At 53.3% G+C, this 70,233-nt stretch overlaps 1 protein-coding gene across 4 annotated transcripts; it reads right to left on the reverse strand.

Annotated features, from left to right (window-relative positions):
• Positions 1-3,748: 3,748 nt before the first annotated feature.
• Positions 3,749-41,170, reverse strand: LOC101937999 (adhesion G-protein coupled receptor G1-like). Of its 4 annotated transcripts, none has more exons than XM_065566862.1 (14): positions 41,016-41,170; positions 19,719-19,808; positions 18,440-18,871; positions 13,971-14,076; positions 13,553-13,700; positions 10,688-10,816; positions 9,082-9,198; positions 8,613-8,658; positions 7,722-7,822; positions 7,471-7,592; positions 6,179-6,453; positions 5,410-5,518; positions 4,786-5,054; positions 3,749-4,250 (listed from the first exon to the last, which is right to left on the reverse strand). In XM_065566862.1, exons 2-14 carry the CDS (start codon positions 19,756-19,758, stop codon positions 4,123-4,125), a joined length of 2,022 nt encoding a protein of 673 aa, XP_065422934.1. In that variant the 5' UTR covers positions 19,759-19,808; positions 41,016-41,170; the 3' UTR covers positions 3,749-4,122. The 4 variants fall into 4 exon arrangements, with proteins under 4 accessions (XP_065422934.1, XP_065422936.1, XP_065422933.1 ...); XM_065566864.1 differs by lacking the exon at positions 41,016-41,170 and adding an exon at positions 40,854-41,000; XM_065566861.1 differs by lacking the exon at positions 41,016-41,170 and adding an exon at positions 40,486-40,798.
• Between the last annotated feature and the right edge of the window lie 29,063 nt (positions 41,171-70,233).

Raw genomic sequence — 70,233 nt, forward strand, 5'->3', positions numbered from 1 at the left:
TCACTAGCATCCTTCTGGCTGGGAAGGCCTTAACGGGATTCCCCTTTGCAGCATACTGCCATGGGCAAGGTTGGTGCCAAGGACATTTAGGGATAAAAATCCCAAGTGAAGTTGTAACTAGAGGAGCATGCCGCAGAGACAGAGTCAGAAAATGGTGGCTGTTGTGTTAAAATAGCTATAAATATTGGAGCAGTCCCTGATCAATACGGACTGCATCCCTGCTAGGCTGGCTGAAAATTTCCCATCAGAACTGGTTTTTGACAGAAGTTTTTCACAAAGAGTGTTTGCTTTCCATGGAAAACTTCAATTTTCTGTCAAAAACTGAGCACCCGAAAACTGAAATATTTCAACTGAAAACCAAAACCTTTCTGTTTGGATTTGCTGCCATAGTGCCTTATGGGAGTTGTAGTTCAATTGCCTCATGTCCCCCCCTCTCTTCTATGGACCAGGCTCCCAAGCTGGACTCCATCTCCCGGGATGCACCCCCGTCTCTCCTCAGGGGGAACCCTAGTCCGTCATGGGAATGAGTACATGACACACCAGGATTCCCAGACGGCATTTTGGCAACATACCAAATGGAAATTTTGGGGGGTTGACCAAAGTATTCCACTTTTTGAATTTTTGCCAAAAAAAAATAAATTTTCAGTGGCTTTGCCTATTAAACCTAGTGAGACCCATGACCCACCTGTCCCCAGCAAGCCGGTGTCCCAAACCACTGGGGCTGTTCTCACTTGCTCCACATACAAGTCAGTCATTGGAGACTTAAATTTATAAGAAAATGATTATTTTTTCCATTTTCATCCAATTTCCGCAGGAATATATTTTTTTCCAACCAGCTTTAGTAGCTCTGTACTTGTAACAGTAACACTGTTACTGATGAGCCCAGCTTCAAATGCACAACAGACTGGCAGGCTTCAAGAGCAGCCACTAGGGTCATTGTTTGTTTTTATTACTCCAGCAGGAGGGCTCCAGTCATTTGCATGCAACAAAGTCCAACACCGGGAATGGGCTTTGGCCAGAGCAGGCAGTGGCGCGGGTGGGGTGGATGCCCCATTGTAAAGCAGTTTTATGGAAGCCTCTGGTTGGGTACAAAAGAGCAATAAACTCCCCACACAGTCGTTAAAAAAGCAAAAGCACATTGGTTCCAGGTTTAGTCCATCCAGGTTGTGGACTTGTCTGTGTGAGAGAGAGAGAGAACTCAGCTGCAGCGTCTACCTTTGCAGCAAGATCTCTTCACTGACCAGTTAGTGGCGGCTGATGTCCCGCAATACAGTCTCCAGCATCCAGGAATTCACAGCCCCTTTGCTATTACTTCCTTTCCCTACACTCCCTGTTTCACCATGTCTGTTTCTTTACTGCCCTGCTCTGTAATTCCTCCTCTCCAATTTCTAGTTCTTTTCTTTCTGCAGTTTCCTTCCATCTCCTTCCCCTGTTGTTCACCTGTCCTCTTTAAATCAGAGATGGGCTTGAGCAGCAGGGTTAGGATTTGGGTTTCAACCTCCTCAAAAGTCAGGGTGTTTGGGTACATCTGATTTGTTCGTAATGGGTTGGTGTTGGGGTGAGCAGGTCGGTGTGTGCACGAGCCTGCATACACCACTGCCCTCTACTGAATGGAATCAGAACTGCTCTGATGTGTGTCATTAGCCCCGTACTGCTAACAGATCCTCTCATTTAGCTTGAATGGTAGGGACCTGCGCCAGGGCAGTTAGCTGAGTATAGAATCTCTCTCCATGGTGAAGTGACCGGGACGGGGGGAATCATCGCATGAGTTCAAAAGGAAATGTAACAAACCGGGGTGTTTATAGCTTCCTGGGGGGGGGGGGGGGGGGGGGGGAGGGGGACAGGCACATAGGCTCTGATTCTCCTTGTTTTGCCCCTCATGGTGTGTGTGAAGTAACTGCACGACGTTACCCCTGGTGTGAGTGGGTGGGGAGGTCTGGTTTGGTAGCGATGTGCACCTTCTCTGCACTCACTGTGCGCAGGTGTAAATAAAGACACCAGGTGCAATGGAGGGGGAATCAACGCCCCAAGCATTGTCTGCCTCTAGCCTCCTAGGGAACAGCAATTCCCTGTGCTGTGAGAGGGGCTGTTCTGTTACCCCTCAGTCTTGCCCAGGTCCTGTTCGCCTACTCGACAAACTCTGCATAAGCTGCTTGGAAGGCTCGTTGTCGCGCTGTTTGCGGCCGCGTGTGTGAAGGCACTGAGGAGTGTGTCTCTTCCCTTGCTAAATCCCCCATCAGAAGCGCAGACCTGCCTGGGGCAACTGGGGCAGGCCAGTTCCAGCAAGTGAATCTGCTCCTGGGGGGTGAGCTGTGCCCCTTTGGGAGCACAGTCCAGCTGCCTGGCCTGGTTATTTTGTCATCTGAGAACTCCCGGTGGAGGGGCCGGTGTCCGGCTGGCGGCAGATGGTGCAGTACCAGAGGCAGATGAAGAACCGCAGGTAAGAGCGGGTCGGCTCCCACACACCCAGTGCGCACTGCAGTCTCCTTAGGCGGGGCCGTATTCACAGAGCGTGAGGGAGAAGATATGGGGGTCTCTGCGGGGAACTGTGACTCTCCACCCCCATCAGGCGGCTCGGTATCCTTTGCTGCCTCGTCCCTCCCCCCTGGACTGCGAGCCCGGGATGCCATCCGGCACAGGGGCACCAGTTTAATAATACTGCGTAGGGCCCCATAAATCCTAAGAACGGCCCTGTCCAAGATAATCTTTCTTTAGGACGGCTAGATCCAGTGTCACAGCTGATCTCAACAGCCACATACTGGATCATGGGCGTCCCACTCAGGTAGCTGGGACCCCGACCTTATGGGATTTAAAGTGAACACCTTGAATTGCACCCAGAAGCAAAGAAGCAGTCACGGAATCTATGTAAGTACTGGTTTCATATTTACTGATCTATCAACATCTTCCACCGGCTGTAGCTTCTGAGTGGACCACAAGTATAGGCCCAAACAGACCACATTATATTAGACCAAACCAGAAGTGACCCAAGCCTGGATAAGTGAAAGCCGGATGTGCAAGAGAAGGGTGACAGTTCCTGGCCAGCTGCTGATGAAAAGAGGCTTTCACAATCATTGAAGCAAGCTGGGATTCTAGGCCCACGTGAAGAACCCGAGGACATCACCAAATTACAATGCGACAGGAGGACCAGCCCCCTTCAGGAATGGGATCCGCGATCTCCAGCTCTGCCCTGGCCTCTGCAGCATCCCTCCAACTCTCTAGCATCAACTTTGCCCTGGCTGGCCTGATCGTTCAGGCCCAGGGCTGGGTAGCTGTTGGGGAATCACTGGCAGAACCACATGCAGGTCTGATGAATGGGAGACACAGCGCTGAGTTGCACCTGTACACCGAGGGCTGTCTGCTATAGCCCCATGACCGCACTCTCCCCCAGAAGCACCCCACACACCTTGGGCAGGAGGGGTGACCGCATCCCCCAGGCCTTGTTACCTAAGGGGCACATAGCCCCCACGTGCCTGGTCCAGTCTGGACCTGCCACAGCCGCTCATGGGCCTGTGCTTCATTCTGAAGAAAATGAAACCTTTACAGCTGCCCAATCTCTCCTCTGCACTTGGGGAGTCACTTGGCAGCTGCCTGATGTGACTGGAGCCCTGGGAACGGTGGATTCCAGGCTCTCCCCTGCCCTCCCTCTAGGCTGTGATGTGGAAAGAGCTGTAAAAGGAGCATGAAACAGACTAAGTCCCCTATCCCCTGTCAGAGAAGGCTGCAGCCCTTGCTGGCTTATAACACCCTCTGTCTTTTCCAGTGACTTTATACTGAAGTGGTGATCTACCTGGGAGCCCAGGTGTGTGCATGTGATACAAGAATGGTGTTTAATGCAATGGGAACCAGGCAGGGCTGGACCGGAGAGATCCAGAAGGGAATGTGCAGAGAGAAACCGAGCTGCTGCCGTGCTCTTAGCGTATAACAGACTCTATGCTGGCAGTTCAGAGTGTCTGGGAGTGTGTGAATTTCTCTACATTCCTTGTGATTATACGTGGCCGCGTGTAGCAAAGCAGGAGCATCAGACAAATGTGATGCCTCCACCTCCCCTCCGGGAGGGCGATCCCTGGTTCTTGACTCACGGGGCAGAGACAGTCCCAGCTGTGACTAGAGAAAGCGGGTGATTCAGTCTGCGCTCGTGCGGCTGGTGCTGATCGGCAACCCGGCGCTGTCGGAGTTGTTCAGTGAGGGGTAGGACTTCGACTTTCTGACCTGCAGCACCATTGTCCAGTACCAGAGGAAGATGAGGAAGCCTGCGAGAGACGGGAGAAATGGGAGAGCGCTCACTGGGCAGGGGTAATGCAGAGAGCAGGACAATGGGTCACCTGACGTCAGGGGGAGGCTGGCACCCTGCCTGAGCATGGGGGCACCCTGCCAGCTCAGCCCATCACTACTGCCACTTTAAAGGAACAAACTATACGTCAGATGAACTGAGCTAACAGTGTCTCGGATCCATCACTCTACTAACGTAGCAGAGCACTGTCTCGCGCCTTAGCTGGTGGCACCCTCGTGTGGCCATTGGGTGCTGTCGCACAGAAAATCCCAGGGCCCCGCAGGCGAGATGGCTAGGTACAGCGAGGCACGGTCTAGTACGGAGGGGAGCCTCTCCCCCACGGTGAGGAATAGGGCACAGGGTTGTGGCAGCCTCATCAGCTGCTCCTCAGAGAGACTCCAGACTCCTTCGCCATTTACCCTGAAACTCGCCCCGGGGTGACGGCACGTACGCCAGGTCCCACGTCGCCGGGAGAGGGCGAGATGGGCAGAGCGTGCCCGGCCCTGCGCGCTCACCTTGCAAAGTGTTGATGATGGTGAAGAGGTAGATGACGACGAGCCGGAACGATCCCGAGGAAAAGGAGAAGAACGCCAGGGCCCAGGGGATGCCCAGCACGAGGCTCAGGCCCAGGAGAACCAGGGCGTGCTTAAGCTCGTGGCCTCTGTTCCTCTGCCTGAGGATCTCCCGCACCATGGCTCCCAGCATGGCCGTGTTGAAGAGGAACACCAGGCTGAAGAAGCCCAGGTTGACTATGTTATGGATCAGGGGGGCTGTGATCCAGCATCTGGAGGGAAGAGAAAGGCAGATAGTTCAGGTCCGTAATCCTCTGCTAGAGCTCGGGGGACCCCCAGGCACATTCGGCCTCCAGCCCAGAGTTAAACATGGAGGCCGGTCTCCCAGCTGATGTAAGGCAGTACAGCTCCACTGAAGTCACGAGAACTTTGCTGATTTCCTCCAGCTGGGGATCTAGCGGGAGGGAGAGGCAGGAGGAAGAAAAGGTTTCAGGGAAAACCCCAGCAGAGGGGATGTAATCTGTTGGTCTGATGCAGGGTGCACACCGTGTGTAACTGACTCACGGGAGGGGGCACTGCTAGCGATGGTATAACCAGGAACATGGTGATGCCATTTCAATTACTCACATGGTTGCATTGGTGGATTTCTCAAGGGATTCAACTACTGCAATGGGGAATGGTCCATAATTTCTCGGATCCGCCAGGAAGATCACACCCACGATAAAGATGGGAAGCCCTGGATGCAGAGAACAGCATTAGGTAGTTCCCCTAACCCCAATTCCTGTCTTTCCCTGAAAAAGGAGCCCATCCTTTCTACTCCTAAGGAATTGACCGTGTTGTTCTCCCATACCCTTTGTCACCCTAGCGGTGGACTGATAACAGTGCATTGAACAGGGATGGTTGGGTACAGCTTTGGGTCGTCATGTCCACACTGCTCATAGGTTCCTGGGTGTTAAGGCCAGAAGGGACCTCTGTGATCATCTAGTGTGACCTGCTGCACAGCACAGGCCAGAGAAGTTCCCCCAGTGCCTCCTGCCCATAGCTTGTGTTTGAGCGACAGTGTATTTTTTTTTTTTTTTACAGACACAGCCAGTCTTGACTTAAAGCCTTAGTGATGGAGACACCACTGCCGCCAATGCTTTAGGCACAATTTTGAACACTAAGGGGACTGATCTCTAGCCTGAATTTCTCTAGCTTTAGTTTCCAGACATTGGTTCGTCTTATGCCTTTGCCTGCTAGATGAAACAGCCTCTGCCCTCAGAAATCTCTTCCCCGTGTAGGTACTTGTGGACAGTGAGCAAATCATCCTCTTATCCTTGCAAGAGGAAAGTCTTCTGGGGGCGGGGGGAAGAGGCCTGGCGTTCTCAGGGCCATCTCGGCCTCCTTTCGTACTCACCCCAGCCCACCAGGCAGAGCTTGAGAATGAAGTGCTCCACGTAGGTGTTGAAGACCTTCACCACCAGCCTGTAGAGATTGTAGCCCTCAATGCCCATCCAGGTCAGGCAGCACAGCAGAGAGAGGTGCAGGAACATGCCGCTGGCTTTGCAGGCTGCCTCGCTGCCGATGGAGGCCAAGTGCTCAGTGATGAGGAAGCTCACGTCCAGCAGGAAGATGGCCCCCAGCAGGTTCATGTGAATGTAGATGTTTACGGTGCCGTCTCTGTGCTTCCTCCTGGGAAAGGGAGAGGAAGAGATTTCATTGCTGCTCCTATCTGGGAGTCCCAGACTCAGCACCCACAAAACCCCACGATGGGGTCCCAGTGCTTGGATTCAAGCAGTTCACCCTAACCAGAGACACGCAAGAGATCTGTGACTTAACAACAGGAGATTGTGAGCCCAGTGCCTATTCCAAATGTGATGGCCAGCTGATGGCTGTGATGGGTGAACACGCTGAGCCACTGGTAACTGCAACAGGTGAGCGACCCTGGTCCCCTTGTTCCACTGGGAAGCTACATCTCTGCTGGCCTTTGAACCATGTGTGCAGGCGACGGGTTTGGCCATTGCGTACAGCCTAATTTCTCAAAGGAAGCCTCTTTTAGCCTGTGTCAGCAGGAGCGGTGCCAGGGTTTTTGCCACTCTAGGCAGCAGCGCTCCTCCTCTGAGCATTCGGCGGCGGGGGTCCTTCCGCTCCCCGTCTTCAGGGTACTTCAGCAGCGGGTCCCGAAGCGAGTGAAGGACCCGCCACCAAATTTCGTCCGAAGATCCAGAGCAGAAGGACCCCCCCCCCCGCCAAATTTCCGCCGAGGGTGGCAAAATGCCGCCCCTCAAATCCTGCCGCCCTAGGCGACCGCCTAGGGTCGCCTAGTGGAAGCCCCGGCCCTGTGCGTCAGCCCCTTGTTAACGCACTGCTAAAGATCTGTGCGTGCCCACGCTCGCTGCATTAGTGCTAAAGACCAAGATGGCGGTTAAGATTATAAAACATGATAGGTGGTTCTGGGGGCCCATCTGGAGACCCCATAAAGGGGTCTGGTTTCTAGGGGTGGGTGCTCAGCACTTCCTGAATATCAGGCCCCTTTCAGGCATCTCACGTTGGGCCCCCAGAATCACCAGTCCCTTTAGAAAATCTTGGCCAATCTGTGTGTAATGGCAGCCGAGGGGGATGCTACCTGCATGGGGTAGCGAACTGGTCAGCATGAGCACGAGTTACAGGCTGCTAGCTAATCCCCGGCCCCGAACCATAGTACTGTACCTGGAGCAGCAGAGGAAGAAGATGATGGTGAAGAGGGAAGCCACAGCTGAGATAATGCAGCCAATGTAGGTGATAATCGTCAGGTACTCCTTGTGGATGTGATCTATCTCTGGAGAGGACATCTGAGAATGGAGAGGACAGGGGAGGTGTTAGAGCCATGCTGGGCAAGAGCTGAGAGCTTTACCCATCACATGGAGACCATGCAGTGAGGATGCAGAGCGCGCGAGTGGGAGTTGGTACCCGGTACCCACCATCAGCACAGCAAAATAGGTGAGGTGGTTGCAACGACAGACTGTCTGGTTATTACCCGTCTCTGTTTCACAGCCATCACTTTTCCAGCTGCCGCGGCCATCTGCAAAGAGAAAAGCAGTTTCCTGTTGAAGGTGGGAGGTTTCACACACTCAGCCCAAGTCAATGTTCACAGAAAGTCTTTGACCCACGGTGTCTGCAAGCAGGTGAGAGAATGCGAGAGTGCTTTGCAATGGGGCCCAGTGACTCTCGTACAGACCACATGGCAGCACTGGGGACTCTTCGAACCCAAAATCACTCCCACCCATATCAGCGTAGAGAGCAGGACCTGGGACAGATTCTTTGGGATATCCATGAGGGAACCGCCTGAGATCTAGCCATCCACGGAGATCTATGGGCTGTCCCCCGGCATTAAGAGGAATGGCAGGATTCACAGATAAGGGGAGGGTGTCAAATCAAGCCCCGTTGAGGCTGAAAAGGAGAAGTCACAGGGAGCTGGAGTGAGTGACACAGATTGGAGAAGGACAGAGTGAAAACCAATCAGCGTCTCCTGATGGAGAAGGGATGGATGTATCCAGCCACTGACCATGTGCTGGGCCAATCCCACTCCTACTGAAGTAAACGGGAGTCTTTCCATCCACTCCAATGGGAGTTGGACTTGGCCCAGAGTTTGTCTCTACAAGAGTTAAAATACCAAGGACAGTCCAGTCCCATGCTTCAGGTTGTAAAGTGACTGATGCTCACTCCCTTCCTTGGGCAGCTAGGCTAGGGGTCTGGTTCCCACCTCACACCTGTGCAAAGCCAGCATAAGGTGCTGTCAAATCGGGAGGGTAGCACTGGACTCCCCCACTGCACAGGTGTCAGTCACTGCCTGCTCTCTCGGAGATACTCACGGCTGGAGTTCACGTCCCAGAACACGCACTGTGGAGTCACGTTCCTCTGAAAGGACAAGAACATGGGTGGTGATGCCTGAGCCTCTCTGGGTTAGTCACGGGGCAGGCGAGTTTGGCTGAGGGGCAGATCAAGGGGCAGATGGGGCAGGAGGAGAAAAGAAACTCTGGCCCTTGTCATGTGACTGGGGCCAGGAAACAAAGATCATTCTCTCCCCAGCAGTCCAGTCGGTCACCTCCTTTTTCAAGAGGGAGGCTGCTCCCAGCAACAGCCTATGGGGCAGGGAAAGATCCGACACCGGCTGTGCCGTCTCTCTGGAAGTGGCTAGTTGGCCTGAGCTACGTGTTTTGGAAGGGGATCCCCTAGAGAGGATGGGGCGACAGAGCCGAGGCAGAAGCTGAGTTGGCAGGTCTCAGCCCCCGCCCCCGCCCTGGGCAGACTGATTGGAATGGGGCCGTTTCTCACACCTACCGGCAGCTGGACATGAAAGAATTTGAGAACCACGTCCTGTGGGAGGCCTGATACGGGGGTGTTCCCCACGGTGATGCCAATCACCTTTTCACCGAGCACCCTGCTGCTGTTCTGGTCCTGAAAGAGATGGAAAGCCCGTGATGCCAGTGTGGGAGAGTGACAGCTGCTGGGCACCAAGCTGCTATAAACCCCCACCCCGGAGATCTCAGACCCAGAGAGCTTCCTTTGCACCTTCCTCAGCAGACAACACAGACCCAAGGAGGGTCTGCGCACACAGGCTACGGGAGCCGGCGCAGTCTCTCCTCAGCCTGTGCCTCGCCGCTGTCACAGCTGATGTAGCACAGGCATCTGGGGGAGGGCATCAGGACACCAGGTGGCCTCGTATTTACTGTGGCAAAGGCCAGATCACAACCCCCAATGGTCCAGCTGCTCCAGGGTCCTGACGCTGAGAGGAGCTGCAGGGTAAGGTGCCACCTTCCATACTGCCCCTAGCTGTACAATACCCTGCAGGGGTGTGGGCTGGAGGCATTTCTTCCGGAGCCCAGCCAGGGACCGGTTTGAGCTGCAGTCGCTAGGCACAAAGGGAGATCGCAACCGGCAGAGCTTTGGCCGGAACCTGAATGTGGGGACCCTCCTAGCACTGTCCCGGTGTGTGGCTATGATGGGCCCACAGCGTTTTCCAGCGGGGAGGCACCGTGAGTACGCTGGCCTGGCTCCTCTGGGAAAGGGAGCTCAGGGCCTGGCTAAAGGCACAGTGCGAAAAGAAGCTGTTGGGTCTCATCCGACTCAACCTGTTCACACAGGACACTGTGCCGCTGGGGACAGTTCAGGGGCAGGGCTGGGGGCCAGGGCTGGCATAGCAGGGGGTGCTGTGAGTCGGGGCAGGGGCATTGGCAGGGCTGGCATAGCAGGGGGTGCTGTGAGTCGGGGGAGGGGCATTGGCAGGGCTGGCATAGCAGGGGGTGCCGTGAGTCGGGGGAGGGGCATTGGCAGGGCTGGCATAGCAGGGGGTGCTGAGAGTCGGGGGAGGGGCATTGGCAGGGCTGGCATAGCAGGGGGTGCTGTGAGTCGGGGGAGGGGCATTGGCAGGGCTGGCATAGCAGGGGGTGCCGTGAGTCGGGGGAGGGGCATTGGCAGGGCTGGCATAGCAGGGGGTGCCGTGAGTTGGGGGAGGGGCATTGGCAGGGCTGGCATAGCAGGGGGTGCTGTGAGTCGGGGGAGGGGCATTGGCAGGGCTGGCATAGGAGGGGGTGCTGTGAGTCGGGGGAGGGGCATTGGCAGGGCTGGCATAGCAGGGGGTGCTGTGAGTCGGGGGAGGGGCATTGGCAGGGCTGGCATAGAGGGGGTGCTGTGAGTCGGGGGTCAGAGCTGGGTGCCAGCCCAAACCCGGCTGAGCAGGAGGTTGCGCGGCAGGTTAGATTTCCCACGGACCGGCAGACCGAGGGGGCAGGACCAGCAGCGGGGATGCTCTCGAGCTGCCCTGGCAGAGCTGTGCACAGCCTGCATCATCGCCATTCGCAGCAGCTGCTCCCAACCAAGCCTGGCCCAGCGCTGCCCAGCACTATTAGCCCCCAAATTCATTCCCAGCCCAGGGCCCAGCCCTTACCTGGAAAAGGGCCTTGCTGTTGATATCCATCAGGACCACTCGCTTCTCAGCGTTCTTCACCCTGCCCTTCACATGTGCAAAGAGGATCTTGGGCAGATTCACCTCAAAGCCATGGACCTCTCTGCCCACCTGCAAAACAAAGCCCAGCAGAGCCCTCAGAGTGGCCGGCGCACGCGGTGAGGTTGCCCAGGCACAGGGCGCTAGGGAAAGCCTCGGGCTCTGGCTACACACGCACCACAACACCCGCTGGGGTAAATCGCATCACCAGAGCTACGCTGATTTACCCCCACTGAGGATCTGATGCCCAGGCCAGGGACCCACACACATCACTGCTCTGGTTTGTAGTGTGGACGGCACCGGACTGGGTGTTAAAGGGACACCAGCAACTTGAGGTAAGAACGTTTCTATTCCAGTCGTTTAGCCGGGCTGGCGGCTCCCTGCTGCTCCCTCCCTTCGGCAGCAGCACTGAGATGAAGCCTCACAACTTCGACGCTCCTCCCTGGGCTCTAAAGGCGGGTCCCCTGCCTCCCGCTGTTCCCCAGCCTCATGCCAGAAGGGCGGAGCCGAGCTCCCCATGCAGGAGTCTCAAGGAAAGGAGATTCAATCCTGGCTGCCCTCACAGGGGTGCGCAGCCCTCTGGCAGGGCCCACGGCACAGCCTGCCAGCGACCTCTCCTCGGGAGTGAGGGCAGGGGGCTCCTCTGATCACCCTCATGAGACAGGAAGTGTGACTAGTCAGAGCATGGGCCTCCACCAAGGGCTGCCCAAGGCGCCAAGGGAAGAAAGTGAAACCAGAGTGAAGAGGAGATTTCCCTGGCAATCGGTATAAAGAACAGAAGTCTGATTTTTCAGGGTGAGAGTATCCCTTTAACTACACGCTGTAACCAGACACCTCCCAGGTTACCCTGGTTATGGGAAGGAGTCAGGTCCCCTCTACATTGCAAACTGTAATGCTGCAAAGACCAACCCAGGACCTGGACCATGACCTGGAAAGGTTCCACAGAGAACAAGGCACAACCTGGAAATATGCCAAGTGTATGAAGAGGTTCTGCAAACGCTCCGGTTGGTCTGGGGTCCCTGCTCGAGGCACCTAGCACAGACTCTACTTTAGGCCCTGCAGGTAAGTTCAGTCTGTCCCTGGATGGCTGGGCCATTAAAGGGAGCAGGACCCAGCCTGTGTTGATCAGCTAGGGATGAGACGATTCTAGAAGCCAGCAGGCAGGCCAGCTGGGTATGGAGCCATCAGGAAGAGCTACAAGAAGCAGATCGACTCCTGTGGGAAGCCCTGGAGGAGGGCATGACTCTCAGGTAAGAGACCTGTAGGCAGGGCCGGATCTAGGTTTTTTGCCACCCCAAGCAAAAAAAATTTTGGCTGCCCCCCACCCCAGCCCTGGGCTCTCACCCCCCACCACCACCAGTGCCCTCCCCACCCACACCCCCCGCTGCCCCAGCGCTGGCCTCTCACCCCCCCCACCACCACCAGTGCCCTCCCCCACCCACACCCCCTGCTGCCCCAGCCCTGGGCTCTCCCCCCTACTCCACCCGCACCCCCTGCTGCCCCAGCCCTGGGCTCCCCCCCACCAGTGCTGACTCCACCCACTCCCCCCTCGCCTCCAGCCGGTCCGGCGCTGGCAGGGTCGGGGTAAGCAACGGGGCTCCCGGGCCATGCCTCAGCCCAGGGTCCCTCCAGCCAGGGCTCCCGCCTCCAGGACTGGCCAGGATCGGGAGGGCAGAGCCGGGGGGTGGTCCTGGCAGGGAGCTGAGGAGCTGGGGCAGGGCAGCCCCAGAGGTAGCGGAGACCCGGAGAGTGGGATGTGGGCCCTGCCCAGCAGTGCCCCGCCCTCTATGGCCCCACTGCTGCTTCTGGCCGCCCTGCCACAGTCCCTGGGCAGCTTGGGCCACTTCGCCCAGCCGCGGCTGCGGCGCTGGGGGGGACAGCCACCCTGCGGCACCTGCAGGCAGCTCCGTGTGCCCTGCGGGGTGGCCCCAAGCCTGAGTGTCCCCTGCTCAGAGTCTGCCCGGCCCAGCCACAAGGTGCGGCGCTGCTGCTGCCAGGACGGCTCTAGGCTTTTGCCGCCTGAAGCAACAACAACCAAGAAAGAGGCCAGAATGCTGCCCCTGAAAATGTGCCGCCCCAAGCACCTGCTTGGTTTGCTGGTGCCTAGAGCCGGCCCTGCCTGTGGGGAACAGATCCCCCCTGGATTTGGGGGAAGGGATGGCTGGGATGGAATCTGTGCTGTCTGTTCTTATGTAAAATAAAGCTGAAGCCCGCATGCTTCAGGGCTTCAACTGGTCACTGGCAGGCATCGGGAAGGGAGGGTTTCCCCTTGCCCCCAGATAATTTTTTTGTCTCCTTCCTCTGAAGCCTCAGAGATGGAGGTGGGACATTGAATGGGGGTGGCCAGTGTGCTGAGGTGATCCTGAGTGTTCTCTCTCTCTCTCTCGGATGCTTGGCTGGCTGGTTCTTTGCTCACATGCTCAGGGTCTAACTGATCACTGCCGTATGGGGGTTGAGAAGGAACTGTCCCCCAGCTCAGATGGGCAGTGACCTGGAGAGCTTTTCGCCCATCTCTGCAGTATGGGGCGCGGGTCGCTTGCCAGGATCATTTGAGTGTATCTGACTTCATCATTTCCCTGCTGTGCGCAGGCATTTGGGCACCTCGGTCCCTGCTGTTCTCTGCCTGTGGCACACAATAGGCCAGTCTCCTTTAGGCTGCAATACGTGGGTCTCGTTTCAGTTGTTGGGTTAGTGTGCGGGTGTTGGTGGCCTGTACTGTACAGGAAGTCAGACTAGATGATCTGGTGGTGCCTTCTGGCCTTGAACTCTATGGTCGTGGCTCTGTGACCCCGGCACACCTGCACTCACCTCCAGTTCAGACATGAAGTGCAGATCCTGAGAGGCTTTGCGGGGCCCTATCTTCAAAACAGTCGCACGGACTGTACTCGTCCCAAAAGTCTCGCTCTCCCCTTCAAACACCACCTGTCCCAGGTCCGATTCCAAACGCAGAAGTCTCCTTTTGGGGAAGAAGGAACAGAGCATGGGTCTAGAGAGGGTAGGCGGGAAGAGAGCCTCAAAGCAGGGGCTGTACCACCACCAAGTGACAGGAGGAGAGTTTTGAGGACCCGCTGCTGGGGTTGGGAGGCTGTATATCTGACCTACCTCTCCCGAAAACCAGAGCTCCCCACAGACACACTCCTTGGGCATGTGAGGCTGTACAGACAGTGATGGGAAGCGCCTGATCTGGGAGAGGAGGAGCTAGACATAGTTTGTATACTGTACCCACTCATATGGTGCAATGGTCATTCTTCCAGTGGGTTTCTTCATGTAGTTTGCTAAATTCCTTAATCCTTCTTCAACCTCATGCACCCTGCTGATGTCTTCAGCAGTCGCTGTGGAAAGAAAAGAGAATGCTGTGATTAGTTCTGTGAAGAGGGGACAACGCTGGTTTCTGTAGCGTCCCTCCCCCAGGCAGCAAGTGCTTTATACTGTGTTCTCAGGCGACTGCGTTATTAATTGTTTGTTTGGCAATCATGGGGAGTAGCGGATTTACCATGGAGCGACTGGCTCCATGGAGCCGGGCCCACACTGCAGGGGGGCCCCACCAGATCCACTCTTCTCCGCCCCCTGCTCTCTTCTCTGGGGGGCAGAAGCTTGATGCTCCTGGCAGTGATGCTCCTGCTGCAGTAGGGCAGCCAAGCTCCCCCTCCCCTGCCTCTTCTCACAGCTTGCTCCCTTCCCGCCCTCCCCATCCCTGCCGCCGATCAGCTGTTTGCCGGCAGGGGGGTGGGGGAGGAGCACAGCCGCAGCATGCTCACCTGGGGAGAGGAGGCAGAGAAGAGGCGGCGGTGGGACTTGGGGAGGGGGGTGGAACGAGCAGACCTACTCTGACTGCAGAGCTGCGCAGCCAGGCTGAAAAGAGAAGGTGCTGCTCAGCTCCCCGGACTTTGCAGCTGGACACCCTCTTCTGGGTCCTAGTGCTGGTTGAGCTCCCTTCTGTGTGCTGGGAGCCTTCCCCATCCTTCATCTTGTACAACAGTGAGTGCCCGGGGTGGGGCAAGGCAGGGGGACAGAGGCAGTGTGGAAGGAAGGGGATGGGATGGGGAGGAGATGGAGTGGTGGGGAAGGGGCATGGGATGGGGAAGAGAAGGGGATAGGGCAGGGATCGGCAACCTTCGGCACATGGTCTGCCAGGGTAAGCCCCCTGGTGGGCCAGACCAGTTTGTTTACCTGCCGCATCCGCAGGTTCAGCCGATCGCGGCTCCAGGCAAATGGGGGGGCTGCAGGACGAGGGATGTGCTGTCCGCGGCTTCTTGCAGCCCCCATTGGCCTGGAGTGACAAACCACGGCCAGTGGGAGCCGCAATCAGCCGAACCTGTGGACATGGCAAGTAAACAAACCGGCCCGGCCCTCCAGGGGGCTTACCCCGGTGGGCCACGTGCTGAAGGTTACCGATCCCTGGGATAGGGGAAACGGGGGCCCAGCATGCGGATCCCCTTGGCAGCAGCTGGGGCTCCCCTGTTAAGCAGGCCCATCAAACCCTCACCCTGACAAGCCCCACCTCCCCTGCATCTGTACCACCCCGATGAGCCCCCCAGACACCCTCCCCACTGAGCCCCAACCACCTACACCTAGACCCCCACCCAAATGAACCCTGTAGATAAATCTCTGTATTAAGCATCTTCACATAAATTTCATATGACTTTGTATTATGCCTCTTCATATAACCCTGTATTAAACTATTTTCATACAACTTTGTATCAAGTCCTTTGATATAGGAAGTTTGTATCAGATTCCTATGTAGAAAAACTTATAGAAAACTTTGTGTTAAGCCTTGGTATAATGTTATCGCCCCTAAGGATAGAAAGTAGAAGAAAAATGTCTTTTTGCTAGGAGTAGAATAAGATTTCCCCTCCCCACACTCCCTTAATCAACTGGCATGTTGAATGAATGAGGAAGGCATGGAAGGCAAGCACCTCCAGACAGCTAGTTGGAGAGGGGATGGAAGCCAGACCCAAGGACAATCAAACTTGTCAAGTGGGCTCACTAAAGTAGAGCAGACATATTGAGGGCCTCGGGGTGGGGGTGTGGTTTAGAATCAAGCACCTTCTTTTGGAAACACCCTCTTTGAACAGTATTGGGACGACACCCAGAAGGAAGCAGCACAAAGGACCAACGGACACAGATTTTGAATCTGGTATAGATTTTTGCATGAGAGGGAAGCTGCTATAAATGAGAGGTGTCTTGCAGAGGACCCTGGGTCTTGTCAACATGGGAGCATTGATCCAGATCAGCAGAAGCCCGGTCCACCCCTCCCCTATCTAACTCACCTGGCCAGTGAAGTTAAGGGGAGCAACTAGTTGGTAACAACAACAACAGGGAATGTTTTTGTGTGTGTATGTGAGTGCATGAGTGTAATATAGATCATATGCATATGATACAGTGTTGACTGATGCCTGTATTACCAATGAATGTGGCGTTTGCCTTATTCCCCCTGAAAAGACCCCGTGCAGTACTTTAACTACAACAACCCCACCTCCCCTGCACCCAGACTCCCCCCCCACCACTGAGCTCCAACCACTTTCACTTGGTCCCCCCTGCAGACTCCCATTGCCCCTGCACCTGGCACCTCCCTGTGCATCCAGATCCCCACTGAGTTGCCTGCACCCAGACTGCCCCACACAGAACCCTCTTACCCCCCCCCCCACAGAACCCTCTTACCCCCATCTGGATCCCCCACACTACGTCCCTCTGCACTTGGATCCTGCTGCTGGGCTGAGTCTCCCTGCTCACATCTGGGGAGCCTGGCACAAAAGGGGCAGGGCCCCAGGGTGTTTCTGTGACAGGCCTGGCCCTTGTGCTGTGTCAGGGTCAGGTTCAGTCTCACTGCCAAGTCCCTGTCCCAGGGGGGTGGGTGAGGCTGCAGGGTGATCTCCCACCTCCATGCAGCCAGTGGCCTGTGCTCCCCTCTGCCATGGTGGAGCTTCCACATTTATTTATTATAAAAAAAATCAGAATTTTAAAATATGATGCACAGAATTTGCTGCAGAATTCCCTCCAGAATATGGGGTGCTGTACAGCTGTGATGGTGGGACTGTGAAGGGGGTGCTGGACAGTAGGGGATCTGTGGGTGGGGGAGCTGGGCAAGGGGTATGGTGTGCAGGGTGCTGTGGAGTTGTGGTGGGAGGTCAGCGGGAGGGGTCTCTAGGCAGGGGGTGCTGGGCATAGGGATCTGTGGGGGAAGTCTCTGGGTGAGGGGGCACTGGCATAAGGGCAGGGCATTGGGCAGGGGGCAGTGTGGAAGGGGAACGCTGGCACTGCAGGGCTGGGCGGGCCAGTGTGCGTCTAGCAGTTTGGGGTTTGTAAACAGTGCCCTTGTGCTGGGCTGAGTGGGGCCACTCCTGCTGCGCTGCGTCTCATTGCCCCCAACCGGCCCCTCGCTCTGCGGACCGCCCCCCATCACATGCCCTATTTCCCCAATGGGGGCCCACAAATATGTTTGGTGCCAGGCCCACAAAAAGTTAATCCGGCCCTGATCATGGGTGTGATGAGGACTGGTCTGAATTCAATGGAGCCACTCCTGATTTACATCAGCATGAGTGAGTGGCGAGCCAGACTGGCTGTTTGCAATGGTTATGCCTGGGTAGGTCCAAATGGCAAAGCAGAGCATGGATACGGCTTAAGGCATTTGGGGCCAGACTTTCAAAGTTATTCAGCACCTAAGGGGATTCTCCAAAGCCCCTCTAGGCATCTTCTGGTGCCTAAATACCTTTACAAACCTGCCCTTTTGAGCCGAGCCGCTGGGGCTGGCCATGCAAAAGGAAGAATTCGCATGAGGTGATCCCTGAGCCTCTTGATTCCAGCAGGATGCATGAGAGGGGAGCAGGGCCGGCTTCAGGCATCAGCCCACCAAGCTTGTGCTTGGGGCGGCACCTGGAGGGGGGTGGCACGGCGCTCCAGCTCCGGGGAGAGCGGAGCCGCAGTGGGCTCGCTGCCCTCCCCCCGGCGCTCGGGGGAGGGGGAGCGGTGGGAGGCTTTTTTGCCTTGGGCGGCAAAAAAGCCAGAGCCGGCCCTGGAGGGGAGACAGCCCATGGTGGTGAGTTTCTTGCCTGTCTCATTCCTCTCTGGGCTTCAGTTGCCCAGGAGATGGGCTTGCTGAAGTCTGCAGAGGGCTTCTGAACAGCCAACTGGCTGCACCAAACTGTAAGGAATGGGCTAGCTGAGGGTAATAGCCAGTCCTGGATACTTTGGCAATCCCTTTGCCACACTGTCTGGCAGGCCATTAGGTTACAGCAGCACTAGCATAGGTGCAAACTCATGTCATTCCTATCTGCACAGGCCGAGAACCTCAAGGTGCAATCCCCAGTCTGCATGCCCCTGCTCTCCCGTCTCTTACTCTGCGTGTCTCTAACCAGAATGCAGCCGAGGCCACTCCAGTGCCCATGTGCAGCCATGGAGACTGCAGGTCCTAGCACCCAGAGCTTCACCTGAGCTCAGCGGTCTCCAACTGGCAGATGTTCTAAAGCAGGGCCGGGCAAACTTTTTGGCCTGAGGGCCGCATCGGGTTTTGTAAACTGTATGGAGGGCTGGTTAGGGGAAGGAGTCATGGCCCGGCCCCCTCCTCCTATCTGCTCCCCTGGGACTCCTGCCCCATCCAACCCCCCGTTCCCTGACAGCCCCTCTGGGACCCCTGCCCCATCCACATACCCCTGCTCCCGGTCCCCTGACCCATTTAACGTATTGATTTAACTGTACCACGGATGGAGAAGGAGTAAACAGCGGCGCTGCTGAGGGAGGTGTTCCGCAGGCCTTTGCCATAGGCGTAGGACACGCTGGAAAGCACAGGAACCCCACTTCTATTCTGCGGTGCGCTTGGGTTTGAAAAGTCGAAGGAAGGCTCTGCCTCGGTACTCAGCGTGTAGTTGTTTCTGCCGTACGTGAGGTTGAAAATCCTATCCCTTTGGTACCAGTAGAGGCAGAAGCGGTAGTTCCCCAACTTGTCGGGTAAAGAGAAGTGTACAAGGTTTGGTGGGAATGGCGCACTTATCTTCAGCGTGTCAGCACTGTTCTCGATGGTGATGATGATGTTCTCTGGCCGCATCTGATAAGTGATATGGCTTTTCTTCGTTTGGTTTCTTTCGCCACAAAATCTAAAGTCTTCTGCGTGGCGGCTGCTTCCGTCGACCCCTGCGTTACACATAACCGCACTGTAAGGTGTAGCTCAGCCTGAGGGGCTCCATACGCCAGGAGTTCCCCAGGTTATTCACCTCGGTGACTCCACATGACACAGCTGTCTATTTATTACATGGATCACAGGACGCATCGGGGGCCCCAATGTGGTAGGTTCTGCCCATATACGAGAGAGAGAGAGAGCGAGCCCCTGCTCTGAAAATCTTGGGAGCCATGGAAGAACCCACTACCATAGTGTCTGAGTGCCTCCCAGTCTTTCATGCCTTCAGCCACACACTCCCCGGTGAGGCAGGGCAGGCCTGTTATCCCCATGGTATGGATGGGGAAGTGAGGCCCAAAGAGACTAAGTGACTGCCCACGGTCACCCAGGGAGGTGTTTTCAGAACAAGCACGGGAACCCAGCTCTCCTGAGGCTCAGGCCAGGCCCATCCTTCCTCTAAATGGACTCTAACCTCACCCAGGTGGCTGATGGCTCCCAGGTGTGTTGTAGGACATGAGGAACACAGATAACAATAATGCATTCTCCATGTTCATCCAGTCTTGTTCCTGCCCTGATTCATCTACATGCCTCCAGCCTGTCCTGGAAGGAGAGGGGAATTCCATCTCGGAACACAATGACGGTCTCTCTGTCTTTCAGGAAACTTAATTAGAGGGAAAGTCCCTCTATACCTCCTGCCCCCCACCTCACTCCACCCATACTGGGACCACTGCTTCCTCCTAACAGGTACTATCCTGGCACTGGCGGTGGGGCAGAAGGTTGATAATGCTACATCCTTGCCATCTTGGCTGTTGTAAGCCATATAGACCAGCGTAGAGGCGAGGCAATAACCAGGGAGAATATTACCTTGCAACAGGAAAAGCAGAGCCAGAAGGAGGCGATCCATCGTGGGCGGCTTTCCCAGCTCTTGACGTTCCTCAGTGAGAGACTTTGACCCTGAGAGAGAGAAGCGCACAACAGCAGAGTGAGTTTGTCGAGAGAACTGCAGGAATTTTTCACAGCTCAGGGCCTGGAACAGACAGAAAAGCCTGTAGTTCTTTCTGCATCGGCATGGGCTGAGTTGAGCTACCACGCGAGGTGTGGGACACCTGCAAATGCCAGGAATTGTGTTCCTGTGAGTACCAGAGAGAAGACAGAATGGTAGCTCTATCCGTGCAAGAAGGCTGGACACAACTGTTCTATTGTCATCTGCCACTAGGGCAGTGGTGGGCAACCTGTGGCCCGTCAGAGTAATCCGCTGGTGGGCTGCAAGACAGTTCGTTTACATTGACCGTCCGCCGACACGGCCGCCCACAGCTCCCAGTGGCTGCGGTTCGCCGTTCCTGGGCAATGGGAGCTGCGGGAAGCAGTGCGGGACACAGGGAGTGGTACATTGGGAGGTCCTGCAGGCTGGGGGTACACTGTAGCGCAAGCATTTATTAGAGAATGTGACCCCAGCTGCTCCCTCCCAGCTCTTAGTCCCTAGGGCTGGCTGGGTTCAGCTCCCTGCTCTGGGTGTTGTGACCTCTGGGGTCGCAGCGCTGCTCAGGTTTGGCCTGGCCAGGCCAAGTCTGTGTAAGTGGAGTTGTGACCTGGTGCTTGGGGTTGCAGGACCACTCACTCCAATTTGGCCCAGCTGTCCCCATGTCGTCATGATGGAGGGGTGGCTGGGGCAGACCGGCGTGGCACCGAGACCCCATGCACAGGGCCGGCTCCAGGGTTTTGGCCACCCCAAGCAGCCAAAAAAAAAAAAAAAAAGCCGTGATCGCGATCTGCGGCTGCAATTCGGCGGGAGGTCCTTCGCTCCGAGTGGGAGTGAGGGACCGTCCGCCGAATTGCCGCCGAATAGCTGGACCTGCCGCCCCTCTCCGGAGCGGCCGCCCCAAGCACCTGCTTGCCAGGCTAGTGCCTGGAGCTGGCCCTGCCCATGCACCAGGTCACAATGTCCAGAGTGGGGAACTGAGCCCAGCCTGCCCCACAAAGTTTTGATACATTCTAGCGATCCCATTTCGGGTCGCACTTCACAGAGTGAGAAACCCTGCTCTAGTTCAACCCCTGCTTCTACAGCCAGCAGGTCTGCCCCAGCTGTTTTTCTATAACCATTCCGCTGCATTACATCTGATTCCTGGCTCGCTCCTATCTTTCCTTCCTCCCATTTTCATTCGCGGCGCTGCTGAAATTATAACGAGGTGAAATCCAGCACAAGGAAAGAACAGAATGTTCTGATAGCTGTTCAGTGGCCTGTGCGGAAAGAACTACTGGTCTGGATCCAGCTCCTAAACGACAGGTGTCCACATTGCAAAACCCATCGCTGCAACGGACAGTAACTGCCCCTCTGCGCAGGTCAGTCCACAATATTCCAACACCGGGTTTTGGCTCCTTCCTCGGAAGCAAGTGGGACTGGCCCTTGCCAGAGGATAAGTCTATCATGAAATCAAAGCAGCGAGGCTGCTCCAGCAGATATACCCGCGCTGTCGTGGCTAACAATAGCAGCGTGGGTTTCAGCAATGTGAGTAGGAAACCAGGGTCCCTGGTGTGCTTGTATGTATCTGCATTGCTATTTTTAGCCATGCTAGTGTGCAGATGGGAGTTCGCCTATAGGACTGGGATGGGCAAACTTTTTGGCCTGAGGGCCACATCAGATTTCAGAAATTGTATGGAGGGCCGGTTGGGGAAGGGGTCTGGTCCCCCCCCCCCCCCCCCGGGACTCCTGCCCCATCCAACCCCCCTGTTCCCTGACGCCACCCCCCTGGGACACCTGCCGCATCCAACCACCCCTTCTCCCTGACCGCCCCCAGAACCCCTGCCCCTTACTGCCCCATCCAACCCCTCCTCTCATTCCTGACTGCCCCGCCCCGGGACCTCTGCCCCATCCAACCCCCCTGTTCCCCACCCTCTGACCGCCCGGAACCCTATCCACACCCCCGCCCCCTGACCACCACCCCGAACTCCCCCGTCCTCTATCTAACCCTCCCTGCTCCCTGCCCCCTTACTGCACTGCCTGGAGCACCGGTGGCTGGCGGCGCTACAGCCACGCTGCTCAGAGACTGGGTCAGGCCGGGCTCTGCAGCTGCGCTACCCCAGAAGCTCACAGCCCCGCCGCCCAGAGCCTCGCAGGGGAGGTGGAGTGAGCTGAGGCTGTGGGCAGGGCCGGCTCTACTGTTTTTGCCACCCCAAGCAGCGCGCCGAATTGCCACCGCGGAGGCAGTCCGTGTGACGTTAGGGCAGCACGCCCGTTTCCGCGGCGGCGGCAATTCGGCGGCAGCTTCTGTCTTCAGCCGGAAGACAGCCGCGGAATTGCCGTGGGCAGCTGAACATAGAAGCTGCCGCCGCGGAAACGTGCGTGTCGCCCTAACGGCGCACGGGCTGCCCCCGCCGTCTGCGGCGGCAATTCAGCGCGCTGCTTGGGACGGCAAAAACACAGACTGCCGCCCCTTGCAGATTGCCGCCCCAAGCACCTGCTTGGAATGCTGGTGCCTGGAGCCGGCCCTGGCTGCGGGGGAGGGGGAACAGCAGGGGAGGGCTGGGGGTAGCCTCCCGGGCCAGGAGCTCAGGGGCTGGGCAGGAGGGTCCCTTGGGCCGGATGTGGCCTTCTCCACTAGTCTGCTCTTGTTGAATCACTGATCTGATCCAGGATGGTGATTCCTGTTTTCCCATAAGTGATGTTTCCTTGGAGGGTCTCTCAGCAGGGAGGCCATGGAGACTGGCGGGAGAGCGGTAGGGAAGTTTGCTACTGCCCCTGTTGTACCTGTTCTGTGGCTACAAGGGACGACTCCAGTCTCAAGGGTTGTTAACCCAGCACTAAAGCAACTAACCAAACTTTCCAGCAGGACTAGCTGACCAATCACGTGTGAGCGCAGGGGGAGTCTGTTTGCCCTTTCGGGGCTGTGATTTCTTCCTCCACTCTACTGCTTCTCTGAGGCTGGAGGATTTCACAGTGAGTTCTTTGCACTTGTAGATCAGCCTTCCCACGCTACTGCTCTCAGATAATAAAACCAGCCAACACAGGCGCATTTACGTTCTAACACACTGAAATATGCAACACTTTGTGTGTGTCACCCACAAGGGGGTGAGTGCGGAGGAGAGAGAAAGCAGGACGCCAGAGGAGAAACATACAACACACCAACTCAGCTGAGTGTGCGGCCGGGGTTCGTGGCCCCTGCAAAGGAAGTGACAGCTCTTGTTCATTATTTATATTGCAGTGATCCTAACAGCCCCAATCAGGAATCCGGGCCCCGCTGTGCCAGGTACAGAGACGGGCCCTGCCCACAATACTAGCTTGTCTGCACAATCTCTCTTGCCACATTCCATTTCCTGCCTCCAGAATTGAACAGTCTGGTCAAAACTCTCCCCACCCCTCAAATGACAGTTCATTCCTTCCCCCACTCCTGCCTGGGGGGTCCTTGTTACCTGCTCCTTCCCCAGGAGACCAGGCCACGTTTCCATGGTTACACCTTTCCAGGTGCTGCTGCAGAACTAGTATAAAACTCTGTGGCAAGACCATATCTGTATTTTTCTTTACTGCCGTTATGAATGTCTGGGGGTGATTCTGATCTCACATACGCAGGTGTAAATCAGTAAAAACTCCCTTGGAATCAGCTGAGTTAAACTGGGGGAAAGCCACTGACAGTGAAATTAGAATCAGACTCTCCGGGTGAAATCCTGGCGTCAGTGAAATTAATGGAAAAACCTCCCTTGAATCAGGATTTTAAGCCTCTGAGGATTCCCTGCTGTTGGGATGCTGGCACTAGCTTTCCAAAGCCCGATCGCCAGCCCCTACGTGCTCCCGTCAGCCCTCTGGCAGGCATCATGGACCTGCTGTTACTCCTCCAAGGATGAGAGCTGCCTGCGCTCCTGGGAACCAAGTCTTTGGGTTTCAACCCCGGCTCTCAGGTGCTGGTTTCTGTCTGAGTCGATTGTGCTGTGGCTGCAGTCTGTTAACATGGATCCAGCATAAAGATAAGGGGGAATAAAGGGAAGAGGAACAGAGGTTGGTTAGGCCAGAGAGAAAACTCAGAGTAGAGAAGTTATGAGACATGCGCCTCTTGGCCATCCCTTTCTGACTTCAGCTTCAGGGCCAGACAGCTCAGCAGCTCCTGTTTTTGCTTGTGTGGTCAACTGCACAGCTCTTGTGGTTCTGTTCCCAATTTGAATAAGATCTGAAGCACCGGGCTGCTGCGGGAACGGTGGCTGGAGGTTTCCAATGCAAGCTTAGTTTAGGAGCCCTATCTGTCGCAGCTGCTCTGCAAACAATGCGCCAGGGGCTGGTAGTATGCAGCGCTAGGAGGGGTCTTCACAGCTTCAGATGCGAGCAGAAGATGCTAACAGTGCCGCATGCCTCCTTTACACCAGCCCAGCTACACCCATGGGCCAGCACTTTTAGCTTGAAAGCCAGAGTGGGTGCTTACTGCTGTATGCTACCTCCACTTCCAGGCTGCACGGCCCTGCGTGTTCATTTTTAGAGCAGTTTCATCGTCTAACCACACCAGAAAGTAGGGTATTGATCAGCACGGCAGAGCAAAGTGACTGGAGCCCCTGTGCAGCTGCTGCTTGGAAACTCTGGCTCGCAGCGCGAGTTTCACTTTGCCCAACGCTGTCTGGCACCGTGTGGGCCAAGGAGCTGGCAGACACGCCAGGGAGTGAGACAACAGGGCTGCCTGACAGCTGCTCTGAAGTAGCGTCTGAGGAGGGAATGCTGGCCTGCACGCCTCCTGGGGGAGGAGAAGGGGCTGTGGGGGAGGCAAGAGCTAATCTGCTCCACTCTGAATTAAGCCCATTTCCTTCTCTCCATTCCTCTCACATTCCCTCCTTCTTTCTGTGTCCCCCTTTGTCAATCTTCTCTGTCCTCCTCTCCTCTCCCATCCTCCCTTCCAGCCTACTCCCAATCTTCACTCCTTTCCATCGACTCTACATCTCCGGACCCTATCCAGCCCTCTCTCCTCTTTCATCTTTGCTCTCTCACCTAATAATCAGCCCAGCCCTCTGTCTCCTTTCTCTCCATTTCCCTCTCCCTCCCTGGGTGATATACGTTTGCCTGGCCGGGTATGCCTACACAGCACAGAAACTCCCCCGCTGGGCTGGGCCAGCAGACGCAGGTTCACGGGGCTCAGGCTGTGGGGCTGTTTCATTGCTGGAGCCCCGGCTCCGGGGCCCTGCAGGGTGGGAGGATCCCAGAGCTCAGGCTCCAGCCCGAGCCTAGAAATCGACACAGCAATGAAGCCGGAGCCAGCCGCGGATTTTTCTTTGCGGTGCAGACAAACCCCCAGTCTTTCATCCTGTCCCCGTGGGTGGTCGTTTACACTAGGACTCCCCAAATTGCTAACATCTAGTGCAGACAGACTGGTTCGAGCAACGTGGGAAAAGTGCACAATTTCCCCCGGTATAGACGTGGCCTATGGATGGTGGCTGGAAAATTAGTGAAATGATGACACAAGAGGCTGAAAGTTAAGGGGCCAGAAGTTTTAGTTAGGCGGTTTAAAATGCTTTGTATTTGTTGAGGCCTATTTAATTCTAATGCCTAATTAACATTTGGGAGAAAGGAAGTTTTTGCTAAAGATTCAACACCACGCTCACCCTTTCCCTGAGAGTTGTTTATGGAGTCAATGGGAGTCTTGCAATTGGCTTCAGTGGGAGCAGAGTTAGGCCAGTTCGGCGGGCTTTTGAAAACCGCCCCTTCCATGGCCCCTCGCTTGGCCCAGCTTGCTCTCAGGCCCCCAGCCTCTTCTCTGTTCTCCAGCCCCACAGCTGCTTTCTTGCTAGGAGCCTGGTGAGTTCTAGACCTGACTGCAGGTTTCCCCAGTGTGCCATTCCCCGCCCCAGATACTTTCCTCGCTGCTGTTTCTGCTCTCAGGAAATGCATCAAGCCAGAAGTCCTCACACGCTGCCCTCTTGGGGGGTCACTGCAGCGTCCATGTATCAGACATTACACCCTGAAGCTGGGGAGGGAGATGGCTTGGGAGCACGATCACCATTTCCCCTTTCTCCACACACTCGCGCGCCCTGCGTCAGCCTCATTCTGGCCTGTTTCTGACGCACTTGTGCTCCTCACAAGTGAAACCATGTTGGGAAAGGGAGCCAGGGTGGTGGCTGCGGTTTCTCACCCTCTCTCGAACCCGGGCTGTGCTGACACTGCTTTCCCATAAAGCTGTTTGTTGCAAGACCTCATGACTTGGTTCTGCCTCAGTGCAGGGAGCTGCACTTGAGAACCACTCAAGGTCCTTGCCTGCCCTTCATATCTATGATTCTTTGCAAGGGAATCAGCTATAGCCAGAGATGCATGATGTTATCCAGGAGTGGGGAACTATAGCGGGGCAGTCACCCTGCTCCGGCCCTGAAAGGGTTAAAAGCCAGCCCTTGGAGATGGCTGGGGCAGAGAGCCAATCAGAAAAGGCTGGGAGGCAGCCAATCAGGGCCAGGCTGGGCTCTATAAAAGGGCTGCAGGGCCAGAAGGCAGGTAGTCTCTCTCCAGTTGCGGAGAGAGATGGATCTGGCTGCCTGAAAGAGAAAAAGGTACTTTAGACAGCACAGTGCCGGGGAAGGGTGGGAGGAGCTGGGGAAGCGCCAGCCCCCAGGCAGAGGCCTTGCTGTCAGGGCTGGAGGAGGTTCTAGGGCTGTGGGGAAGCAGCCCGGGGAGGAAGAGGCAGCAGGTCCAACCCCCTGGCCGATGATGAGTGGCCACTTCAGACTGCAGTTTGCCCCTGAGGAAAGGGGCTAGATGAAGACTGGCAGTGGGTCACTGAGGTGAGGTGGTCTTAGGGGACTGGGGTTCCCCAGGTAGGCGAGGACCACGAGTGGCCCATAGTCACAAGACAGATGGGGAAGAATACGCCATGGTGTTTTCAGAGGGGGAGTACCCAAGAGAAGGGGCACCACAGGCTGGGAGGGATGCGGGGCCTGAACTACAGTGGTGGAGGAGGAAAGGAAGCAGGTAGCGGTAGGGAGACACCGGCCAGCAGGAGGCGCTCTGAGGCTGGGATGAGCTAATTCCCGAGGTAACCAGCAGGAGGTGCCGCGGCGGTGAGGGCACGCCATGTTACAGGAGCTCTGTCATGATATGCTCAGTCCTGACCCCCTGGCAGTGATATCCAGGAGACTTGGTTTCCTGGGCGATCCAGGACTTCCAGGCTCCGGCGCTTGGCTTTGTGAAGGGGTGGTTGGTGATGACACAGAGCAGTTATAGTTTTGGGACTCATTGGCCTCTCTTTCCTCCTCTTGAGGGTGCAGATCACACAGTTTGCTACAGATGCTAATTCGTGAGGGCTGTGAGGTGTAAATAAGGGCAGGGCCCCAGCTGAGGGGAGGAAACCACCAAGTGGCCCTTGGTGCACGGTATGTAAATGTGGTTTGGATTCAAGCGGCTCGAGCGCTGCAACAGGGCTGTGAGTCTTGTAGTTTGTAGCCACATCCCAGGCCTCAGTGATCCTGTGACTTCTGGTCCCTGCTGGCATCGTGGCCTGGGTGTGAAGTGTGGGGAGGCTGGTGTTGAAGCCCGCCCTGTGGTGGGCGAGATGTTCTGCAGTGCAACGCCCAGAAAATGAGCTGTGCCTCAGAGACCCGTCCAGCTCAGAGCTTCTCTTCCGCTCCCTCCCTCCGAGGCCCCGTCTTTCAGCAGAGCTACGGGTGAACCCCTCCGAAGTCCACTGGGCTGATTCCAGAACGGTCAGGATGGGGTTGTTTGCGGTGTGTGTACACGCATGGCACTGCCAGGCTGGGCTCCAGGACAAAGCCACTTGAAGGCAGGACATTAGCCCTTGCACGGCAGCTCCTTGCCCTCACTCCCTGCCGGAATGATGAGCAATGGGCGGTGCTGGGCTCCCCTGCCAGGTGGTGCCACCCCTACAGGTGGTGCCAGGCTGAAGAGTGAAGGGCTGCCCGCAGCTCTGTATAATAAATAAAACCTTGAGAATTTGCATGCTGACCGCTGCTGCCTCAAGTGGAGATTCTCGGTGGGAAGCACAGGTAGCGTTTAGTCCCCGGGAAGGGGTGCATTTTCCCCTGAGCGTGTGCCTTCGCCACCCCAATCCCCACTCCTTTTTTGAGGCACCAATCAAATCTGATTCACCGGGGACACAGGCGTTTACCTTTAGCTTTTCCTTGTTTCATGTACTGCACGCTAGGTCATATCAGGAGTGGGCTCCTTTCTTTTTAAATTAAGTTCACTCCTTATTTAAGCAACTACTTACAGGGGTGCTCCAGGTTGGCACTCTTCGCCCTGGGTGCACAGACTGACTCCTTCATGCCATCTCCAAACCCTTCTCTCCTGCCACCGGGGCTCTGCTCACCTCTGCCGGACGACTGAAACCACCACATGGGAATGGGTCGGAAATGGATCTCGTTCCAGGGCACTGGCAAGACAGCGGTGGATTTGGGCAGCTTTGCTTCTCTTGGGGAGCTTTTCCCACGCAGGCCCATAGAGTCACAAGACAGATGGGGAAGAATACGCCGTGGTGTTTTCAGAGGCAGCCTACATCCTGCGAGCACTGGTCATCCTGAAATAGAGGAGCTGCAGGGAGGGGCAGCCAGACCTCTGGTGCTCTCATAGGAGGCTCTCACCCACTTCTTCGGATGCTGTGCTGGGGCTCTAGGGACTAAATTCACCCTGCTGGGCATCACTAAAATCGAACGGTTGCTGACACCAGCGTGTAGGGGTGCCAAGGCTGCCCTGTGACACAAAGCAAAGGCTCGGGCGTTGTGGGAACAGCTCTGGATTGGCAGCCCCCTGAATGCCTGGCTCGTGGCTGCTTGCAAACCCCAGCTCCGCTTACCAAAGAAAGGGACTGGCTAGCTCTCCTCTGCTTCCGCTCTCTTGCCCTCTGTGTCCTATGTTCTCTCCTACCCCAGTTTCTCTGCAGGGGCCGTTCCTCACCCGGGGCAGGGCCATCGCTGCGCTTGCACCTCCTCTGTCCAGGGGCTGGTTTGGCCCTGCTCCACGGGGCTTCAGCTGGGTGCAGACATGCTCGGCATGCCAATGGCCCAGCTGGCCATCCCTCTCCCTGCCCACAACTCTGTGAACCTTGAGGGGCTCTGTGCAAGGGGGGTCCTTGGGCCTGCCCAGCAGCTGCTTGGCACAAAGGGGCCCTGGGAATCCGGTCCACAGGGTGCTGCTCACCCAGCAGCACCTCTCAGGCCACCTGGATGCTGACCTGCAGGGCTCCCCAAGAACAGATAGTGCTGGGCTTTTGTGGGGTGGCTCTGGGCTTCTGCACCAGGGAGAGCCCAGAGGGGACAGAGGCGCCAAGATTTTGCTTGCTTGGCTGCAGCGTAGGCCTCTGAAACACAGCTGGGATCCCTCTGACCAGATTGTGCAGCCGCACAGCTCAGCAGGCTCTTCGGCATCACCCCGCACCTCGTGCAATCGCTCACGCCAACACAACAGGGCTGCAAACAGGCTCCCAGGTCAGACTGGAAGCGATTCACACCCCCTTTGCAAAGGTGTAAATGGGGACATGGTGTGCAGGGCAATAGGGGACCAGGGCAGGCATGTGGAACAGCAGAGGAGAGGTGCGGAGCATCACAGGGTGGTGACAGCCCTCAGCACCAACTAAACCTGAAAACTGCTCCACGGGGTGGTTTGTGAGTCATCCCCCAGCAGCTCTCTAGGGCTGTCGGGCAGCTGCTACCTCGATGCTGTGCTCTTCTTATATTGCTGCTGCTGTCCACAGCTGGCTGGCGCTGGGCTCTCCTTCCCACCCCGCCCCTGCTGCTCTCTAGGGCTGGGCTCTCCCCTCGCTGCACTACAGGTCCTGGTCCATGACTCCTAGGCGCTATGGGAATACAAATTAATAAGAGGCCTGGCTGCTGTCCTAGGGCTGGGCTGGCCCCAGCTCGCTGCTCGCCCCTTGCTGTGCCCTAGAGTTGTCTGGTGGTTGCTGCTCTCCTCTCACTGCTGCTCTCGGATGATGCATCCGTGCTAGCAAAAATCAGGCCCAGCATTGCGCCCCACACAGCTCCGCTGACAGCGGCAGTGGCGCAAAGCGCTGCTAGAGGCAGAGCTCAGGTGTCTTGCCAAGGCTCCGGCGTCTGAGCCTGGTGAGACGTGGGGGAGGTTTACCGGTGCAGGCCTGAGTTTTGCTAGTGGAGGCAGGCTTAAGGTTGTCTGGCTGTTTCTGCCCCAGAGCCTGGCCCCTCCCTCGGACTGGGCTGGGCTCTCCCTTTGGATCAGTGTAGTCACAAGGCCCCGATGCACCAGCTGCACAGGCTGGCATTAGCGAGATAGAGATTAGTCAGATGCCGGGCTGTGCGGTCTCGCATGGGAGTGCCAACGGTCTGGTGTTCCCCTCTCCCCGGAGCTTTCCTGTTCTTAGAAATTCATCGCAGACGCCCAGTGTCTAATCAGCCTGAGATCTGACAACCCGCCTGAGCCTGCCACTATCTCCTGGGGCCAGGCAGATCCTTCCTGCCCACAGGATCCGCAAGGCCAAACTGGGTCGTTTTCTGTATCCTTGTATCCTGAGACGCCAACCCGCAGCCTCTTCCTCCTCCCTGGCAGCGCAAACAGCCTTATCTCCCCCAGGCTGCAGTTAGGAATGGGCCTTGTGGTATATTTAGAACCCACCTCAAGGCCTGCTATTCAGTTACTTCAATGGGCTGGATTGAGAACAATAGCGCAGAAAAGTTCCTGCTTAGTCACAAACCGAGTACAGATGGGTCTCAGGGGCATTAAGTAACCAAAGGGGATGCAGGCTCGGATGGAGCACCTCCCTCCCTGCCTTCCTGCCCCCGACGGCAGAAGCCCTGCACTGCAAAAGCAGCCCTGTAACGGGCTGGGATCCTGGGGTCAGGCGGCAGCAGGGCTCATGAGTCTGCCCCCTAACTCATACCAAGAGACCTCCAGCCCAGGGTCTGCACCACCCTGAGCCCACTTTGGCCCTCAATATACAGCCTTTTGCATAGGGGTACCTGAAATCGGTATGGAGTACGGGACTACTCCGCATGAGGAAGGGTCCTAGATGGCTGGTACTTTGTAAAGCTCCAGGCTAGAGCTATCTGCAGCAAATGCAGGATGCCAGCTACCAGAAACAAAGTGGGCCTGATTCTGTCCTCACTAACACCAGTATAGGTGTCAACAGTCTCACAGTGTCAGTGAAATTGGACTTACACCCAAGAGGGCACACCACGGTTAGCAGTATGTTGGCACCATGTTACCAGCTCTCCTGATACTAAGTCATTTTCTTAAAGCCGCAGCTCCTGAAGTAAGGCTGACTACACGAGACTACATAGAATGTAAGTGTTGCGCCCTGGTGGTGATGGAGAAAAGCTCAGAAACATGAATGCAAAAGGCTCAAAAACCAGGAGGCATATCAAAAGAACGCCGCATTTTTCAAAAGCTCATGCTGTTTAAATGTGGGGTTAGCGATGCTGTTGGAAGGTGTGTTTCACTTATTTGATTTTTTTTTTTCCCTATGGAGGAGAAGGATGGTCTTATATCTTAAGTACATGACTGGCAGTGAGAAGACCTAGGTTCTGTTCCCTGCTTCGCCTGCTCCGTAACCTTTTGAAAAATATGTCAACGTTCTTTGCCTCAATTTCCCTATCTGTAAAATGGAGATAATATCTGACCTGCCCCATAATGGGGCTGGGGAGCTACTTTCACTCGAGTTTGAAGCCCTTTGAGAGCCTGGCTTACCCTGTAAATGAGGGAGAGGCAAGTCCCACTATTGCTTCCTCCTGTCTGAGATAAAACACGCTAGTAGGGCTGGTCAGAGTCTCTTGGCTGATTTTGCTTACTGAATTTTTGCCTTCGCGAAGTGTTTTTGCCAATGTGCAAACAACTCAAAAACATGAACAAATGGCAATTCGCGCATTATTCATAATGTTGGCAGTTGCAGAACGGGCCGTCTGAGTCGCAAGTGGGCTGAATACACAATCATTCGTCTGAATCATGGAGAATGGTTTCGGAGCATTGTGTATTTGCCATCACTAAAGGATTTGAATACAGCTGAGCTGAATGGAAACTCTAAGATTTGCCAAACATTTTTCCAGTCTTCAGCCAGCTCTATCTTCTATTAAATACCCAATATCACTAATACTGGCTTCAAAGAAACCTCACGCATGATGCATTATGGGTAATGGTATACAAACTGAACCGATCAGTCCTACAGTCTGATTTTTACTGAAAGGAAAAAAGATTAGACATGACTGCACAGGGGGCTGAACTCTCATTGTAGTCAATGCAAAGACCCCCTCTGACTTTGCTGGGGGCTGGCTCAGGCCACTAAATTCGCTGACTCGGAATGAGAAAGCAGGGTGAGGAAATAACCGATCGCTAACCTCACCTTGTGAGCTGTAGACCGTGGAAGAGGGAAGTCTAGACGCAGACAGTTATCGGCATTTGTGGCTTTTCAGGAAGACTGTTTGGTAAGAGCCATTGTCTGGGTGCTGAAGGTTTCGACTGCTCATTTCCTAAAATGTTCTAGCTGGGTTGGCTAAAAATGCGACACTGGTTGAGCCTGTTTTGCATGTGGGCCTTTGCAGCATTTTGCTCAATGAACCGGAAAGGCTGTAGCTTCTGCAAGGGCTATAAATGGACCGTAAAGGAGATGGGTTCGTGGCCACGACTCCTCAAGCTTTCCGGACCGATTGCTATTTCAGATGAGTGATCCTGTGGCTTGCCAGAGGTTAGGTTAAGGCAGTAGACGAGGGTCTAGTTCCTGGCTCTGTCACAAGCTCCCTATGTAACCGTGGACAAGTCCCTTGATTTCTCTGAGCGTCAAGATCTGTAAAATGGGGATGATCGTACGGCCGCCCTCTGTCGGTCTCCGATTGTATGCTCTTTGGGCTGGAGCTGCCTCCTACTGTGCGTATGTACAGGACCTGGCACCCTGGGGTGCTGGTCTCTAAACTCTCCCACAATATAAATAATATAATATCGCTAATTAACTGTCAGGGTTTGACATCCTCCTGTGCTGATGTTGTTGCCTCACTCAATAGACAGTACAGTAGTCGGGGAAAGCCTGGCCAACCTACTTATTCCGTCTCTGACTCTTCCATCTTCTCGTTCATGAAGTGTGTTTTCTCTGAGCCAGAGCAGGAAGTTGCTCCCTGCAGATACGCAGGGCTTGCTGTGTGGTTTGGAAGCACATTTGTATCTTCTTCTCAGAGTTGCAAAACAAACAATAATAGCACCTCAGCCCATATGCTTAGCTGCGTGTCTGTGATGCTGTGGCCACATGAACAGATCAGAGTTTAACAGGCAGCAATAGAAACATTTTCAGCCCTGCAGGGTCAGGAGTTGAATGTTGGATTCGGCAGTGACCATGGCCAAGATGTTGCTAAGATACTAAAGAGGAGGTATCAATCACATTGGTGCATATTTCTACTGGGCCTGGGGAGCTGACCCACTGGTACATCTCCCCACTGGACACTGCCTTACCCGTGGCTCTGAAGTTGGGTAGCTGGAAATAACGTCACAAGGCCGGCCAGTCAGTGCCTGGCAATGCTCACCACACTGTCCTGGTTGCATTTTGCAATCCTATTTCTGAGAACCATCCACTGAGGTTAGAGGCTGCGCATGCATCGTCAGTGCCTCAATGTCCCTCGCCTTTGGCTTCCTACACACCAAACGCCGAGCTGTCCTGCTGAGTTCAGCTTGCTCCAACGTACCATAGCACTCAGCCTGATATCTACTCTCCTGCTATCTTTTCAGAATTGAACAACAGGATTAGACTGCCCATGGTCTGACCAGCAGGGCAGAGAAAGAACCAAGAGGCATGCCTGTGGCATAAAACACGGTAGTATTAAAGGGACTAGAAGGTGACCAGTACTCACTGTGCTTTGAGACTTGGGTGGTGCTGTCAAGAGATCTCCTAAAAGACAAGAGGGTCCAGCTACCCACCTCAATAGGAGACTTCCATGGAAAACCCAGGTGCTGTGGGCAGCAGTGCTGAGAGGGCACCTTACTCTCACAGTCAGAGTTGAAATGAGACCATAATATAGCATTGAGGGCAGATACGGTCTTCATCTGGGTCACTCATGGTTGTGAAAGATACCATGATGCTTTGCCTTGGTGGACTGTCCACGTTCCAGCTCGTGTCTTCTCTCTACCTAAAATTCTCCTGTGGTGTCAACGGGTTACAGTACTCTTCCACCTAGCCTAGACAGATGTGAAGTGCTGATGCATGCATGATGCTGGTAAATCAGGTGCCAGCTCTTGCAAGGCTGTAGGTTTCAGCTGAGCACTTACAAATTCATAGCTGGAAACCAGACCAGCTCACCTGCATGTTAGTATTGTTCAAGGTAGGCGTTAGATTTGTAAAGATGAGTCTAAACAATAAACACGATAAGTTGTGGCATGCATTAATCTTACCTGTAATGTCTGTGTCCTGTGCTACAAGGTAATATGTAGTTTTTGCTTTATAATTGTACAAGTGCCTGGTCTGAACTGAACGTAGGCAGGAAGAGTGGTTCCCCCTGCCCCTCAAGAAGGACCATCAAGACTAAATGGTTCCATTGTAGGACAAAAACTTTGATTGCCCCATCCACCCATGAAGAAGTTACGTGCAGGAACTCTCATCCCATTGGTTTGAGCTCTGGGGGAAAGAAATATAGAGAAGAAGAAACGTATCTCTTTGAGGTTTGTACTCTTATCGGGCTGAAGCTAGGAAATAAAAGCAGAGATCCCCAGGGTCGAGCTGGGTTAGCCCTAAAAGGCATTCAGTGGACAGATGACTTCATCTCGGTCATCTTTTGGAACCATAGAGTGTAGCTCACCTGTACTCATAAGCTGCCTGCTCTAACCTGTAAATAACTCATTTCTTTTTCCTAGTTAGTGTACTATAGACTTGGCTACCAGCATTGTCTTTAGTGTGAGCTGTAAGGTACAAACCAACCTGGGGTAAGATGACTGGTCTCTTGGGACTGGGAGCAAAGTGAATATTTTGTGACTTTTGAGTAAGTGACTGTTTATCATGCAGTCCAGCTTGTCTGGGTGGCAAAGACAGACTGCAGTGCCCAAGAGTACTGTGTCTGATTCCTTGGCCAGACTGTTACAGTGATTCAGGTGGTCATATTGGTTACTGGTTTGGTGATATCTAACTATAAAACATACCACCAGTTTGTGGTGTCGGCCCTGAGGTTGGCACTCACGGCATGAACCGCTCCAGACAGCGTGACAGCATGCTTTTAAACTGCTGCTGCTGCCCTCCTCTCTAGTGGCGCATTTCCGTAGGGGGATGCGGTGGGACGGCAGGATGGGGTAAAGTGATCCAGACACGCACACAATGTTTTCACACACACACACTGTAATCACTTTGTTGGCTGCTTTGAGATCTCCAGATACAAGGTGCAAGATAAACACCAGTCACTGAGTGTTACGACAGCTGTGGAGTGACATTCACCTATGGGTGCCAGTGAACAGGCGGGAAAAAGCAAAAAAGGCAGAGGTTCTGGATGGTACAGGGGCTAGTGCTGGGAGCCTGGAGATCTGGGATCTATTCCCAGCTTGGTCATTGACTTGTTGGGTGGTGTTCAGCAAAACACATTAAGCTCTCTGTGTCTCAGATGCAGTCCTGTATAAGACAGGGATAACATAAAGGGCTTTGAGCTCTTGGGAGGAGAGATGTTAAGTATTAGCATCATGCCCACAGATCCTTGCAGACAATCCCTCTTTAAGTGCCTGAATAGGTCAACAATTTAGAAGTGTGAAACTCATTATGGAACAAGCCCCACTGTCCTCTTTGTCCCTGCTGACTCCTGGCTGGGCCTCTCTCCCCACTCCCCTCCTGCGAGGCATAAGACACATTATTCTGATCCTAGGAGTCACAGGTGTGGCAAACACAGGGCAATGTCAGCTGAGTCTCTGCCTCCTTATAAAGGGTCTGATCCTGCTCTCAGTTGAATGCATGTCAATCAAGGAAAATGCCGTGGAAGTCCATGGCACAATACAGGGGTAAAAGCAGGCCATGGGAATGCAGAATCTACTTTGGAAGTCCTGAGAGAGCTGGCAGCATTGTGTGCAAAGACAGACCTTGGAAATGTTCCTGGGCTGGGTAAAGCAGCCTCACTGTGCTTTATAGACTCCTTTGTAGTCTGATCACGGCTGCCTGAATGTTTGTGGCATTTCAATGAATGCAGAATTCCTAGGGGATGGCATAAACTCATGTGACACCCAAGTGCAATCGGCAACCTGCCAAGTCCAGCAGAGCATGGAGTGAGTCACACAACCTGGGGCCATGCATCAGACCTCACAAAAGCCTTTGTGCTCTCCCCTGGAAAGGGAAAGGCAGCGCTTGGCATACATTCTTGGGATTTTGTTGAGGGGTGGGGGATTGGTTGTCCCTTGGGATCCATAACAGGTGAGGCTGGGTGTCTGCCATACTAGGACTGCAGTGACCAAACCTAGGCCACTTAGGGATTTTTTCCAATGAGTCATGGGCCCTGATCCTCAGCCTGGGACCCAGGGACAGATTCCCAGCAATGTATAGAGGTAGGAACTATGCTACAAGGGGCAGGGAGAAAATTCACCCTGACCTGCACCCCCCTGCTATTCCACTCCAGAGCGTCCCACTCACACAGACCACTGCACCCTGTTGTGACCTGCACCCACTGCCAGTGCACCCCAGAGTGCCCCCCTCACAGACCAGTGCACCCCCACCCTGACCTGGGGCAGAGTGGTGGAGGCAGGAGGGAACGTGTCCTTAGCACATCCCATGTGAAGGCTCTGGGCTATTCAGGACTACAGAGCCACCCGCGGGAGGCTGCTGTGGATTGGAGCACCCGCAGTGGTATTCTAGTTTATCCTGGAAAGTAATTTAAGTCCCTGAAGTAGCCCCAAATCCTGAGGTCACCGAAGTGTCTTAAAGCCAGCTTCATCCCCAAGCTCCATGGGGCTTCACCTTCTGTGCACACAATCTCAACCCTGGTGTGCACATTGGGATGGGGTGGGGGCAAAGATGGCTTTGAGATAGCCCCCGATCCTGGGCCGCCTTGCCTGTGTGCCGGTCCAGTCCCCAGCACCAATCAGAGCAGTCTCATGCCTGCTGTCGCTTACGCTGGCTGCCAGTGACTCCAAGGGCCTGTTATGGAAGCTGGGGACAGGCGGGGTCCTGGGAAGCTCTGTCCACGCCCAGCCACACTCCCTAAGCCAACAGCCAGGAAGGGGTGTGGCAGAGGAGTTGCTATGCTGGCTCTGTGGGATCCCCGTCCAATGGGGTGATCTTCCTCTGGCCGGCTTTACGGCTGCCTTGTGCCAGGGGAACGACTCCTTGGGCTCCGTTAGTGCTTTGTCACCCACACACTTCACCAGCCTCCTCTACAAATGTCTTGTACTCGGGCTCAGCCCGGGTTCTGGGCAGTACAGCAGGGGGGTGGTGAATGGTCATGACCTATTCGTTAATTGTTAATAAACAGCCGTAAGCCTTTCTAAAACAAAGGGTTTGTATTTGGCTTTCCCCATCATTTCCCATGACACACAACCTAGCATTCATTCCAGCACTGTGTGTCATGACTTTCCCGTTCTCATTGGTATGCCTTTTGCACTCTTTCCCTCCACCCAAACCATGGTTTTAAGATGCCAGCCTGAAAAGGGGGATGGCAGAACCTTTCATCTACGTTTGTAATGTGTAACAGCTGCTTTGGAGCTGCTGGGAAATGAGTTGGTGGGTCTCGGTCTGGTTAGGCGGGAGCAGGTGTCCATATGATGAAACCACCACCCATACCGGCACCAATTAGTTCCCTTGGTGGGCTCAACAGAACAGCCACGGAGTCCGAGCTCCCATCTCACCCTTAGGTTGGACTCAGTAGTCCTGTAGCAGCCCCCTGGGCTGTTTCACTGAGAGGGACGGCTGCTATCACAGCTAGGAAAACCGCCTCCATCAAAAACACATCCGTGCTGGGAACTGCACTCACCCTTACACCACTACGGCTTTAAAGCACCGGCAGAGATCCCCTTTCCCACCACTACTGCTGCTGTTTACAAACCTGTCACTTTCCGATTTCCTCCCTCCCCACCCTTTGCCCACTCCCCTCTCTCCAAATCGCTGGATTAAGATTTGGACAGCAATCAAATATGTAACATTTATCATCACAGCCTGATTTGGGCGAGTGCTACAAATCAGAGCCGCATAGACAGTGCAGGGCCAGAAAGTGTCAGCGCAAAATTCCCACCCAGCACGCTGCCTCAGGCGTTCCAGCTCCCATCTCCGAGGGTTCTGTCCCCTCCCGGGTCTGTGGGGCTACAGAAACGCAAGTGGCTCTCAGTGCATTGCAGATGTGTCTAGCAGGGCACTGCGGTGTACAGGACAGGAAATACACAAATTCCAGACATTAGAGAGACAAGGTGGGCGAGGTGATATCTTTTATTGGACCATCTTCTGGTGGTGAAAGAGACAGACTTTCGAGCTTACATAGCGCTCTTCTTCAGGTCTCTCTCACCAACAGAAGTCAGTCCAATAAAAGCTATTACCTCACCCACCTTGTGTCTCTAATATCCTGTCATCAACACAGATACAACAGTGCAAACTCCAGCTATGTCCCTTCAAGGCAGAGATTTGGAGCAGAGACCTATGCCTAGCGGTCATTGCAGGAACCTCTCCGAGGATTCTAACTGGTTTCTTGTGGCTTCTGCTGGAAGATCAGCAACCAGCAGATCAAAGCACTTGTTGCTCTGGACAAATCCTAACTGCTAGCTGGAACCAGCCGGAGCCAGCTGGCACGATCTGAAATCCACACTAGGCATCCCTTGGGAGAGCACATGTTCTCTGGGGTGTCCGTGGTTCTGCGAGGGAAGGCCGAGTAGACCTCACTTGAGGTGGTACTAGGAGGGGCAGATGCAGTTCTCCTTGTTAAAATGCAGGGGTGGGTGAGCCCAGAAGTTCAGTGAATCCTCAGAGTGCAGATCTCTTCAGGGCTGGCACCGCCGGGCAGTTCAACACGGTCCAACACCACCAGACTATGTCTGCTGAGGTGAACCGGCTATAGGGTCATAGGGACAAGCGATGGAAGGGCCCCTGGCAGGGGAAAAGACTGACTTGCTGGGACTAGGCCAGTGGTTTAAGATTTCCACAGGAATCCGCACCTCCACTCAAAACTTTTTAGGGGGCTGCAAATGAAAAAAGGCTGAAAAACACTGGACTAGGCTCTGCACTCAGACCTTGTGTGGCTGGATCAGTGGCTAAAGTGATTGCTCGGCCCTAGCGGGAATGAAGCTACTGCCTAATGCTCCTTGACAGCCCCCAGGCCGGGTTATCCATACCGGCCTGCCTTGTCCGCAGACCAACAGTTGCTCACACAGCTGAGCCCTACCCTGCTGCTACGGGAAGTTTTTCGAGGTTCCTTTAGCTCAACTGCGTTGAGCAGCTGTAGGTGTGGGGGGCAGTTGGAGGATTTGCTGTTTAATGGCAATGGAATTCATCCCACCCTTAGCTGGGGGGCTCCCAGGGGCTGGCCAGACAGCTCCAGCAGGCATGGGCAACAAACAGCTTTAAATGGGAAAAACACACTGAGTCACTCTCACACCGAACTGTCCTTGCATCCTAACCCGAGCCACGCGCAGCACATTGTCATACACCCCGGGGCTGGCAACGTTCTGGATTTTTTAATACAAACCCCCAAAGGAAGTTACCCCCCCCCCCAGCTTGAACCCCTTATCCTCTAGCTCCTGCTGACTGGAAAAGCAGAGCACACAGTCTTTACTCGAGCTAGTGTGCTAAAGATAAGGGTGTGGACATTGCAGCTCCAGGAGAAACTCAGGCTAGCCCGGGAGCTCAGACAAAGCTAGCCCGAGCCAGGCGCGCTCCCAAGGGCAGTGTAGACATACCCTGTGAAGACTCCTCTGTGATCTCTGGAGTTGCTCACCAGTAGCCTGCCAGTCCCAGAGCCATCAAAACATTTCTGACCAAAACCCCACTCCAGGCTGAAAAATACCCATACAACCACATAGCCAGGTGCGCCTTAAAACTCACGTCCTTCCTGAGGGATCAAAGCCACACCTGGCCCCAGCCTGTTCGTTTTACATGAGTACCCCTGCGTAAGGTACCAAGATTTGGCCCAACGTCAGCTGATGTTGTTCATGTGTTACTGGGGGTGACAGGAGCTGCTCTGGTGCGAACAGAGACCAGCGGAGTGCAGTGGGCTCTGTTCAGAGTTGAAATGCAGTGACCCTGCACTCAGCCCTACAGGGGAAGGAAATTCCCCCTTTCCTAGTTTCACAGCAGCGCAGCTCAAAGAAGTGGGACTTTAGCCCCCTTCCCGGCCAGCCCCCTCATGAGAGAGTCCTGCAGGCGGCCGAGTCCCCTGGGTGCAGCGTCCTTTGGCTGCAATCAAGGGCGGGCCAGCTGTTCCCCAGGCGGGCACCTGGGGATTGAAAGGGCAATTCCCTCGCCCCGTGCCAAGCGCTGCCCACCTCTGCCAGGCAAACACACTCCTGCCTCTTCCTAAGGGATTCACCAGCCCCGCCTCGGCCCAGGTGAGCGGTGCAGCCCCCCACACGGCTCCGGGGGGCAATGCGAGAGCCCAGCCCTGGCCTGCCCAGTGCGTCCACACGGGCACAAGGGAAGAGTCCCGGGGGATTGGCGCCGCCTTATTTAGCGTCTTGATCGCTGCACCCCCCCGCCCCCCGCTAACCAACCCCCAGCCCCCGATCGCTGGCGCCCCCGCCCCCTGGCCCGGCCGGACCGCGGAGGGGCGGCAGAGCCGGTACCTGTGCTCCGGCGAGGGGCGCTGCGGGCGGTGGGAGCAGCGCGGCGGGGAGTCTCCGGCGGAGGCGAGCGAGGACCGGGACTGAGGTCCCGCGCCCGGCCGGGGGAGGAAGCAGCCTGCAGCCCCCGCGGGGAGCCGGGCGCGCGGGGCGGCGGCTTCGGGCGCTGCGGCTGCACCGGCGGCTCCGCAGCGGGCTGGGGGCTCCGCGCCCGGCTCTGCGCCGCGCACTCCCGCTACCCGCCCTGGGGCAGCTCGGAGCGTCTCGGCTTCACCTGCGCTGTCCCGGGAGCCGCCCGGGAGTGCGAGTCCTTCCCCCCCCCCCCCCCCCCCAGCGCGGCGGCCGGGCGGGGCTTGGAAAGCCCAACTCACCGGGGAACTAACCGCCCCGACTGTCCGCTCCCCCCATTGCCAAACAAGCCGGGCCTGGGAACCCAACACGGTGTGACCGGATCCCGGGCTGGGGCTGGGGGGCGCTGGGCACCCGACTCTCTCCGCCCCTTGCAACAAGCAACTAGCCAACAAGCAACTCACCAGCCCAAAACAACCCAATGTCTGTGCTATTGTCTTCAGGGGGTTGGCGTGTCTGAAGGACAGGCGGGACTCGGAGCTGGCTGGTTGCCTGCCACCCTGAGCCCTCAGCGGCTCCCACTGCACGGAGAGACTGTCACATACACAGGCACTGTCACACCTCCTACACACACAGGCACCCTCCTACCCAAACACCCTACACCCACACACAGGCACTCTCCTACCCGAACACCCTACACCCACACACAGGCATTCTCCTACCCAAACACCGTACACACACACACACAGGCACTCTCAGATGACCCCTTGTCACGGAGTCCCCGGGCAATGCTCTGGAACTGCTCCCCACAAAGCCAGTCAGGACTTTGGGGCGTCTCCTCTCCCTTGGAGCAGACCGTCTTCAGGGCAAGAAGCTCACACGGCTTCACCTTTCTCGGTCTGACCTTGGAGCATTCAGCATATGCTCCTCCGTGTGCTTCCCACAGCGAGTCCGCCCAGGCAGGTTTCTGGGGAAGCCAGAGGGTCCTGCACGCACCCCCACTTCATTACACCCCTACACACAGACACACAACTGGCACCCTTACATCCCTACACACACACACAGAGCCATCCTCAGACCCCGACACGCACACACAGGCACCCCTATACATGCACACACCTTACACCCCCCTACACACACAGGCACCCTCAGACCCCTACACACATGCCAGAGAGACACTGACGGTACCTCATATCTCTCCCTCCCCAGTATTCACCGTCCCCTGAGGTTTAATGCACTAGTGTTTAATGCACTGCTTATCATTACTGAAATGGATGGCTTGATAACTGCACCCTGGTGTGAGGCCCAGGCAGGAGGGGAAGGAGAGGACGGCTCTGTTAACAAGTCAGTGAGAAGTATAGAAAGGATGGGAATTAATATGCAAATGACTGATATTATTACAGATTGATTGGCTCTTGTCTAGCTTCCCACCTGCCTCAGATAACAACAGCTAGAACAAAATCGAAAATCCACAGCGTCCTTATTGGCCTTGTCCACACCAAGGTCCTGCTGGTGTTAAACCATAGCTGCTCTGGCTGGGGGTCATCCATTTTTAAGGCTATTTGGTGTATGTCTGCACTGCAGTGTCAGCCCAGGGCTAGTAGAACTTGAATTAATAGACCCTGGGTTTGTTAACCTAGGGCTTGAGCGTCTACACTCCTTTGTAACCACAAGTTAGGACCCAGGCAGATCCTGGGTCCAAGCACTGGGGTAGCGTGATTTGTGTGTAGAGTGAAGGGAGGTGAGGCTTGAGCCTGAGTTCAAACCGAGAGTTTGGTCCTATGTAAACTGTGTTATAACCCAGTTAAAAGACACTTCCCCCTTCCTCCTGCCCCCGGCTGTAGCCTGGGCTTGTACATCCTGGGGAAGGGACGGTATTGTAGCTCTCCAGCACCTTTGGGCCTGCCACATGGAGCTCCATGGAGGATTGCCCGCTTTCTCTACTAGTGCCAGGCCACTCGACTCCATCTGGGAGTATGTCAGCTGCCAGCTCCCGTTCTCTGCTGGGTTCCTGTCCAGACTGAACTATTCAGGCTTCATCTGCCCCATTTTTGTCCAAGATTCTGTTTTCTTCTGGCACCACATAATACAGGTGTGATGCACGGGAGCCGTGGGAAGAGACTTAACTTCATTTCCTGTCACAGGGCAGAGAGCAGTAGCCACCAACTTCAGTGGTTCCTGTACGTTCACCTGCTCTCTTGGAAAGAGAGAGAAGAGAAAAAAGTCAGGTGTGTGGGTAGCCAGGGTGGGTGAGGTCATATCTTTGATTGGGCCAGGGAGGCAGAGAGAGAGAGGTCTGGTTAGCTATTTAACTGTCTGAGTTAACCATGGCCCCAGCCAACCCTTCTCTAATGTGGTGGTTTTGCTATTGTATGGGGTGCTGAATGGCTCTTTCTTCCGCAAGTGCTTGTGTACATGCACATTCCACCGTTGGAGTGTGCACGCCTAGTGCACTTGGCCAGACACCCTTCACCAGCAGCACCTGTTTGGCTGGCGCATGCACCCGAAATGTCTTTGTACCCACCCGCTCTGTGGGAGCTGGCAGCAAAGTTTGCTTTTCCTTGCTTATCAGCAGTTTCTCCTTGTGTAAACAGTAGTTAGCACAGTCGTTAGTCTGTGTTGTATAATGTTTCCTTTGTTCTCCTCTCTAGGAAGTCCTTGTGGAGACTCTGGTACCAGCATAAGTCCCCAGGTTTTAAAAACTGCCCCTCTTGCCAGGCAGGCCTACGAGATGCCTCCTCTGTCAGGCTGTGAGTTTGGTGTGGTGCTCCTGGTAATCGTGAATTTGAATAGAACCCAGGACCCCCACAATGGCGCCGCCTCTCCCTCCGGGCATTGCGACCTGGCCCACGTGGTCACAGCACCACTCAAGTTTTGTGCATCCGCCCTGCTGGAAATGGAGGGGTGGATGTGTCAAACCCAGCATGCTAGGTCTCAATGCCAAACAAATCTGGCCCTCCACCCCCATTTCCGTCCATGGAGGGGTGGATTTGCCAATGTGGAGTGGCACTGCAACCACGAGGGACAGCTTGCAACACCTGGAGTGGGGACCCCGGCCCAGCCCCGTGGGATGGGGCAGCCGCTGCAGCGTGGGCTCACTAGCCAACCCTTCCTCCTTTTTTCACACCTCTGCCATTAAATGTATTACAATTATCTGTGAATAAAAAGTGTAGCCTTACTCATCTGTTTAGGTGAAGGGCATGGTAGGGACAAATGCAGTATCGGCGAGTCCTTCTCAAGGGTATGTCTCCACTGCAATCAGAGGTGGGAGTGCAGCAGATGGAGCATTGATCTAATTAGTTGAAGAATAGCAGGAGTAAAGCCACAGCAAGTTGGGCAGCAGCACGGGCTGTATAACCCTGCCCGGGACCTGGCTACGTACGAGAGTAGTTAGCCCCCAAGAGGAGGCAAGGTAAACCTCAACAGCACCATAGTTAGCCCTCCGTTCAACCTGACTCCTCCAGAAAGTGGCCCAAATTTCCATGAAGAAAGCCTTCCGCTTTGGCATGAACATGTTTGACCCATCAGTCTCAAGGCAGCCAATTTGACTGCTCCACACCAGTTATTCTGGATCTTCCCAACCCATCCCCTCCCTTTGGGAACTTGTCGTACCACTTCCCTGCTGCCTGGAACTCCATAACCACTGATCGGTGGGTTCTAGAGACTATGGAACAGGGATACACCATTCAATTCCAGTTAGACTCATAGACTCATAGACTTTAGGGTCAGAAGGGACCATTATGATCATCTGGTCTGACCCCCTGCATCCTGCAGGCCACAAAACCGTCCCTACCCCTTCCCTTGACTCTTCTGTTGAAGTCCCCAAATCCTGTGGCTTAGTGACTTCAATTGGCAGAGAACCCTCCTGCTAGCGATCCCTGCCCCATGCTGCGGAGGAAGGTGAAAAACCTCCAGGGCCTCTGCCAATCTACCCTGGAGGAAAATTCCTTCCCGACCCCAAATATGGCGATCAGCAAAACCCCGAGCATGTAGGCAAGAGTCTCCAGCCTGACCCTTGTTAGCCATTATACTATTTACCTGCCATGGCTCGGTATTCCTTGGCTAAAATCATGTTTTTCCATTAAACCATTCCCTCCATAAACTTATCTAACTTAATCTTAAAACCAGACAGGTCCTTCGCCCCCACTGTTTCCCTCGGAAGGCCGTTCCAATATTTCACCCCTCTGACGGTCAGAAACCTTCGTCTAATTTCAAGCCTAAACTTCCCCACGGCCAGTTTATATCCATTCGTTCTCGTGTCCACATTAGTACTAAACTGGAATAATTCCTCTCCCTCCCTTGTATTTATCCCTCTGATATATTTAAAGAGAGCAATCATATCCCCCCTCAGCCTTCGTTTTGTCAGACTAAACAACCCGAGCTTCTCTAGTCTCCTTTCATACGACAGGTTTTCCATTCCTCTGATCATCCTAGTGGCCCTTCTCTGTACCCGTTCCAGTTTGAGTTCATCTTTTTTAAACATGGGAGACCAGAACTGCCCTACCCACAGCATCCTCCCCTGTTCCTATTCAGGGACCTCCTCACAGAATTGTACTGCTTCAGGAGCTGCTGTTTCTTCTAGCTCTTGGAGTAACAGGAGTGGGGGCCCTTTATACCGTAGGGAAGTGAGTTCTACTCCTGATCTTTTCACCCCAAATGAGAGGGGGTTGAGGCTATCCTAGACTTAAGGAAATTGAACATCTTCACCAATAAGCAAAACTTCAGGATGGTGTCCCCTGCCTCCATTTTCCCATCCTTAGATCCCAACGATTGGTACATTGACCAACAGGATTCCTATTTTGATGCCGTTATCCACCCAAGCCACAGAAAAGTACTTCAGGTTTTTAGTATGGGACCACCACTGCCTCTCATCAGCCCCACGAAGCCTTACAAAGTGCCTGGGAGAGGTAGCAGCACATGTCCAATGACTCAGGTATTCCCACCTCTGGACGATTGGTTGATTTGTGGTCGCATCAAGTGACGAACCGCATCTATCAGAGCCAGTCCCTGTTTGCACGGGTGGGTCTGAAAATAAACCAGGACAAACGGATACTGTTCCCTGTGCGAAGAACTGAGTTCATTGGGGCCATTCTCGATTCTACAGGTGCAGCCACTGGAAAGATTTCACCAATCTAGAAGTTCAACCGAGAACCACAGGGAGCGCTTGTCTGAGGTTGCTGCTACCCATGGCATCCGGCATGTATGTGACTCAGTGTGTCACATGTCACCTGAGGTGCATGCAAAGCTGGGTGATGTCTGCATATCAGTCAAACAATCATGTCTGGACATGCTGATCTCCTTACCTGCTCCAATCGTATCATTGCTACATTGGTGGAGGAGTCTGGAAAACATCTGCACAGTGGGGTCTGCGGTTCCCCTTCTCTTCCATCAAAGGTGTGAGTGATGGACACATCCACTCTGGGCTTGGGAGCTCATCTAGATAGCATACAGACTCAGGGTCTCTGGTCCAGCCAAGAATCAGCTCTCCAAAAAAACATTTTGGAGCTGAGGGCCATTCTTTATGCCTGTGAAGTTTTCCTACCACCTATCAAAGGCCTTCTCAGTCCAAGTAATGACAGACCATACGACTGCTATGTTTTACCTCAATATACAAGGCGGGCTGAGTTCCAGCCCATTATCCTCCGGCACTTCTGCATCTGGAATGACATCACCCTCACAGCATCTCATCTTCTCAGAGTGCCCTAGCAGGTCACCTGTGCAGAAGTCCATCCATGCCCATGAACAGACTCTGACGTACAAAATAGTTAAGATGATTTTCAATAAAGGGGACATCCCTGCTTTTGAACTATACCCAACCAAGGAGAATAGAAAATGTCACCACTTCTGTGCCAGGGCAGTCACAGCCCAGGATTGATAACAGATGTGTTCGTGCTTCCTTGGGGCTCAGATCTTATGCATTCATACCCTCCATCCCCCGGGTTCCCAAAGTCATCAGAATGGTCAGAATGATTCCAATAGCTCTGGCATGGCTGAGGAAATTTTGTTTTTCAGATCTTCAGACTCCGCCAGTACAGCCTCCCATAAGCCTGCCACTTCTCCCAGACTGAACCACCTAAGATCTCGGCAAAGTCCTCACCCAGCTCCTCGCGGATTTTGACTGGCTAACATCATCCGAGGTTCTGCCTACATGGTGTCCAGAACATCTTGTTTAACAGCAGGAAAAGCTCAACCAGAGCAACTCACCTAGTTAAAGGGGGGGGGGGGGGGGGATTTTGCTAGACTTAAAACAACCAGGTCTCTCTACGCGTTCAATAAAAGTCCACTTTGCAGCCAATTCTCCAGTGACCTTCTGTTCTATAGGCGTTCTGTTTTTTTCCATTCTATGGTGAGAAGACTTCTAAAATGCCTCAAGGGATTAACCTCCAGTAAGGGAACTAGTGCCTTCCCCGACTGGCAAGACTTATGCGACTACCATTTGAGCCATTGGCTTTCATGTTCTTTCTTCCATTTGTCAGCTAAGACAGTCTTTCTAATGGCAATAACATCATCAAGGAGAGTAGGAGAGCTTCACGTTTTAATGGCAAGGCCCTTATATGCTGTATTTTGTAAGGACCAGGTCTCATTAAGGCCTCACCCACTGTTTTTATTGAAAGCGGTCTCAGAATTTCACCTGAATTAGGTCATATATTTGCCAATATCCTTTCATTAGGAGGGTGGTGAAGCATTGGAATGGGTTACCTAGGGAGGTGGCTGAATCTCCATCCTTAGAGGTTTTTAAGGCCTGGCTTGACAAAGCCCTGGCTGGGATGATTTAGTTGGGGTTGGTCCTGCTTTGAGCAGGGGGTTGGACTAGATACCTCCTGAGGTCTCTTCCAACCCTGATATTCTATGATTCTGAAACTGCATGCTCCTGGGGATGAGGAGAGGTTATGTTTTCTGGATGTCCCCAGGGCAATCTCATTTTACATAGACAGGATGACTGTAGGGAGCCAGGGTGGCTTCCCTCCGAACCTGAGGGTAAAGTGCCTTTCCCTCAGCCTGAGTGGGCGGGGCCAGCCCAAGCTCGCTCCACCTCCCGGAAGGGGAGGGGTGGAACAGGAAGTATAAAGGCCGGGGCCCTTAGCTCAGTTAGGGCAGCACCAGGGAGGGAGGCAGACACAGACTGTGGGCTGCTCCCTTCAGAGCCTGCTGCCACACCAGGGGAGGCCCTGGACCAGTGGAAATCTCACCTGGAGGACGGACTGGGGCTGCCAGGACTGCCCGCTGCCGAGTACCCAGAGGGACTGGAGGAGTCGGAGGGGGAGCGGGAGCTGCCAGCAGCCGAGTACCCAGAGGAGCTGGAGGAGCCTGAGCCTGAGGGGGAGCCGGAGCTGCCAGCAGCAGACTACCCCGACGCACTCACGGGACCAGAGGGATTCGGGCGAGCAATCGGGTAGGAAGTAGCCCAGGGACAGAGCTGCACAGTGGTGAGTCTATGTAGCGGGACGACCCCGCTGACCCAGTGGTGGGACCCTCGTTCTGCCACTGTCAGGGCCCTGGGCTGGAGCGCAGTGGTGTAGGGTGGGCCTGCGCTCCCCTACCCGGCAGAGCCACGCCGGGACCTTTGCCGGCGCTCCCCTGCCTGAGGGGCGCGCTGCCGACCTTTGCCGGCGCTCCCCTGCCTGAGGGGCGCGCTGCCGACCTTTGCCGGCGCTCCCCTGCCTGAGGGGCGCGCTGCCGACCTTTGCCGGCGCTCCCCTGCCTGAGGGGCGCGCTGCCGACCTTTGCCGGCGCTCCCCTGCCTGAGGGGCGCCCTACAGACTCTGGCTGGCGGCCGCCCCGCCGCTAATTCCCCGCTGACGGAGGCGTGACCCAGGCCGGCCAGTGACCTCATAGCTCCCCACCGCCCCCTAGCGGGTAGGTGGGCCAACTCCGACCACAATGACACAATTTAGATCGTCAGCAAGGCTCTTTGTAGCTTACTCAGAGAGAATGAGAGGTCAGGTAGTATCAGCACAAAGAATTTCCAACTGGATATCTGCCTGCATCAGGACATGTAATGACTTGGCAAAGGGGACAGCATCATTCCTCCAGGGCTCAAGTACCTCAGTGGCTTTTCTCAGCAATGTTCCAGTCCTAAACACTTGGCAAGCAGAAGACGGGTCTTTGGTACAAATGTTCACTCATGATGTTCTCATTGAAGCATCCAGAGCTGATGCAAACTTTGGAAAGGTAGTTCTACGCTCTGCTTGGAAATCACTAATAGTGGAATACATATGTGCACGATTACTCGAAAAAGAAGAAATCGTTACTTACCTGTACAGTGACTGTGGTTCATCGAGATGCGTTGTGCACATCTATACTCCATGACTCACCCTCCATCCAGTCTATTAATATCACAATTTCAGTGGCGAAGGAACCTCACGCCCTCAGTTGGAAGCATGAGGGCACTCAGGAAGGATGCACGCACCATGCCAACAAGTACTGCTGGCCCAAAAGTCTCCTGGTCAAGAGCACTGGGCATGCAAGCACCGACAGTGGAACGTAGATGTGCACAACGCATCTTGAAGAACAACAGTTGCCATACAGGTAAAAGTAACCACATCTTCTTCTAACTGGTCTTTCCTGTGTTGCTGTGCACTACCCTGGTGGTGTTGCTACATCGTTGTGTGGAAGGAGATAGCTGAGCTGCTCAATGGCGGAGCTGCTTGTGTTGTTCTAATTACACAAACATTTTCATTCCCACGGGAAAGAGGAACTTCTTGCCTCAGACTGTGCCCACTGATATCTCCCAAGGGGATCCTGAACACACTGGCTGCCAGTGTCCCTGCAGTGTGACTAGTAACGCACAGCCCATGCGTGACCATGGCTAACACATCCTCCTTTGAAGACCAGCCATTCTTGCAGAGAGAGGGAGCAGCAGATGCAACAAGATGGTTTTTCATCACGGTCAGTCACACAGTTGTCTCTCTGTGCCTCAGCACGGGGCCCTGGAGCAAATTCATGTGGGCAGAGATCAAAGCCAGCTGTGACGGGGGAGGTGGATAGGAGGATGGTGGGGAATGAGGAGATGGCGGATGGAAATAGGATGATTCAGCTGGACCAGGCATTTAGCTAGGGCCGGTGTAACCACTAGGCGAACTAGGCGGCTGCCTAGGGCGCCAAGATTTGGGGGCACCAAAAAGCGGTGTCCGGCGTCATGGAAGTCAGCTGAGCAGGGCAGGGCGGGGAGCGAGGCCTCCATAACAAACCTGCCCTGCAGTGAGGGGCGCCGCGCAGGACAGTCAGTGGGATCCTGTGGTAGAGCAAGGAGGAGACAGCCGGCCGGGCACAGCGACTAGCGCGGCCCAGGGACGGAGTCGTTGGGGGAGGAAGGACGCGGTCCTGAGCTCAGGTGAGCTTCGCCCTCCAACGCACCGCACCTGGGGCCGGGTGCAGCCCCCTCCTGGGGTGAGGAAAAGTGAAACTAAAGCCCGCAGCGCGACGGAGGGGAAAGGGCTGGCGCAGGTGCTGCTTCCAAACACCAACCCCTCCACCCCGCAGTGGCACTGTGCCAATGCAGGGAGCCAGCCCCGATCCCAAGGGAGATCCTCACCTGCTCCCTGGGAGAGCCCGACTCTGCCCTCCTTTCCCCTGGGTCCGCCCCGGAGGGCGAAGTACTCAGAGCCTGGGAACGTTTAGAGACCCTGTGAGCTGGGGGCATTCTCAGCCTCCTCCTTGCTCCTACGTTCCCCCGGGCCAGAAGGGGCGTTGTGACCATCTCCTCTGACCCCCTTGTATTAATTCTAATGAACAATGCCACATTATGCAGAATTCATTTCTGAAAGTTTATAATAAGCGATGCTCTGGGGGGAGGGGAGGAGGAGATGGGGCGCAAGGTGGAAGTTTTGCCTAGGGCGCAAAATATCCTTGCCCTGGCCCTGCATTTAGCGCGACTTGAGCCTGAGCCACAGAGGGTGGCTCCGGATCCAGATTGCCCCAAGCTGAGGAGCGTTCAGATCCAAGGACTTGATTCAGGCCCATCCAGCTCGACAGCCTCGACCTTTAAATAAACCTGATCCACTGGCACAAGACAAGCCAGTGCAACCAAAGTGCAGGGAATCTAGAAGCCAGCCATGGAGATAACAGGAAGGAGAATGGGGTTGAGGGGAAGCGTATTGACTCAGAGAGAAGGTTCGGGGACTTGTTTGCTCCTGTTCTGCAGTGCAAAACTACAAACCTAGAGGGGTAGACCCAACACCTCCTGAATTTGTGGGATGGCCCTGAATCCCATGTGGGGCTACGGAGTCTACTGCTGTCTGGGAATCCTGAAGAGAGCAGGAGGCCAAAGAAAGACTGCGGAGACCTGGGAGAGGGATTGGGATGGTGGGGGGAAGGACTAAGGGGATGAATTTGGGAATCAGAGACTGTAGGGCAGGGGTAAAATCCAAAAGCTGGTTATGCTGTCAGGATGAGTCCAGCTTGGTTTTATCTGTGGGGAACCTGTCCCCAAGGTACCAAGCACCCACTCGCAGGAGAAATTATATAGCAACAGATGTTTGTAATCTTTGCAGTTGTGGATAATCTCTGGTGCACCTGCTCCTGTTAAGTCACCAGCATCACCTGTTCTTTAGTTATCACAGAAAAGCTTTTCTTGTTCTCTGTTGACATGGAGATGGTCAAGTGCCTCCACCGTAGCTACATTAAAGCTTGGTGTGTATGCAAGAGAGAGCGACCGCCCGAAGGGCAAGAAGATACCCTTGCCCCCCTAAATGCATCCCAGCGATTCAGCCATCCTGACTTGCTCCCCCTTATTAAAATGTCCCCTGCTTGGCTCTTGGTAAGAATGTTGTGAAGCAATGAGCCCCTCTTCTCCCTTCCGATTGGTTAGTCTTGGTGTACATTGTCATAAATGTAATCCTTTTTGTTCTTTCTGGTGGCTAGAGGCTGCTAGCAAAGGTCCTGGGCATTCACTCCGTAGGGATTTTATACTGACATAGCTCCGCTTCGCCTTCTGCAGGTGCCCCAGGGGGGTTCTTCCTGCTCCAAGCACTTGTTTCCTGTAAGCTTCATTCCACATATAAGCAGGTACTGGTGTGTGCTTAAAGGTGAATGGATACAAGGCTCTGAGACCTGCAGCGTGGGCTCCACCATGCAGCATTTACCTTTTAATGTCACAGCCTTTAGCTGAGTCTTTATCTTCAGGTCACCATGACTGACTTGCTGCCCTTAGTTAGGGAACGCTGTGAATCTGCATGGTGTCAAGTATCGGGGGGTCGCCCTGTTAGTCTGTAGCCACAAAAACAACAGGGAGTCTGGTGGCACCGTAAAGACTAACAGATTTATTGGGGCATAAGCTTTCATGGGTAAAAAAAACCTCACTTCTTCAGATGTATGGAGTGAAAATTACAGATGCAGGCATTATATTATCTGTAATTTTCACTCCATGCATCCGAAGAAGTGAGGTTTTTTACTCACGAAAGCTTATGCCCAAATAAATCTGTTAGTCTTTAAAGTGCCACCGGACTCCTTGTTGTTCTTTTAATGCACTGCAGATTTACAAAAATAACAGCAATGAAAAAATCCAGCCAAACAAATCCTAACACCCATTGTCTCCCCTTGTCTGCCTTCAAATAGCTCCATAGTCCTCAGAGTTGGAAAGGACCTATGAAATCACTGATTCCTATCCTGGCTAGTACAGGATACAGTCCCCCGATCAAAGATAAGGCCTGTATTCTATGTATTAGGCAATCAGCTCCGTCCATTGTGTGTATGAGTAAGAATCAGCCTAGGAGAAAAGAACATTTCAAATCACTTGTTTTGTTGCTGTTTGTGACAGAGGGCTGGAAACTAGGAGGGGAACCGGCTCTGATCTCTTAGGCGCCAATCAGTTTCCCTAGAGAAGGCTGATTGGGACTGTGCAACTGATTAGCTGATCAGGCTAGGAGGGCTAATGAACCAATTAGCCAGAGCTGAGGGGTATAAAAGACGACACCGGAAGGTAATGAGGAGGGAGGATCTGGTCTAACTGAGTCTAGTATGTGTGGGAAAGGTGAGCATTGTTCTTCACTGGCCTTGTGGGAAAGGGCAAGAGACACTGTAAATACCTTGCTGCATGAGACCGTATTGGTGTGGGGAATAGAAATGAATTTCTGGAGTTGCCACTAAATGGACAGAGTCTGAGAGGTTTCAGGGGTATGAAAGAATGGGGATGAAGTGTGCCCTGTGGCACTTTCAAGAACAGAATGACTTTCAGTTCCCTATCTGATGTTACCGTCTTGAGGTTGAGTGTGTTATTTGTAATAGATCCGATCAGGTCTTACAACACTCATGTAGGGTTGGCTGCTGTCTCAAAAGGAAACCATAGACTGAGGATGACCCTGCTTCAGCTGAAGTCAAGGTATATCTGCCACTGATTACAGATGCTTGGGAGCACCGAGACCAGGGCTGGCCTTACCATGAGGCGAACTGAGGCGGCCGCCTCAGGTGCCAGACTGTGGGGGGGCACCACTAGCACCCAGAGTGTAGAAAATTGTGTCTGCTGCTGGTGATATGTATTCTCTCTGCTCTAGATGCACAGAGACAGTGGAGTGCAGTGCTGCAGGAAGGAGGGCACAAGAGACAGAACAGGCAGGCAGGAGAAAAGGGGAGAGGGAATAACAGAAAGCACCTGGAGCTGCAGGGAGAGAGAGGAGGAGGAGCTTCTTACGTACCTCTCCAGCACTCCCAGGAGCCTGGACTGATTAACACCAGCTTCTCAGGGAGCTTCCTGTCTCCTGCTGCTTCCCTGAACCCACTGGAGGAGAACAGGCAGTCAACTGAAGTAGTAGGAGCCAGTTAGGCCCTTAAGATGCTGCTATCTTCCCTCACTCAGGCCCTGCTACCAGCCTGCTTATTTGTCCCCTTCAATGGTGTGTTGAGAGCCACTCTAGCTGACACAGAACAGCAGTCATGAGTGAAAGAAGAAAACGCCCCTCCGGGGCAGCATTCAGAAAAAGAAGGAAAGCAAAGGAAGCTTTTCTATCTAAGCAGGAAGGAGCTCTCCTGAGATGCACAGACACAAATGTTCATGGGGAACCTTCCGGCCCCAGTGAGGATGTGAGTGGTGAGGAGATGCCTGATCTTCCAGTTAGTCAGAGTGCAGGGGACCTGGCAGCTACTGCAGCATCCATATCTCCATCTCAAATGGATGTAACCAGGCACATTCCTGAAGAAAAGTGTAGATCAGAGAAGAGTGTGGTGGAGGTAGGGTGACCAGACAGCTAGTGTGAAAAATCAGGACAGGGGGTGGGAGGTAATAGGAGCCCATAGAAGAAAAAGACCCAAAAATCGGGACTGTCCCTATAAAATCGGGACATCTGGTCACCCTAGGTGGAGGTGCAAGAAACAGCTGCTGCTGAGTTTAGTTCCTTAAGGCTAGATGATCCAGGACCATGGACCCACTTGACCAGTAACCCGAGGGACTTCCTTGTACTGCCTGGGCCACAGCAAGTGAAAAACTTCATGTTCCTCAAAGACAATGAAAATAGAAGTTTCCATCCAACACATTACTGGTGTGAAATCCCCAATGGTGACAAAGTGGAGAGGCCATGGCTTATGTACTCAAAAACCCAGAATGCTGCATACTGTTTTTGTTGCAAACTCTTCCAGTCTAATGTTCCAGCCACATTGGGTTCTACAGAAACAAAGGACTGGAAAAATCTGGCTAGAAATTTGGCATGCCATGAGAAGGCAGCAAATCACCAGAGAGCATTCCATAGGTGGAAAGAGCTTGAGATGAGACTAAGGTTAAAGGCCACCATAAATGATCAGCATCAAGAGAAGATTCCATCAGAGTCTCTTTACTGGCAAAATGTTCTGAAAAGGCTCATTACCATTGTGAGAATGCTTGCTACCCAAAACCTAGCACTGTGTGGCACTTCAGATCAGCTGTATGTGCCAAACAATGGAAACTTCCTTAAAATTCTGGAGCTGATGGCTGAGTTTGATGCTGTACTCCAGGAGCATCTAAGAAGAGTCACCACCCAAGAAATGTCCACACACCACCACCTAGGAAAAACAATTCAAAATGAGATCACACAGCTACTGGCAAGAAAAGTCAAACAGAAGATTGTGGCAGATCTGAAGTCAGCAAGATATGACATCAGCCATAAGGAACAAATGACTTTAATGGTGCATTTTGTAACAACAACAGAACCTAGTGAAAATGTCCCTGCAATGGTGACTGTCAGAGAGCATTTTCTAGAATTTATTGACATTGAGGATATTACAGGAGCTGGTATGACAAATGTGCTTCTTAAAAAGCTGGAAGATACGGGAATTGCAATAGCTGACATGAGAGGTCAGGGCTACGATAATGGTGCCAACATGAGTGGAAAGAACAGAGGAGTGCAGACACGGATCCGAGAGTTAAACCTTCGAGCTTTTTTTCCCCATACAGTTCTCATTCATTGAACTTGGTGGTCAGTGATACAGCATCAGCTTCTAGTGAGGCTGCTGAATTTGTTAATGTAATTCAAAGCATCTATGTATTTTTCTCTGTATCAAATCATCAATGGCAAATTTTGAAGCAACATCTGGGAACATCCTCTCTGACACTGAAACCACTGAGTGCCACACGATGGGAAAGTCGAGCGGAGGCGATAAAGCCTATCAAACACCACATTGGGACGATAGATGATGCCATAGTTGCCAGTATGGAGGATAATGTGCTATGACAGGAACTGTTCATGGGAGAACAGTGGCAGAGGGAAATGGAATCACCAAGAAACATACAGAACTTCCAATTTCTGTGTGGCTTAGTGTAAGCAGAGTCAGGATGAGCTCTACCCTGACATCTGGTGGTGAATTATGGCGAGTGTGGAAAAGAACTCCAGGGGCTGATCTTGTTTGCATAGGCACACCCACTCGCCTGGCATGAAACAACAGCAACTCAAAGTGGTTACTTTGGCTGGTGTGGGATCCCCAGTTTTCTCTGTTATTGGGGCAGGAAGAATAAAGTTTTGTTACCCTGATTCTGTGAATCAAGGCCAGTGGAACTGTTGTATGACAGAAGGACTGAGTGAGTCCTTCACCATTACCTAAGTAGCACTTGCTTGACAAGGGGCATGGGTTACAAAACCCAGTGAGTAGAGAGACAATGGGGACAGGTATTTGTATCTGATGGTATTGGCCCTCTCTGAGGGCTTGACACACCGATTGCACTCCACTGTTGAATGTCTAATTTTGATTCCATTAGGAGTCTGGTTACAGGCTGCTGAGCTGAATTCACTTTGGGCCAATGGTGCACTAGCACTGGGGCTCCCCTACTATGAGCTGAAATTGCCAAGAGCTGAAATCACAAAAGAGCTAAAGTTCTTAAGAGCTGAGATCACTGAGTGCTGTGTTAACTAGTGGGGGAGCCTGAAGCTATATTGCTAAGCAGCTGGTGGAGCGATTTGTGGGGACGACTGGAGGAGCAGCGAGCGGTGCGGGGCCGGTTGGAGCAGCCTAAGGAACGGCGAGCGGAGCTGTTTGCGGGGATGGCTGGAGCGGCTCACAGGTCGGTGAGCGGAGCAGCTTGTAGAGCGGAGCAGTTTGTGGGACGGCAGGAAGTGGACTGGCTTGTGGTGAAGGCTGCGGCGGAAACCCACGGAGAGACGGCCGGCCTCGGATCACGTAAGGTGCCCCTTAACACCCTGCGTGCCCCCGCCTTTTACTCTGGGGCTGCACTGACCAGGGACAGAGACTTTGGGGTCTATTGGACTTTTGAGACTTTGGGTGATTGCTGGACCCAAGAGACTGTGGGGGTGTTGGACTTTGGGGACTCTGGGTGATTTTTGGGTTGCTGGATTCAAGAACCCAAAGGGAAAGGACACAGCCCAATTTGCTGGGGTGGGTTTTTTTGCTCATGGTTTGTGTTATGAATACTGTTTGTGGTGTTTTTCCAATTTAATGCTGATGTCGTTTACCTCATGTTATTAAACATTTTCTGTCACACTCAGACTCTGTGCTTGCGAGAGGGGAAGTATTGCCTCTTAGAGGCACTCAGGGGGTGGTATGTAATTGTCCCAGGTCACTGGGTGGGGGCTCGAGCCGGTTTTGCACTGCGTTATTGAAACGGAACCCCTAGATACAGAACCCGGCCCTTGTTGCTGCCAACTTAGATGGGCAGAAGGGTTACATTAGTGTTGTGGCATGACATACTGTTTGAAATAAATGTTGTAAGCAAGAGACTCCAAGGTGTTGACCTTGATATATCTGGATCAATGGAACAACTGCCAAAGCAAAGTCATACCTACAGTCTTACCGGTCAGACGAGGGATTTCAAAACATTCTGAAGAATGCACAGAAGTTGGCAGAGGAACTTCACACTGAAACTATTTTTCCACCCATTCAAGAATACAAGAGTCACTGAAGAAGAAGACATTTTGATTATAAGGCACGGGATAATCCCATAAGAGACCCCAAACAACAATTCAAAGTTGAATTCTTTAACCAGGTGCTAGATTGTGCAATACAGTCAGTTGAAGAACGTTTTATGCAGCTCAAGGAACACAGCAGTATATTTGGGATGTTGTATGATATTCCAAAACTCCTCACTGTACCTGAAGAAGACCAACACCAGCAATGCAGGGCACTAGAGAGAGTGTTGACACATGATGACATGCATGATATTGATGCGAGTGATTTAGGTGATGAAACTGAAAGCCCTTTCAAGACACATTTCAGCAGGATCAACTCCAAAGGCTGTTCTGGAATATATATGCACAAATAAGATGACCACCCTCTTTCCAAATGCTTTTGTTGCTCTGCTCATACTTCTAACACTTCCTGTAACAGTTGCCAGTGGAGAACGCAGCTTCCCCAAGCTGAAGTCAATAAAAACACATCTACGCTCCACGATGACACAGGAGAGGCTGTTTGGCCTTGCAACCATCTCAATAGAGCATGAGCTGGCCCAGACTCTGGACCTTCAGGAAGCAGTTCAAATCTTTGCAACCAAGAAGGCACGGAAAGCACCACTTTGATTACTCAAACAGATAAAAATGCCAGTGTTTACTATGCAGACAAGAAAAGTTACATTTGCTGTTCAGGCATTTGAAAGTTAAATGTTACTTAAAATTTTGGAACAAGGCATTTTAAGTTGTTAGTTCTCCTTTATTGGGGTAGGGAGCAGAGCAGTGCCATGAGAGGAGTAGAACAGGAAGAAGGCAGAACTGAGACCTTTCAAAGTTTTGGCCCAAGCGAGGGGGCTTGGGCAGGGCCGGCTCCAGCATTTCTGCCGCCCCAAGCAAAAAAAATGAAGCCGTGATCAGCGGCGGCAATTGGGGAAAAAAAAAAAAGCCGCGATCAGCGGTGGCACTCCTAGAGGGAGTGAGGGACCTGCCGCCCCCGAATTGCCGCAGGTGCCGCCCCTCTCCCTTGGCCGCCCCAAGCACCTGCTTGTTAAGCTGGTGCCTGGAGCCGGCCCTGGGCATGGGGGCGTCATTTGAGCTCCCTGCCTCAGGTGCCAAAATGTTGTTGGCCGGCCCTGACTGAGATAACCAACTCCCATTGAAATCAATGAGTGTTATGCCCCTAAATAACTTGGCCGATCTGGTTGTGAGGACACAGTGACTGGACCTTTATGAGAGTGGCTGCACCTCAGAGTGTGTTAAATTTAAGGGACCTAGAGCCACCCCTCAAATCTGTTCACGTTGTGTCGTTACCTGTTAAAAATGTTTCTCTTAGAACTGGCCCCTCCCGGATGAAAGCATTCTCTTGCCAGTGGGTGATGTGATGGAGCTGAGGACCCTGCTTCTTCTCTGGGCCATGAAGGTGACTTCCTTGAGGGTTCTTTTCCTTCCAGTCATGAACTTTTAGAGGGAAACTAATGGCCTTAGCTCAGCTTGGGAGCCTTAAGTCTGACCAGCAGAGGACTGGGGCTCTGGTGACTTAGAACTGTAAGATTTTTGAAGCCCAGTGGCTCTTGGGTGATATCCTTGCAATTTAGGGTATTTTCCCCTTTATCCTTTGTAAGATGACCTGCAGGAGACACTAACTATGTTTGTACCTTTATTGCTGCTTTATCATGGCTAAAGAGAGCCTGAAATGCTTCTATTTAGTTTATCTTGTCTATCTGGGAAGACTCTATGGGCTACTAGGAAGCTGGTAGCATCTATGTTGTCAGAGGAACCAGATTTGTTGGGAAGGGAACAGATTATTTTTCAGCCTGTTTAAACATTTTCTTGCTATGTGTTAACACCTGACAAACAGTCGGAAGAAAAATCTTTGTGAAATATGACCTCGCTCCTGGGTGTCTGCAAGACTGGAGGCAGCAGCTGACTCAAAAAACGCTGTATCTGCTCTCCCCGACCGAGGGGGATGATGGCCAACACTGATTTAATGTGGGTTACGTTAACTTGATTGGGGGGTTTCTCTCGATTGTTAAAGATCCAACACAAGCGGGAGCCTTCTGTTCTCTAACTGAAGTGGTGGAGATACTGAAAGTTTAACAGAAAGCTTTTCTCCCAAGTGCTGCTTGGATAACTGTGGGCTTGGACTGGACTGTGTCTTAGGTTCTTGTATTGTGTTATCACCATGGTATTGAATGAGCAACAGAGGGTCCTGTGGCACCTTTAAGACTAGCAGAAGTATTGGGAGCATAAGCTTTCGTGGGTAAGAACCTCACTTCTTCAGATGCAAGAAATGGAAATTTCCAGAGGCAGGTATAAATCAGTATGGAGCTAACGAGGTTAGTTCAATCAGGGAGGGTGAGGTGCTCTGCTAGCAGTTGAGGTGTGAACACCAAGGGAGGAGAAACTGCTTCTGTAGTTGGATAGCCATTCACAGTCTTTGTTTATTCCTGATCTGATGGTGTCAAATTTGCAAATGAACTGGAGCTCAGCAGTTTCTCTTTGGAGTCTGGTCCTGAAGTTTTTTTGCTGTAAGATGGCTACCTTTACATCTGCTATTGTGTGGCCAGGGAGGTTCTCCTACAGATTTTTGTATATTGCCATTCCTGAAGAAAGGATCTTTGGCTCCCATGCTAGCACCCCGACTTGGTAGGGTGGGCACCAATGGGGGCCACAGCAAACTTAGAGATGGAAGACCATGAGGATGACAGAATGAGCCGGACTCATGACCAGAGAGCTATGGCCAATGGGGAGGTAGGATGTCTCACCAAGGATCTGCTAAAAAAGAATTAGATAAGTTCATGGAGGCTGTTAGCCAAGATGGTCAGGGATGCAACTCCACGCCCTGGGTGTCCCTAGCCTGTGATTGCCAGAAGCTGGGAATGGGCGACACAGGATGGGTCACTTGACGATTATCAGTTCTCTCTGAAGCACCTGGCACTGGCCGCTGTCGGAAGACAGGATGCTGGGCTTGATGGACCATTGGCCTGCCCCAGTAGGGCCATTTTTATGTTCTTATCATTGGTCTGGATGGCCCAATCCTGATCTCACTGGTTCCCTGATACCCACTGCTGGGATCAATGGTGCCCTTTTGGTTGTTGCTAGGATTGCTGGTCCCTTCCTAGTTGTTTCTCGGCTCAGTGGCTTCATGCTGGTCATGACCCTCATCCTGGCTGTTGTGGGTCTTGGTAGCTCTGTGCTGGCTATCCATGGGTTTGCCATCTGCCTCCTGGTCACTGCTGGCATTGGTGGCCCCTGACTATTGTTGGGGTGGTTACCCTGTTCCTCTTGATTCCCCTGCCTTTGCCTTTTACCAGTTATAACCCTGTTAGGGGGGAGGGATAGCTCAGTGGTTTGAGCACTGGCCTGCTAAACCTAGGGTTGTGAGTTCAATCCTTGAGGGGGCCACTTAGGGATCGGTTTTAACTTGCAATGTCCCAGAGGTAATAGCAGCTGTATATTTATTCACCTGGCCAAGGCCCCAGGCCTCACTGACAAATGCATGACTGGAAAGGAGTCGGCTTACCTGTGTATTAGTATTGTTACAATAGATGTTGGTTATAAGAATGTGTTTAGAGTGGATGGAACGCTTGTAGGATGCTGCATGTATTAACCTCACTTCAGGGGCATGCACGGGAGATTAAACTTGACTGATTTTGGAGGGGTAAATTAAACATGTTATACACATTAAACCATATCAATAAAAGCACATACATCATATGCATAGAAATAAACTGCAGTAGACTCACCATTTCAACCAAAATCCATGCGCTTGGAGCCATCTGAATAAATGTATCCCCAAGTACTTGGCTGTGGCGGGGTCACAGAGCTCCTTCGGCCCCAGGGCTGCAGCGGGGAAAGTGAGCGAGCTCTGTAACTCTCAAAATGTTTGCTAAGACTGTAAAGCCCCCACAGTTGGGGAGAAGCATGGCCAAGGGGTTGAGAGTTCAATCCTTGAGGGGGCCATTTAGGGATCTGGGGCAAAAATTTGTCTGGGGATTGGTCCTGCTTTGAGCAGGGGGTTGGACTAGATACTTCCTGAGGTCCCTTCCAACCCTGAGATTCTATGATTCTAAGCATTTGCTTCTTCACCAGAAGAGGTGTTATTTCCTCCCCAACAAAAGAAAGTCTAGAGACATCAAATACTTGTTGTTGATTGCTTCTCCCACACCCCTGAAGAGGTAGGTGTACTTTCCCTCATCCCATCGTAGCTTGAATGCTGAGAGAAGGGAATAAAAATTGCCTAGGGAGGTTGTGGAATCTCCATCTCTGGAGATATTTAAGAGTAGGTTAGATAAATATCTATCAGGGATGGTCTAGACAGTATTTGGTCCTGCCATGAGGGCAGGGGACTGGACTGGATGACCTCTCGAGGTCCCTTCCAGTCCTAGAATCTATGAATCTATAAAAATGCCCATTAAGAGAAATTGTTATCTCGATGCTGCTTGCACTCTGAGGGGCAAAGCTTTCTGAGCATAAGCAAGGGATCCCCAGCTGCTCTGCGTGGGTTAACCCCAAAGGACACACAAAGCTTGAATATAATAGCAGCTCCTATCATCTATTGAAACCCAAGACTGTGTCTAGTGTGTGTGTGTTTGCCTGATTTAGCCTTGTAGATAAGTTTCTTTTCTTAGTTAATAACCCTTTAGTTAGTTCATTATAGTATTGGCTACTAGCATTGTCTATTGACCCGGGGTAAGTGACTGGTTCTTTGGGACTGGGTGTAACCTGAATATTGTTGTGATTTTGTTGTTGTTGTTGTTGTAAGGGACCATCTATCACAGAGGCAGGCTTGCCTGGGTGGCAAGATAGATCAGAGTACCCAAAGGAACGGTCTGTGGTCCCCTATTAAGACAGTTATAGTGCCTGAGAAGTTCATGCATGTTACTTGGTTGGTGAAATCTAAGTACAGAACACAGACCCAGTTTGGGGTTGGTGCTGTGTTTCTTGACAGTCTGCCCTGAGGTTGGCACCCAGGGGGGTGAGCCACTCCAGACAGCATGACAGACCCTGCACACAGATTAATGTGGCAGCAGCGAGCTGAGCACAAAGCCCAAGTCCTGAGGTGGGACACAGAGTCACATCGGAGGGACGAGCGAGTGGACACTACTGTGCTTTGGGTGCTCCAGGAGGGGCTCCGTGTAGGAATGGCTCTAGGCTGTCTCGAGAGATGGGGCACTACTGTGTGTGTAACCTGAAATTGCGTTGGTCTCTTTGCTGCGTGAGATGGCAGCAGAACTCGGGGGGGGGGAGAATCTACAGAAGCTGTACCACTTCAAAAGAATCTGCTTGGAGACCTGTCTACGTTGCACCGTGGGGGTGGTGGGAGGCTGTTACTTATTGTCTATGAGAGCGAAGCATGGTGGTTGTTGGGCTGCTTTTGCAGGGACGAGGAACTCTCCCAACTGCTCACAACCGGCCGCTGCAAAATCGTGTGGTTCCCTTTTTGGATGGGTAGCCAGTCAAGACAGAGGCCTCCTGAGACTGCGCTGCTGGAGGAGAGCCAGAAATAGGGTGACCAGACAGCAAATGTGAAAAATCGGTACGGGGGTGAGGGGTAATAGGAGCCTATATAAGAAAAAGACCCAAAAATCGGGACTATCCCTATAAAATCGGGACATCTGGTCACCCTAGCCAGAAAGCAACCCCAGGATGGTCAGTACTGAGGATGGGGGGCAATAAGGACCTAACCCTGAGAGGGGCTGAGCCCCCCCGTACTCCTAGGGAAGTGCAAGGGCACAGGGTATACTTGGTTCAATCCCTGTCTGACTAATCAGCATTTGAAAGCAACTTGTGGTTGGCAGGGAGGAAAGCAGCTGAAAGGTGTCAGCCTGTCTGCCCACAGGCACTCGCTGGCCTTCTCCGAGGGTTGGATGCTCAGCTGGTATAAATTTGCATACCCCTATTAAAGTCAGTGGGGCTACCCTGACTCACAGCCGGGGAGGATCTGGTCAGAAGTACCAGCCTCTGTCAGGGGATCTAACCTAGGGTTACCATACGTCCATTTTTTTCCCAGACCTGTCCGGCTTTTTGGTAATCAAACCCCCGGCTGGGGGGAATTGCCAAAAAGCCGAACATGTCCGGGAAAAATACTGCCGGCCCGGCACTTCTCCTCCTGCGGCTGCTGTGCTCCTCCCCTGACTCTACCGGCTTCGGGCAGCCCCCATGCTTCCGGACCCTGAGCCGCCGGCCGGACACTTCCCCTCCCGGGCTCCGACGGCGCAGGGTCCGGAAGCATGGGGGCTGCCCGAAGCCGGTAGCGCTCGGGCAGCTCGGCTCTTAAACAGAGCCAAAGAGTCAGGGGAGGAGCACAGCAGCCGGAGCCCGGGAGGGGAAATGCCCGGCCGGGGGCGCTTCCCCTCCCGGGCTCCAGCTGCGCTGGGGAAGCGCCGGCCAGGGGCGCAGGGTCTGGAGGCTGCCCGGCAAATTGTGAAGCCGGTAGCGCTCGGGCAGCCCTTTTTGTGTGGCTGGGAGGGAGGAGGGGGAGTTAGGGCGGGGACTTTGGGGAATGGGTGGAGTTGGGGGAAAGGGGTGGAGTCGGGGCGGGGCCAAGGGGTGGGAAAGGGGCGGGGCCAGGACCCGTGGAGTGTCCTGTTTTTTTATTTTTTAAATATGGTAACCCTACTCTAACCTGTGTGCCTTGAGCCACTTGCCACACGGGAAGTGCCTGTGTCTCTTCTCTGCAGGACCACTCAGAGGTGCTAACCTTCCTCTCCAGCTATGCCAGAGGGTGTGCTTAAATGGTCATCACAGCTCTGGACAACAGCTGCTCATCCCTGCCTGGGTCGCTGGGGAGCAAATCTCTCTGGAATTGTTCTCTTGGGGATGTAGGAGGGCACAAAAGGAGCAGACCGGGCTGGAAGGAGAAAGCACTTTTGATCACAGGAACTGTATTTTGGGGAGCACTCTGGGACCAGCGAACAGGTATATGGATTGGGGAGGACCCAATTCTCGGTCTCACAGGTCCAGGGGAATTCTGGGGAGAGGATTTCTCCTTAAATCTCAAAATCTGGCTTGTCAAATTTCCCTTGTAGAGCCTGGATACTAACCCAGGGCTGATGTGTATCAATGTGTGCAACCGTCACCTGAATGGTAAGTTCTTGGGGCAGGGACTTGTGTGTGTACAGCACCTAGCACAATGGGGTCCTGATCCGCGCCTCTACAGGCTACTGCAGTACAAGTAGTGAATAATGGTGTCTGTGTTGGGCGTTGCTTTTCTCTGCTAGGGAGCCTTCCTCCTGTTGGAAGATAACTAGGCTGCACTGAAAGGGGAGGCTTCATGGGAAATACTGTGCTCTTAGGGCATTGTATATCTTCTTATTAAAGACATGGAGAATGTTTGGCCATAGTGAGCCCCAGGCAGGTATCTGAGGGCAGGATCTGGCTTTGAGGCTCCATCACTCGCTCTGAGTGGCGGCTCTGAAAAGCTTAAGCAGAGGCTGGAGAACCAGGTATCGCTTCTGGTAGGCTCCAGAAGCCGCCCTCTATCCAGCTGTGAAGGGCTAGGTGTTGCTCCTTGAGGAGCTGGCCAGGAAGGGTCACTGAACCATGAGACCCCCGTGCTATACCCAGGTCTAATATGCTAGCCAGACCGTGGAGCGACAGCTGCTCAGCACCTTTGCAAATCAAGCTATTTAGGAGTCTACAGATGGGGTTCGGTACCTAGCTTTAGACAAACCAGTTAAAATGTTGATCTGACCCTCTCTGTGCCTCAGTTTCCCTATTAGGAAAGAATAACCCCCTTCTACCAACTCCAAGAGGCTTAATTAATCTCTGTAAAGAGTTTTGGGAGCCTTGGATGACAGATGCTATAGAATGTCACCATCTAAGTAATGGGACAGCTCTGGAGGGGCTATGTGTTTTGTGCTAGGTGCTGCACAGAAGGGCCTAACCTGGCAGGCTTCTAGAGGCAACTGCACTATGAATGTTAAAACATGTTTGTCTTCCACACACGTCTCATGGTGCTCGCCTGTGCACTAGAGCTGTAACCCTGTCTACACGGCAGCGGCACAGCTGTGCGCTGGAGTGCCATAGTGTAGATGCTTCCTACATTGACAGAGAAGGGGTTTTTCATCGATGTAGTTAATCTAGGTCAGAATTCTTCCACTGACCTAGCTGTGTCTACACTGGTGGCGAGGCCAACCAAATTACGTTGCACCAGGGACAACATTTTCCACAGCCCTGAGTCATGTAGCTAGGTTGACCTAGGCGTAGCTACGCCTAAGCTTAAGCTGTGCGCTCAAAGCAGAGAGTCAGCCTCTTTGTTACATACGAGGAATATAGCGTATCCTCCTCGCATTTACAGCACCTGCTCTCTGAGCACACTCTGGGGACTAAGAATTCACACTAGCAAGCACAAAGTGGACTGCGTCTAGAGAGACAATAGCTGAGTAGCTGCTTTCCTAGAAGCTGTAACCACACAACATGTCGCTACCACATTCACACATTGTAACATTGTTTGTGAGTCTTTCTGATGAAAAGCTTCTCGCCAGCCTGGCTGCTCAGAGCGGTGTGTCAACACTCACAGCCACAGCAGTGGGACGGTGGTAGAGACACAGTGCGGATAGCCACTCATAGTTTTGCGGGTGTCTCACAGTCCTGCTCAGAACATTCATGGGAAACTCTTCAGACAGAGACTTGTGAAGGCCCAGCCGCAGCGACATGAGAATCGGGCGATTTATTTGCACAGCAGGGTTGTTTGTTTTGATGGAGTCAGGCCTTTAGCTTCCTGTTGCCCTTCATAGAACCTTTGGGCATTTTTGTGCAGTAACTCACTGGCTTTTATCGTAGTGATCAGATCCTACCTCTGGGAGCATGAGCCAATGCAATGATGGAGGCACGCGGCAGCCTGAAAGATAACAATGGGATGGAGATCAGAGCTGGGGAGCCCCTTCTATTGTTAACTTCCCCTTTGCATTTGGCTAACAGTGACTCAGAAACAGGATAGCAGAGTGCGTCATGTATTCTTGGAGCAGATCAGGACTGGTCACAGAGCTTGCTTATACACGCCAGATTTATTCATCATAAGACCCTTTAATGCTCTGCCAGGTATGGCTGAGGTGTGTTTAAGATACAGTAACTCCGCGCTTAAAGTCGTCCCGGTTAACGTTGTTACGTTGCTGATCAATTAGAGAACGTGCTCGTTTAAAGTTGCGCAATGCTCCCTTATAATGTTTGGCAGCCGCCTGCTTTGTCCACTGCTTGCAGGAAGAGCAGCCTGTTGGAGCTCGCTGGTGGGGGCTTGGAACCAGGGTGGACTGGCAGCCCCCCATCAGCTCCCTGCTCCCCTAAGTTCCCTGTGCAGCAGCCGCCCAGCAGGCTAGCAATTGCCGCTGTCCCTCCCCACACTGCCATGTGCTGCTCCTGCCCTCTGCCTTGGAGCTGCCTCTGGGAGCCTCCTGCTTGCTGTGCGGGGGGGGGGGGGGGGAGAAGGGAGCTAATGTCAGGGTGTCCCCCTCCCCTGCTCCGGCACACCACTTATCCCATCTCCAGAGATCAGGGGGGGACACGGGAGGGAGCTTGCTATCAGCAGCTGCTGTTTCAGCTTGCTGATCTACTTAAAAAGGCAATGTACTTAGAGTGGGGTCAGCGTACTTAAAGGGGCAATGCGGGTCACTCTCTCACACACGGTGTGTGTGTCTCTGTCTCTGTCTGCCATGCGGTCTCCCCTCCCTCCATTCCTGCTGCCTTGTAGAGTGTGAGGTTACATTAACAACAGTGTGTTAACCCTTGAGGGTTCAGGCGAGTGCTAGTTCATCATTTAGCAGTAAGGCATTCCCTGGGAAATATCCCACCCTTTGACTCTACCACCACAACCAAGCTTCACAATCATCATTGCTGTGTACAGTATTACATTATTTGTTTAAAATTTATACTGTGTGTGTGTGTGTGTGTGTGTGTGTGTGTATAGATATAGATATAGTCTTTTGTCTGGTGAAAAAAATTTCCCTGGAACCTAACCCCTCCCCCCATTTGCATTAATTCTTATGGGGAAATTGGATTCGCTTTACATCGTGTCGCTTAAAGTCGCATTTTTCAGGAACAGAACTACAACCGTTAAGTGAGGAGTTACTGTATTTTACACAATGCCACCTAGTGGCTGAACAGTACAATGCAGTTTAGTATTCCATTACAGCATCTGTCCACCAACCTGCCTAGGGAGATGCAATGATCTTTTCACTGAGCTTTACCAGCAATCACTAACAATCCAAAGATCCCAGGGACAGGCTGTCTCCGTCACAGGACTAGACCATTGGTGACAGGGCTCTGCTAAACAGATAAGGGATTGTTGGTTCACTTCAGCATTTTTATCCCCTCCCCCGCCATTCCCTTTATTTTCAGAATTGCTCAGCATTCAACATGCTGAACTGTTTTGTAAAGCTGGCTACCCAGCGTGGTGCCACAAGGGGAGCGGAGGTCTCGAACAGTAACTCACAGCTGTATTACAAGCTTCTTGCTAGCATGGTTTCAACTTCAGAGCCGGGCCCTGCTGGGATAAATGGGATCGTTTTAAACATTTTAACTAACATGGTTTTAAAACACTGGTATAGAGCGACTTTATAGTTTTAGTACATGGTAGCTGGCAGGGATGCTGGAACAGTTTTTATAGTGGGGTGCTAAAAGCCATTGTGCCAAAATGTAAACACTTTATATAATGGAAACCATGTCAAGCCAGGAGGTGCGGCAGCACTTCCTCCCCCGTTCAAGAATCTGTGGTAGCTGGCCGTCATAACTTCATGCTGAGCACATAACATGGGAGGCAGTGTGGGCTAGTGGGTAGAGCACTGGATTGGGACACAGCAGACCTGGGTTGTATTCCCACTTCTGCCAGTGGCCTGCTACACAACCTTGGACAAGTCACTTCACCTCTCTGTGCCTCTATTTTTCTCATCTGTAAAATGGGCATAATGATACTGACAAACAGTTTTCCTGTTCTGGGGAAAAAAATTGAAACTTGAAAAAAACTTTTCCTTTCCCAAATCAATATGAAAAGTCCATCTCAAATGTTAGCAAACTGGCATTCTCTGCCCCACCCCCAAAACCAATCAATTGAGGTAAATCAAAACATCTTGTTTGGATTTATTTGAACACTTTACAATAATTAGTTTAAATTTCTAAATGGAAAATCATTTTGAATGGAAAAAACAGAATTTTTCATTTTGGAAATGTCAGAGCGGGATGGTTTGAGGACTTTTAAACCTTTTTCCCCATTTTCCTTTTGAAATAAGAAATTAGTTAAAACTAGCCCTTAACCGTTTTGACTTCAACAAATTAGCATTTTCGAATGACTTTTTTTTAATTCCTTATCAGCTGTAATACAGACTTCCTTTTGTAAAGCGTTTTGAGATCTACCGATAAGTCGTATAAGAGCTCAGTGCTGAATTACCATTAAAACCCCTCTCGCCCTGTGCACACTGGGATTGCCACGGTGGCAAACAGGCTGCTAAAGCCTCGTCTACACGAGAGCTCCTGCTGGGAGCCTACTGCCAGTGCAGCTGCACCAGGAGCCTCTTTCTAAACTCCCCTAACATAGGGTACGTCTTCACTACCCGCCGTATCGGCAGGTAGCAATCGATTTATCCGGGATCGATATATCGCGTCTCGTTAAGACACGATATATCGATCCCCGAACGCGCTCGCCGTCGACTTCGGAACTCCACCAGAGCGAGCGGCAGTAGCGCAGTCGACGGGGGAGCCGCGGCCGTCGATCCCGCGCCGTGTGGACCCCAGGTAATTCGATCTATTTGCGTAGCTGAAGTTGCGTATCTTAGATCAATTCCCCCTCTCCCGCCAGTGTAGACCAGCCCATAGACATGGCCAAGAGACCAGATATGGGCACCGGTGTGCAATCTGAACCAGATTATAGCCCCGGGCAGCCCCTGTGATAAGGGTGACGCGGCTCTTGCTGCAGCTGTCTGAGAGTTGCAAATCAAGTGGGCATTTAACACAGTCACGTCAGTGAATTTAGTGCTGGTAAGAACAGAATCCTCCCTCCCTTTCCCCAAGCTGCTGGGGCAGTGCACCTCCTTCCCTGCCCAAGGGGACAGTGAGCAGGGCAGTTCGGCGTCTGTGACCCCCCTGCTGAGCTGCCAGCAACAGGGCCGATCAGTGGCAACAGCGATGGTTGACCCAGGCCCAAGAGCAGGGGAGCGAGAGCTGTGCATAGCCTGCCCACTCAGCGAGGGGCTGGCGGGGGCGAGCAAGGTCTCGCTGCGGAGAGGCTTGTTGGCCTTTTGTCTGAGAGGATGTGAGGGCCGCACTCCTCCCCCGGTGTTGCAGTATGAGTGGTGCATCTGAATGAACACACAAACTCAAAACAAAACTTCTAGCTGAAGGCGGCTTTTTCCGATCTAGTGGTGAAACCACAGAATTCTGTGTCGTTTGCAGCCAAACCTATGAATTCCTGCCTGGAAGATGGACCGTGGGATAGATGCTTTAAAACTAGAGATGGACCCAGACCCAAGCACATACCCCAGCCCCACTTGGGATCCAGGTCTGAGCTTTGACTTGGGTCTAACCCTAGTTTTTATCCCAGGATCTGAAGAATTCTCTCTGGGTCTGTTTATTAACTTACTCACCCTTTATGGTGGGGTTTAATGTGTTCCTCTCCATGGAGACAAATTCTAGCTTCCCAAGAGTCAAACAAGCCCTCTTTTGATAGGGATAACAGACGGTAAATAGGGTGGTTTTCTCTGGGTTATTGGGAGGGGATGGAAGAACAGAACCCTGCTCTAAAGAGAGAAGAGGGAAAGAAAGAACTAGTAAAGAGTACGGTTTGCCCCCCATTCATACACGTGCTAGGAATGGGTCTTGAGCAGCAGATGCATGACACAGCTACAGGGGCCTAGTGCCAGGAGGTGGGAGGAGGAGGAAAGGAGCTCTTACCCATCCCCTACCAGAGCACCACTCCTCTGGAAAGCATAAACAAAACATGGCGAGGACTGATCTCGGCTATCAAAATTTCCAAGATCACTTAGTTCAGGACCTCAGAACTATAAGCAAACCCATATGGGGGGGGGAGGGGTGTGTGTGCCCTTGGATCTGTGCCTGATCACCGTGTCCTTAAACTCATTCTAAAGCTCATCTGCTCCGCTCTTGTTCGGCACTGACAGGCATCACACGCACACTGCAACCTCTGAGTGCTGGGTGTCTATGCCAGGACCAACCCACTCCCTTCACGTCTCAAACCCATGCTCTGCAGCTCCACATGCATTTCTTGGTGGCACGGCTGTAATCCTCTACCACACCCACATACATGAGGTGAGGGGAAGCGGAACTCACAAATTTCTGCCGCAAAAACTCGGGCCTCTCCTCTTCCAGCGAAAAGGCAGTTGCGTTCGTGGTGTGAGGGCTTTCATCTCTTCTTTCAACCCCCAGCCACCTCTCA

The sequence above is a fragment of the Chrysemys picta genome, chromosome 14 (assembly GCF_011386835.1).
Source record: "Chrysemys picta bellii isolate R12L10 chromosome 14, ASM1138683v2, whole genome shotgun sequence".
NCBI classification, from domain to species: domain Eukaryota; kingdom Metazoa; phylum Chordata; order Testudines; family Emydidae; genus Chrysemys; species Chrysemys picta.

Bases quoted from the DNA above. Each gene is read 5' to 3' on its own strand.
- LOC101937999 (XM_065566862.1), bottom strand. From the start codon at position 19,758: ATGGATCGCCTCCTTCTGGCTCTGCTTTTCCTGTTGCAAG. The intron at 18,872-19,718 runs GTAATATTCTCC...TGTGTAACGCAG, and splicing joins TCTGCTTTTCCTGTTGCAAG to GGGTCGACGGAAGCAGCCGC. The intron at 9,199-10,687 runs GTAAGGGCTGGG...CATCTCTTTCAG, and splicing joins ACAGCAAGGCCCTTTTCCAG to GACCAGAACAGCAGCAGGGT.